This window comes from Carassius auratus, unplaced genomic scaffold, assembly GCF_003368295.1.
Source record: "Carassius auratus strain Wakin unplaced genomic scaffold, ASM336829v1 scaf_tig00216878, whole genome shotgun sequence".
Lineage (NCBI taxonomy): Eukaryota > Metazoa > Chordata > Actinopteri > Cypriniformes > Cyprinidae > Carassius > Carassius auratus.
Window position 1 is genome coordinate 178,989 of NW_020528782.1, and position 51,805 is coordinate 230,793.

General features: G+C 35.7%; 3 protein-coding genes and 1 long non-coding RNA gene across 12 annotated transcripts; 1 reads left to right on the forward strand and 3 right to left on the reverse strand.

Annotated features, from left to right (window-relative positions):
- Nucleotides 1-1,700: 1,700 nt before the first annotated feature.
- On the forward strand, nt 1,701-12,054 carry LOC113099162 (B-cell receptor CD22-like). Of its 2 annotated transcripts, none has more exons than XM_026264247.1 (17): nt 1,701-1,875; nt 2,441-2,488; nt 2,593-3,012; nt 3,617-3,940; nt 4,038-4,295; nt 4,442-4,708; nt 5,026-5,289; nt 5,392-5,673; nt 5,836-6,099; nt 6,358-6,618; nt 8,492-8,579; nt 8,737-8,845; nt 8,999-9,129; nt 9,201-9,258; nt 9,368-9,474; nt 9,619-9,673; nt 11,472-12,054. In XM_026264247.1, the coding sequence occupies exons 2-17, from the start codon at nt 2,452-2,454 to the stop codon at nt 11,709-11,711; spliced, it is 3,165 nt and encodes a 1,054-aa protein (XP_026120032.1). In that variant the 5' UTR covers nt 1,701-1,875; nt 2,441-2,451; the 3' UTR covers nt 11,712-12,054. The 2 variants fall into 2 exon arrangements, with proteins under 2 accessions (XP_026120032.1, XP_026120031.1); XM_026264246.1 differs by having other exon boundaries at nt 2,444-2,488.
- Nucleotides 12,055-18,334: 6,280 nt separating this feature from the next.
- Nucleotides 18,335-22,005, reverse strand: LOC113099182 (uncharacterized). The gene is made up of 4 exons (XR_003289315.1): nt 21,814-22,005; nt 19,654-19,799; nt 19,107-19,158; nt 18,335-18,777 (listed from the first exon to the last, which is right to left on the reverse strand). It is a non-coding gene; the product is annotated as an uncharacterized LOC113099182 (long non-coding RNA).
- A 4,066-nt stretch (nt 22,006-26,071) lies between these two features.
- On the reverse strand, nt 26,072-33,633 carry LOC113099178 (sialic acid-binding Ig-like lectin 14). Of its 7 annotated transcripts, XM_026264272.1 has the most exons (9): nt 33,277-33,622; nt 32,987-33,120; nt 32,808-32,867; nt 31,958-32,338; nt 31,563-31,859; nt 31,393-31,495; nt 31,023-31,101; nt 30,011-30,100; nt 26,072-27,397 (listed from the first exon to the last, which is right to left on the reverse strand). In XM_026264272.1, the coding sequence occupies exons 2-9, from the start codon at nt 32,994-32,996 to the stop codon at nt 27,386-27,388; spliced, it is 1,032 nt and encodes a 343-aa protein (XP_026120057.1). In that variant the 5' UTR covers nt 32,997-33,120; nt 33,277-33,622; the 3' UTR covers nt 26,072-27,385. The 7 variants fall into 7 exon arrangements, with proteins under 7 accessions (XP_026120057.1, XP_026120060.1, XP_026120059.1 ...); XM_026264275.1 differs by lacking the exon at nt 31,023-31,101 and having other exon boundaries at nt 33,277-33,613; XM_026264273.1 differs by lacking the exon at nt 26,072-27,397 and having other exon boundaries at nt 29,812-30,100; nt 33,031-33,120; nt 33,277-33,633.
- Nucleotides 33,634-34,818: 1,185 nt separating this feature from the next.
- Nucleotides 34,819-49,130, reverse strand: LOC113099175 (sialoadhesin-like). 2 transcript variants are annotated; one of them, XM_026264264.1, is made up of 16 exons: nt 48,245-49,130; nt 47,952-48,003; nt 41,706-42,083; nt 40,907-41,194; nt 40,527-40,808; nt 39,377-39,409; nt 38,897-39,235; nt 38,471-38,767; nt 38,224-38,335; nt 37,545-37,586; nt 37,408-37,434; nt 37,301-37,333; nt 37,180-37,224; nt 36,560-36,628; nt 36,025-36,040; nt 34,819-35,891 (listed from the first exon to the last, which is right to left on the reverse strand). In XM_026264264.1, the coding sequence occupies exons 1-16, from the start codon at nt 48,287-48,289 to the stop codon at nt 35,829-35,831; spliced, it is 2,121 nt and encodes a 706-aa protein (XP_026120049.1). In that variant the 5' UTR covers nt 48,290-49,130; the 3' UTR covers nt 34,819-35,828. The 2 variants fall into 2 exon arrangements, with proteins under 2 accessions (XP_026120049.1, XP_026120050.1); XM_026264265.1 differs by lacking the exons at nt 47,952-48,003; nt 48,245-49,130 and having other exon boundaries at nt 41,706-41,815; nt 41,925-42,038.
- Nucleotides 49,131-51,805: the final 2,675 nt, after the last annotated feature.

Here is a 51,805-nt window from a genome sequence, read left to right on the forward strand (position 1 = left end):
AAGTGTAGCTAGCAGGTTGGTATATCATATGATACTTATTTACTGCTTGGCCACAAGAAAGAGAGAAGGAAGAGAAAGGATTATTATTATTACGTATTATCGTTCACCATAATTAGTTATGCAGTTCATTCTTCACTCAGTTAATGGTATTTGCTCTCATGTTTTTTTTCCCTTACAAACCCTAATAAATTAGTCAAATACTGAGATTTTAGCTATTTATATTTTACAATTCCATTGTTTTTATTTATTGTTTATTTACTGACAATTAATTATAAAAATTATAATTAAACTTTATTTGTACTACTACTTGTACGCAATGCACATTTTATCAATATTAGGCCTAAAATGTGTTTTAAATGTTGAGATTGATAATATTTAAATGCAGGATATTTAAAGTGTACCTAATGTATACTTAGTGTACCTAATGTATACTAAAGAGCATTAAGAAAATGATATCTTCCAATTTAGCAGACTTTAATATGTAAATCATATGTAAATGTATTTGTAGTATACTTAGCATGAAATAAATTGTGAATTTATGTATTTACATATACACACACACACACACACACACACACACACACACACACACACACACACACACACACACACATATATATATATATATATATAGGTAATACATTTCTGTATATTTATCTTTCACTAGGTAAGGAATCTATTGAAAAAACTTTCTTCCCATCTCTTTCTATACAGTATGAGTGTATACATACACATGCACACAGAAGAAAAACGAATGACTTGGCCTCCTTGTTCACCTGATCTGAACCCCATAGAGAACCTGTGGTCCATCATGAAATGTGAGATTTACAAGGAGGGAAAAACAGTACACCTCTCTGAACAGTGTCTGGGAGGCTGTGGTTGCTGCTGCACGCAATGTTGATGTTGAACAGATCAAAACACTGACAGAATCCTTGGATGGCAGGCTTTTGAGTGTCCTTGCAAAGAAAGGTGGCTATATTGGTCACTGATTTGTTTTTGTTTTGTTTTTGAATGTCAGAAATGTATATTTGTGAATGTTGAGATGTTATATTGGTTTCACTGCTGAAAATAAATAATTGAAATGGGTATATATTTGTTTTTTGTTAAGTTGCCTAATAATTATGCACAGTAATAGTCACCTGCACACACAGATATCCTCCTAAAATAGCTACAACTAAAAACAAACTAAAAACTACTTCCAAAAATATTCAGCTTTGATATTAATGAGTTTTTGGAATCATTGAGAACATGGTTGTTGTTCAATAATAAAATTATTCCTCAAAAATACAACTTGCCTAATAATTCTGCACTCCCTGTATGTGGTCTATGAGGACACAAATGTAAAATTTATAAAATGTATAATGACATGGTTATGATATAGGTATTACAATGAGGAGGTGATTTATGAAGACATTTTTCAGACATTCTGAAGAACAACAGGCAGCGATTTTCACTTGATTGCGCTGCATATATCAGATGATTATTATGGAGACAGCTGAATTTGCAGCTTGACTCACAAACTACAATTCCAGTTCATCCTAATCCTAAATACGTTGCCTAGTGTGAGTACACCTCTGATGTTGCAGCACATTTGGCACCTCCATTAGAGGGGGTTTTATTTTTTGAATCGTTTAAAACAGAACTACCCACTGTAACAGGAAGTGAGCTTCACGCTTAGAAGACAGAATTAACATATATCTTTATCTCTACCAGGAATGTGTGCTTTTGCCTATTTCTTTTATGTCTGAAAGTTGAACTATGCAAATATAACAAGTTAGAAATGCACATGGGTGAAGTTCTGCTTTTGTTTCTCGGTTTGAATGTTTTTAAGACCCCCATCGAGAACAACGGATTCGATTTAGTAAAATATCGAAGGTAAAATATTTCTCTTTCTTTCTTTCTGTCTTATTATTTGTGGTAAACACAATTGGTTGTTGTCAGATTACTATCATCATCATCTGTTAAAACTGTAAAGCTCATGAATGAAATGCACTGTGATTCAGTTAGAGAAAAAAAATGTTTGGCATGTGATCGGGTCATTATAGCGTTTGAGAAACATTTAGGGAGTCATCAGCAAATTCTAATAAACGATTAACTGTTTAAGGAATAAAATAGTCAGTTATTACAGCAGAAAATTATTTAGCTTGATAGAGCAGTAGGCATGATTCATTTGCTGCTGTAATTGCAGGTTGAATAAAATAAGGTAACAAGTTCAATAAAAAAAAAACAATTAGGTGTAATTAACAATTTGGTGTAATTAACAAACTGCATGTTGTCATGCAAAAATGACATTTCTGGCATGCAAGGATGAACAAAAGGAAGGAGAAACAGACTGACTCATTAACAGCTGTGACCACCAAAAAAAAAAAAACATATTCACCCACACACAACGACAAACACCAAATGTGCTGTCAGAGTATAACTGTATTTATTTCATCAGCAGCAGACAAAATGACGGTTCCTGAAGGGATTCCTCTGTTTCTGTTTGGTGTGTATTGTCTCTATTTTATACTGAATGCTGATTTTTTATTTATTGATGGTCCTAATTTACCAATATAAATGAAAGTATCACTGATGTTGTTTTTCCTGCAGTTCTTCTTACCGTCTTCTGCACCGGCTCAAAAGAAACGTTAATAATTGTGCCTGAAAAAGCAGTAGAAATTAAAGAAGGATCATGTGTGACCATCCCCTGTGCTTACAAAAAAGAAAATGACGAAACATATACACTGTTGTGGTTTAAAGATCCAGAATATAATAAAACATTGCAAATGTTTTCTGGGACTATAGTATACAGTAACACAGAAGAACGTCCCCAGTCATCAGATTACTCCAGCAGAGCTGAATACATCACCAATGCAACATCACTGAAGCAGCAAACACAGCAGGATAACAACTGGATAAAATGTGATTTAAGAATCACTGATCTTCAAAAGACAGACAGTGGGAGATACAGGTTTAGAACTATTGGTTTACATAAGTTCATGAGTGATACTCTGACTCTCACAGTTACAGGTGAGCAATGATTATTTTTATTATTTGTTTTTGAATGGGATTCATTTGATGTTGTCCTAAAGGCTGTTTTCACATACATTTTTTTTGCCATCATTTATTTACCCGTTGTGTCTATCCATATTTTTTACATCCATAAAACACGTTTAAAAGAAAATTAATGCTACTCTTTTTTTTTTTTGAAACAATGAACCTTTGATTTAGGTGCTCAAAAAACGACAAATAGCAACAAATAGCAAGTAATAATACAATTTTCAAAAGTTCATATGACCCGACAATATATTTGAAGTTTTCATGACGATGCACTGGTATTCGTGTCTCATAATCAATCACAATGCTCCAACATGAGTAAACGTCTTTTAATCACATAAATAAAACTACAACAGACTAGATCATCATTGATTAATGTACACAAACCAGTCATATGACTTAAGAATATTGTGCAACACAACCTTGATTTGTTTCACTTCTGGGTTCTACTGAATTATAGAAATGTAAGATTATTTCTTATTACAATTTATTATATTAAGATGATAATATAATATAATAATATATTTCTTTGTTCTGGATCACTTGTTCTGACTCAATATTCTTCTCTTGATTCCAGACAATCCTTGTAAGGTGCACATTGAACCATCAGAGCTGATAAATCCACTCCAAGAGTCAGAAGAATTGACTGTTCGCTGTTCCACATCTGGTTTCTGTGATTCTTATCCTGAATGGCTCATCCATACATCAGGACAAAAGCAAGAATGGGTTTCCTCCTTGACAACTCATATGATCGGACTGACTGAAGAGGAAGGAGGAGACAGAAAGGTCACCAAATTAAAGCTCAATGTGACATGGAAAGATGACAACCGGACTCTGTCTTGTCGTCCAGCGAAGAGTGAGGACAGCTGCCAGATCAGAAATATCACACTGTCTGTGGAATGTGAGTGTGTACATCATGTGTTTATGAACATTTACTGTACACAGTCACTGACTGAGCATTATTCACAGCAGCTGTCTTCATCTCTTTTCTTCTCTAGATGCTCCTAAAGACACAAAGGCAACCGTGAGCTCTGAAGATGTAAAGGAGGGAGGTTCAGTCACTCTCTCCTGCAGCAGCGCAGGACGCCCTGATGTCAGCTTCACATGGTTCAGAAACGAGAAAACAGAAAAAGTTCAACAAACGTCTAACTTGACACTAACTAGTGTGAAACCAGAAGACAGTGGAGAATATTACTGTGAAGCTGAAAACAAGCATGGAGCAAAGAAATCAAATAGCATTAAAATTGATGTGAAGTGTGAGTATAATGTTTTATGTGAACAGATAACTTTGAAGAAAGGCATAATATTATGAACTTCAGTGATTAATTTGTTAAAATAATTTAATTTTACTTTCAAATGTATTAAACATGCATTTCTTGTGCCTGTGCACTACATTTTTTAGATGGTCCACAAGGCGTCACAGTTCATCCTCTGGGAAGGGTTACAGATCTCAAAGAGGGAGGCAAACTAGAACTCAAGTGTTCAGTCCAGAACAGTAACCCAACAGTCAATCAGTTTACATGGTACAAAAATTCCCAAGACCTGCATAAAACTGGCGAGACACTCATCATCAGTGAAGTTACTGCAGAGGACAGAGGATCTTACCAGTGCCAGGCTGATAATGGGATAAAAACTGTGAAATCAGATGACCTTAAGGTTTCTGTAATGTGTAAGTATTACATTATTTATAGCACTTTATATTACTTATTGTTCCTTCAACAAACAAATGTGTTAATGGTTTGTTTGCTATATATAATATCAAACTAAAGTTATGATAATAAAAGTTAACATTACTCATTGTAATTTGCAAAACTTCTGCAGAATAAACTAATTAAAATGCTGAAATGCTTTAAATGGAAACGCATGTTAGAGGATAAATCTCTTCACATAAATAAGTTACAATAATATATTCTTACCAAAACGTGTTAATATTATATTTTACTGAGTGTGATGCTCTTCTAAATGTTTGTTTTTCTGTTCTCACAGATTCACCAAGAAACATCAAAATCGAGGGCTCTGCCTCTGTAAAAGTGGGCACTCCACTGACTTTGACGTGCTCAGCTGATGCTAACCCTCCGTCACTCATGTACACATGGAAGCACAAACCTGGACTGTCTTCTTTCCCGTTATCAATAAAAACTGGACAGTTAAATATTAAGAATGTGACCATTCAACATGCAGGGCAGTACACATGTGATGTTACCAACACTATTGGCACAAGATCACACGCCATTACAGTTGGTGTGCTTTGTAAGTCTGTTTCGCTCTAAAATCTATATCTTAACTAATCAAAGTTGATGATTTCATGAATAGCCAAATATTTTTTGTCACTTTTTCTTTTGAACTCTTCAGATCCTCCATCTAATCTCAGTTTGATCATGAAGGAGGAAGTGAGAGAGTTTGAAGTGATCTCCATTATCTGCTCGGTTCAAAGCTTTCCTGACTCACAGCTCACAGTGACAGGACCTCGGGGTGATCTGAGATCTGTTCAGAAGAATCGAGTGAACAGCAATGCATCTGCAAACATGTTCACTCTATACTTCAATGTCTCTGAGTCAGATGCAGGGATGTACACATGCAAAGCAAGAAATTCACAAGGAAATTCAGAAACTAAACGAGAGCTAATTGTGTTGCGTAAGTAAGGATCAAAATTGAAATATGTGCAATTATTTAAAAGACATTTGAAGGACTTTTGAGGGGTATGAGATGTTTTAATTTCCTTGAAAGCGACCAAACTGATTAATAGGATTACTTCAACTAAATAATTTGGATCTTTTATATATCATGTGTGTATAGATGCACCTAAAAATGTGAGTGTAAGCTCTAAAGGAGAACAGAAATCTGGGAGTGAGCTGACCCTTACATGTGAGGCTCACTCCAAACCTGCTCCATCCTCATATGAGTGGAAGAAACGCTTTAATGGGGGAATAAACACTGTCGGACATGAACAGGAACTACAATTTACCTCTCTGAAAGTCACTGATTCTGGTCAGTACGTCTGTATTGCTCATAATTCCATTGGAAAAACAGAATCCACATCTGTAGAGATCAAGGTCAAGTGTGAGTACTCTTTTCTTCTAGTTAGGACATGCTTTTTGAGGCAAAAAATTTCTTCATTTTTGGAATTTGAGTTTTGTGGCAGATATAAGATTGTCCAAAGTAGTCAAATGAATGAGTTTGTCAAGATAGCTAGGTAATATTGCATAGTCCAAAAATATGTTGTTGTCCACAGCTGTCATTTATAACAAAGCACATAATCAATGCTTTCCATCTAAATAACATTATGAGTATTCATGTCTGTTTGCCCGTTTTCTATAGATGCTCCAAACATGAATATTGTCCATAACATGACAACTTTAACTCAGTGGAATTGGGAGATTCCAGTCCGTCTGACCTGCAGTGCAGATGCGTATCCTGCCGTCACGGAGTACAAATGGTACAGAGAGGAGGATAACACCACGGTAGTATCACACCAGCAGAACTTCACTGTTTGGCAAAAGAGCCCAGGAATGTATTACTGTACAGCAGCCAATGCTATCGGAAAATCACAATCCAAAAGCATCAAGTTATTTATCAGCAGTGAGTATGAAATAACACCTCATAAAAATTTATTAACCAAATTACTCAAATTGGAATAAAATGTTAGCTGCATTTAGCTCTTCTAGAACTTCTTCCGCCAGACTTTAACCACTTCAACTGTCTCTTTGTTGTAACCATGATGACCAAGTGATTTATTTACCTAATATTTTAATTGACCTAATCTTTCAGGGTGTAGGATATTTTTCAGCGTATCATTCTATTAAACCTTAATGAAAACCTTTATGAAAGCATAAAAATACCACTAGGTTTATACACTTAAGAAACATGGCAAGCTCACATACTCGTTTCTCTGAAAAAACGATATGGAGCAAAAAATATATCTCAATATATTTTGCTATATCTCGATATACGATATATGTCTCGATATCTTTACAGGAAAGATAACCCTATAAACTACCCCCCCCCACACAAAACAAATATGCCAAATATCACGTTTAGGGCCCTATGAAATGTTTTATGTTTTTCTTCACCAAATGTTTTATTGTTAGCTAATTATGTGTTTTAGCATGTGTAATTATTTAGATGCATAAAACAACTTAATTTGTAAAAAAAAAATCTTAATATAGCCTTATGTGAAGTGTTTTTCCCCTCTGAAACTCTGTGCATTTACATTTTTCTGGTTATCAAATGAAGGCATAAAACATTCATTTAATTTATCTTTTAATTATTTAAATGTCGTGTGATTATTCCTTAAATTATGTTCGTTTCATTTTAATAGTAGTAATAGGCTAAGTACATTCTGCTGGACAATAGTAATAGATTTCTGGCAAATACTTTTAATTTGACGGGTTTACCGTTACAGTTCTGTGTATGTGATACTACAGTCTATGATGTGATATATGACGATAGTTTTACTCAAATCAAACGGTCAGATGCTCATGAAGTGACTCTCAGTGCAGTTCTGGAGATGTTGTTCATGTGTTTACATTCTCATTTAGTGAGACGACAGACGCTGATATCACCGCAAGCGTCACGCATGCTTCCGTGTGTGTAATAAAACGAAGAAGCGCTACTGTGCCATTCATTAACACAGACACGCAGAACATGCAGGATTCATATTTAAATAGACTTTTCTGGCTTAATATTTGTAGATATTAGTCCAGATCACGATTTTATTTGAGAGCAATGACCTACTTTTGATTAATTCATTCAAAATTTAACAAATTCCGTGACATTCCACGTTAAACTGTAAATTCGTGATTATGACTGGATTCCACGATTCCGTCCGCATTTTCTACATTACGGAAATCATAGGGCCCTACAGTAGACATCTGCCTGCTGTTCGCCCGATGCCTTAAAACCGAAGTATCTCCATATAATGGAGCCAGTTCTCCTTTTTTTTGAGACTAGTTCTGTAGCGTCCGGGCTGCTTGCGGACATTGCCATGTTCAATGAGACAACACGCGAGGGGAACAAAATCAAGGAGGCGGGGGGCAAGCACAGCACAGAGAAGATTCAGAAGAATCAGAATTAAATATAAACAATATATCGATATATACGATATGTCAAAATCCATATCATGTTTAAAAAAATATATAGATATATTTTAAATAGAGATATCGCCCACCCCTACTTCTCATCCATCTAAAAAACTCTATGAACAGAGGCATATTGAAACATTGATAAATCAATTCATAAAATTACAGTTGGATAAGGCGTGAGTGTCCAGTGGGCAGCAGAAACAACTTTCTCCAATATTGTGATTTTTGGACTGCAATACTTCTATCAACCACTAGCTGTTAATATAGCATACTGTCTTTTTTTTTATTATTATAAAATGGATGTTTAAAACCAAATGCTTCGACATATTGTACTTCTTGGTTAACTGGGTTCATTCATGAATTTCATTTAGGTAACTCTCTCACGGTGTTCTACCAGATCTTCTTACCCATCATTCTCCTGTTGATTCTCATTGTTGTGGCCATCTTTCTGATACGCAGGTGCATTCATCTTTCTTCTTCCAAAAGTTATTTAAGTGAAGAAATATCACTAAATAAGCCTGTATCATTTATTAGTTCATCTGTATATTAGTAGTTCTATTAGGAATTGAGTTTGAAGTTGGCAGTTATTCCAGTTATTGTGCTTGTTATTTTACAGGACTATCATCAAGGCAAGATCAAATCAGCAAAGTGGAGCAGATAATCCATTGTGCTTTTTTCCAGCATTCCTGTCACGCTCTTCAACAGTGACAAGCTTACTTTTATTGGTTATTTTACTTCTGTTTGTTTCGCAATTGTTTCGCAATTTCGCAATACTTACAGTATACTGAAATCACCTTAATATGAATTTTTTTAAACAATTAAATATTTGTTTTCTCAAGAGATAAATCCTGTTTTGTTTGGAATATTTAAACAATTAGGGATCACGTAATAATACCCAGGAAAATCTGTCTGCGGAGGACATTCCTGATCCAGGTTACGGAAGGGTTGGTCAATCACGTCCAACACCCCATTCCCAAGATCCTGCACAAGTCCGAGACCTTGATCCAAGGTAATAGCTTGCAGAATTAGAGAGACATCAGCTTTGTGCAATGAAATTAAATAACCTGTTTTTCTCTTAAGGCCAAAATCTAATATCCACACGGTGTATGCTGCTATTAAACTGCCACAAATGAAACTGGTGAGAGAATGTTGTTGTTGGTTTTTTTGGAACAGGTCATTGAAACCTCAATATCACGTTATGTGATGTTTTTGTGATGTTTTTTTCTCTCTCTCTCTCTCTCTATCAGGGAAAACAGTCCCCCAAACAAGAAAAAACTGGATATATGGACAATGACGCAGCTACCCTAAACTATGTCACTCTTGATTTCAAGGGACAAAATGAGCCAGGAAAAAGGTAAAGCGAATAGGGAAAATGAAAATCAGTCAAACATCAGTTAAAGCTTTATACTTATTATGAAATCAGGGTAAAATGTCAATTTTACATGCTCATTTATATATATGACTAAAGATGCTTTAAAATGTTTGGTTGTGATTTTAGAGTACCTGACAGTTCATCAGTCTACGCTGTGGTGTCAAAGAATAAGCAGACAACGGTAAGCCTTCTCCGGAATACGTCAGAATATTCAAAGTAACAGTGGAGTTTGTGGCCGTCTAGCGGTTGAAAAATAAAACTTTGTGAATGAAACGCAATCAAAACACAGGTTCAAGAGATACAGTTGTCTAGTTATACAGCTGAAAACGTTTAAAATGAAGAAAAGACGCAGCTACTGTACGTTAATTGTTAATTTGGTGACATATGTTTATACTTCACGCAATCCATCCTTGAAAATGAATTCCAACACAGCACCCATAGCCTAATGAAATGACTCTTTTTTGTTATTATCTATGAGTCAAATAAAATATCTTACCTGTACCACGAAATAATCATCTCTGGTTGGTTTTAAATCGATTCCAATCTCGGGAGTTCTCATCACCAAATGTCATTCCGGGTTTTATTAGGGACCTTCCCTAATTTTTAGGGAATTCGCTTTTTCCCTTTTTGCCTTCTCTGCTCTCTTCGAGTTCCTTTGAATTTAAAACTGCTGATTTCGATCGCTTTCACGGTCCATGATCAATATTTCTCGCTCGTTGTGACAATATGTTCCAACTTTATGTTGCCCCCACACCATAAACATGCCAGATTATCCAGAACTAATTATCTCTGTTTACGGATATGACGAGACAAACGTGAATTGATTAGGTATGCGATTTGCCGCGAAATCGGACCCGACAGGTCTAAAATATATAATTTATGGGCTACTGCTCATTATATTATTACTGTAGTATTTCATGGTTAAAAAAAAAAAAAACACGATTTGAGCACATTTGGGAATGAAACATTCGTCATTAGAAATGTTTATTAATCTGTTGTGTCACATAATCCTTCATAAATCATTCTAATATGCTGATTTGCTGCTCAAGAAACATTTCTCATTATTATAAATGTTAGAAACAGTTTTGTTGCTTAATATTTTTGTGGAAACAATGATACCGCTCAAACATTTGTATAAGATTTTAAAAAGAAAGAGAGGAATTATTAATTGTATTCATTATGCATGAAAGTGGCAAAAAGTGAGTGAAGACATTTAAAGTGATTTCTATTGATTAAATGCATTAACACATTTAATTAATATATTTGATGAATGCAAATAAATGCTGTACATTAAACTTTATATTTATCAAAAAATCCTATAAAATAAAGTGCAGAATCAATTCCACACAAAATATGAAGCAGCATTTTTTTGTAAATTGATAATAATAAGAAATGTTTCTTGAGAGTCAAATAAATTGTAAAGATTTCTAAAAGATTGTGTGACACAGGAAACTTGACAATTATACTCTGCATCACAACATTACATTTTATGATATATTAAAATGTAAAACTTGATGAGCAGAAGATAGTTATTTCAAAATCATTAATAATTGTAATTATTCCAAAATTTTGCCAAGTACTTTAATAATAATAATAATTCTATATACTTTACTATAATATTATAGTACTTTATTAGAATATATTATTATATTGTTCTCATGATTATTTAATGCTGCTTTTTAATTTTTTTTTTTTTTGGGGGGGGGGGCTGTATTACAACATAAGATATATCTTTTAATGTGCTAAAATATATATTTTTAACAATGAGTGGCTTGTAGGCATGGTAAGATTATCCTTTTTTTTTTTTTTTTTTGGTCTCTTGCTGATCACGTGCCTGATTCAGAATAGTTGTATTCTATTACCATATATCTTCAGAACAACAATAAATTGTTCACAATAAGGACAAACAAGAAATTATATGGAGCACATTTACATACAACAACTGTATATTGAGGACATTTGTTTTATTATTTTCCTAGAATTCCCCAACAGAAAATCCAGATTATGAGAATGTTTCTTCTGCATGTGTGCCAAAGCTTCCATTCACAAATATGGACTGGGATTCTGATACCAGTGAAGAAGATGAGGTAAATTACTCCACTGTGTCTTGTTCTGCCAAGCCTGCTGCTAATCAACCCAAACATAACCAGAAGAGCCGCCATAGCAGTTCAAGCTCTGATGAAGAAGACAGAACTGTATATTCAGCCATAAAAGCATAAACACAAGGAGTGTCCAACTTAAGTATTAATACCAAGTGTTTTATTCTTAATTTGTATTATACTTATAGTTTTATTCTATATAGTGTTATTTTCAAGTGAAAATATATAAATAATGGGAGTGTTATTATGTATCATATATCAATGTACCATATATTTGTGTGATCAATTCTTGAATTTTTTTTCTTTACTACTTTGTGAAATGCAGCAATATAGCTTTGTAATTTCATTACAAATGTGTATTTGCCACTATTATAAAAAGCAATTGCTTTTTACCGAATTGTTGGAACTGCCAAGCTGAGAGCATTTGATTGATTTCATACAACAGTGAATTAAATAAAAAATAAAAAAATAAAATAAAAACAGTCTCCTAGGCTAAGTGATTTCAGGAAGTAATTGTATCACACGTTTGTCATAACATGAGAAGCAAATAATTGTTCACAAATAAAATAATTTAATATAGAATAATAATTTTATTACATAAGTTAATATTATATAAGAATAATAATTAAAAATATTACTGAATAATTTTTAATATTGAGGTACAAAAGTAGTAGACAAATGTTTACCAATCAGCTTTATATATATCTATGTATGTATGTATGTGTGTGTGTGTGTGTGTGTATGAGAGAGATTCAGAACAATACTTCAGAGCAGTTGTTTGCTCAACCAACTTGCCCAAAAGATAGGAAATTCCAAAGATAAATGCATATTGTATAAAAGTATCTTAAGTATTGCATTGTAACAAGTATTGCATATTGTAACAATATTAATGATGAGACATGGATGAGACAAAATTAGAATAAATTACTCATATTGCTACAGGCACGGCCCCATAATTTTTTCTCTACCGGTGCCAAGGGGGGCTAGACCAATGGCAGTGCTTAGAAAATAAATGATATTGATGACGTCAGAGTTACTTCATAATTTTTTTTTTATTTTTTTTTACCGTGCCGTCCTCACTTCACATTCACAATAATATAATATAGCAGATGGCGTGTTTTCAGATTATTATTTTTTTTCCTACTGCAGCGTAAAAACAATTATTAATGAAAAAAAAAAAGCCACTATTTCTGAAAAAGCAAATTAAGTGTACGTAGGGGCCTGAAGTGGTCATGGAAAGTTTTGGGAGGATTCCCAGTAAGCAGCTCGACAAACGTTGTTCAGGACACGGAAATCACAAGTCTCTGTAGTTCATTTTCACTAAAACACATAGAAATATGTTCAAGCCGTGCTCGTACAGACGAAATCCCTATTTGTATCAGGGTGTAATTTGAAAAAGCTTTGTCCGGGTCCACCTTCAAATTCAGATAACCTCATTTGGTGGATCCTCCCCACCATTGAAAGATGTTCGTGTCAGGGTTATTAGTTTTACATTTTTAACCCTTTCATGCATGGTGTCCACAGTTTTGGACAGAAATACTGATGCTGGGCTGCTGTGGCCTTTCTATAATTCACAAAAATATTCAAATTATTACATCATATCACCTTGATAACTACAATGGCTTCAAAATGAATTTGGAAAATTTCTGAATTGCATTAGATAAAAAGTGGCATCTGCAAACAAATATAGTAATAGAGGTTTTCTCAGAATCAACTTCTCTTTTCTGAGCCACTTTTTAAATAGTTTTAACCAACTGGTCATGAGGTCTTTTTTTGTTTATGTGCGTGTATGAAGTCAGTTCCTCTCATTTCCTGTCATGGCAAAATAAGCAAGGGCTGCACAATAATGGTTAAATCTATATTCCCAATTATTTTGCACAAAATTGTCAATAAACATATATTAATTTTTGAAATTAAAAAAATGATTGCACTTTCACACAAGCATGTGTCTGAGCTTTATTACATTTCAACAATCCTGAGATTTTGCTTGCAGATTTAGTTTCAGTTTGCATTTAGTTTGCATTTTATGTTAAAAACTACTTTGTGTATTATCATGGTCAATTAAAAGTATTTTGGGGAAGAAAGCTATTTTGATGATCTGTTGGGAAATGTGTTGAATGTGACTGACACGTGGTGTTTCTTCTCTGGCAAATTCATTTAAAAGCCTAAATGTAAGCCTAAAACAAGCAGTGTTGGTTGCTGTAGAGGACTGTCTATGACTGCAATGGAAAGTGAGCAGTTATGAAATGATACTGATGTCATTAACACCTACCACGCATTTTGGTCTATTAATGTGTGGAACAAATGCAAATTAGTTATGGGTGATAGATGGATTAATATATAAATCGAGGTGCTAAACTGGATGGGAAATTTGTAATGTCATATTTATTTATACTTATGTTCTCACAAACATGCTGGGAAGTGTTGATAAATGGCAGCAGAGACAACAACATTAATAAAATCAATACAGGCTACAGACTCAGACTATGTTTCTGATAGTATGCAATATACTGTATGTATTTATTTTGAGCATGAAAGTAAAAAAAATAAATAAAAATAATATATATATATATATATATATATATATATATATATATATATATATATATATATATATATATATATATATATAATTTAATTACACATTGAGATCATCCATGTGGGCATAATCAGCCTCATAATGATAATACTTAATGTTATATATCAAGAAAAAATAGGGACTCAGAGGTGTCAATAACTTATTAGCATTTTAAACCACAACATCTAAATAGGCCTATGTTTTCCACAGTTTAATAAAGTAATGCTAGAAATAAATAAAACACTTACTAAGTAGGATTTTGCTTTGCTGAGGTGCATGGTGGAAAAAAACAATTTTATTTTTTAAACATTTTAATACATGCTGCGCTTGCCCATGTTGTTGTAAACAGCCTCATAATCAACCTTAATGTAAAAAAATAACACAGAGGTCAGACAACAACTTATTCCAGAATATTGAATGTTTTCCACATTTTAATGAAATGATTGTAAAAATAATAATGCACTCACTGAGTATGATTAACCCTAAAATCACATTTACAGTATATCTGCATTTATCATGGCAGCTGTTAAGTTAAAGGGGTCATATGATTCTATTTTCAAAGATCATTGTTTTGTGTATTTGGTGTAATAAAATATATTTATGTTTTAATGTTTCTTTGCGTTTAAGTTTGGTCAAAATTGTGTAAATATTTTCAAATAGAGATTTAAGGGAGAATCCATTAACGGCATTTTCGGCAGATTTCAGTCAGCCGAAGAGACTGAGCTTTATAACTTTGCAGATCTTATACATGCCCAATTAGCTACATAACACACTAAAGAAAAAGGAATCTTGAAGTAGCATCATAATTTGTATTTTGTTTATCATTCTGTTTACTGAATATTATTATTTTGCTGTATACAACATTGTTTAATTAATTTAGACATTTGTGGTTCAAATATTCTGTACCTCTTTGGTTGGCACCATAAAACGCTTGGATAAAGGCATGTTTCCTGACACAATGCAAATATTGTTTGACCTGTAAAGAGAGAAGGTTTATCGATGAGTGGTGTGTAGAAGAAAGAATGAGTGAAACTGTGAATTTTACTTCAGTATGCAAAAACATTTGTCAAATGTGTCAGCTGTCACGATCATTAGCTGGAGTGCCCACAAACTTTAGTAGAAGGCACTCCACTCAGTACCATTCCACCCATCAACCACCAGATGTCACCATATCATCACTTGGACACTAGCACCCGAACTACATCTCCCATGAGTCTCTGCATCATAATCACCTTGCCACACCTGCACCTCATTCAGCAGCCAACTTCATTGCCACACCTGCACCTCATTTACACACATATAAGCAGCACTCCTACACAGCCACATTGTGAAGTCTTGTTTAGCCAGTCTGACATTTCAGAGCATTTTTCCTTGTGTTTGTTCCTTCTGTACCTGACCTTTGGATTGTTTATACCTACTCTGATTCTCTGCTGCCTGCCCCGACATCTGCTTGTTTCTGTTATCGATTCTGGTTATCCCTAACGTACCTGATGCCGTTACTGATCATTGCCTGTTTGACCATTCTCATAATTAAAGTTCTGCATATGGATCCGAACGTCTCTGTCTCATTACATCAGCCGATATCAAAATGATGGCCTGTCACAGTCAATAACTGAATCAATGTTCACTTGTATATTTAAATATTAATGTTACTTATCAAGTTTTTTTTTTTTTTTTTTTTTTTAGAAATATGTAATGGAATTCTAATGTATTCTTACTATTAAGAAAAAAATAGTATTCACTTGTATTCTGCTGTTATATTTGCACATGTTCTGTCGGATTGGTGCCTGCAAAAAAGGAAAAGGAAAAAAAAATTGATTGATTGTATTATATATTGTAATATATTAATTAAAATTCATTACTGATACTAAAATGTTCATGTTTAATAATTCCTGAATAATCATGTTCATAAAGAAATAAGCTATTTTGTGTAGGATTGTTACATGTGTCGTCATTGCGCTGCAGACATCCACCTAAACGGTTTAAATATATCGCTTATCTTGCCCCAAAAGACCGTGAACACTGCACATAACATCTGAAGTAAACATTAATTCACATTCACATAACATAAAAACTAATCCCCTTTGACTGATTTGCTTCACATCTGGTGATTTGAGGTCATTGTTTTAGCTGTGACTTCTGGTGGCTTCACTGCCTGATGGCAGTTTAGAACGTGTTGAGCGATCCAGGGGCCTTTGCTATTTCTCAGCCATTTCACTTAAAATGGGCCTTACATCAGTATGGGAGTCCACCTGTGCTCAAAAAAAAAAAAAAAAAAATCTAATCATTGTTCTCTATTTTTTATTTCATTGCTCTCAAGGACAGGTCATCACACTGTCTAAGAGCTGAGGGGCTAAGAGAGGAACACTGTTTTTGTCCATGATTGTTAAAATAGTTCTGTTTAAAAAGATAGATAGAAAGTGCCGCCTCTGAATTGGAAAGGTTGCCTCTGCACATATCATACATGAAGCTAAAACATTACTGACGTTGTACATGTAAAACAACAGATATAGTAATGTTTCCTCCAGTAAAATATGCAATATATTTCAACTTCTTCCCATGGTCTTCTTTTGCACCCAGAAAAGTTATGTTAAAGTAGGTGATCCGATCTAAACCTAAAAGTGTTTTGTTCCCCGTTTTGACCTGCATGTTCTCATAGTTCCATGTGATGGTTGGATTCTCGTTACAAATTAAGTTCTTTGTGATGCCCTCTGTGACATCTGCCATTTCAGGCTCAATCATTATTTTATAATGAACACCTGAAATTGAACTGAAAACTTGTAATAGGTCCAACTGTTTAAGGTGAACTTATAACTAACATAACACAAAGCATTTCATATTAGTTTACTCACATTTTGACATTTTGACTTCTTCAGTTGTCACTGTTATGCCACCATAATGTGTTACTGAACAATGAATAGTCACGCTTTCTGCCTTTAAGACACCTGTGCGTGTCAGAGTTCTTTTCCACAGGCCGTTTTTAATATGTTCATCCTTTGTTTGATCAGTTCCTTCTACACCGCTCAGAGTGATTGCTGGTTTTCTGTATGGACACGTGTGGAAAGTTGAACATTCTACCGTGATGGCGTCACCCATCTTTTCACCTCCATAAATACTGATGCTGGGCTCCTGTGACTTTTCTATAATTCACAAAAACATTAAAATTGTTACATAATATCATACAGTGGCTCCAAAACGTGTTTGGAAAATGTCTGAATGGCATTAGATAAAAAAGTGTCCTTTTCCAAAATTTTCTTCCCTTTGTTGAGCCACTTTTTAAATTGTTTCAACTAACTGGTCATGGCGTAATTTTTTGAAGTCAGTTCCTCTCATGTCATGTCATGGTAAAATAAGCAAGGGCTGAACAATAATGGTTAAATCAATATTTCCAATTATTTTGCTAAAAAAATACAATAACAATTATTAGTCATGATTATAGTCATTTAAGAAATTTAGAAATACATAAACATTACATAAACGTGTCTGAGCTTTAATACTTTTCAACAATGCTGAGGTTGAGTGTGGCACCAGGTGTCTTCAATATTGAACCTTTTCACAATATTCAAATTTTCTGAGATACTGAATTTGGGATTTTCTTTAGTTGTCAGTTATAATCATCAAAATTAAAAGAATAAACATTTGAAATATACCTGTGTGTAATGAATGAATATAATATACAAGATTCACTTTTTGAATGGAATTAGTGAAATAAATCAACTTTTTAATGATATTGTAATTATATGACCAGCACCTGTTTCAGCAAACAGCAAAAATGACAGTATGGAAAGAAAAAAACTGACTAGCTGTAGCTTTACACTGAGCAAGATATTGCAGTGGATATCAAACTCCAATTTGCCAGTGCTCGCCATTGTTTTTAGATAAAGACAAAAAAAGAAATAATTATTAAAATGTGGTTTATCAGGATCTATTGCATTGCCTTTTTTTTGAGGTTATTTAAAAACATTGTCCAAATAAAGTCAATATGGCTACAAAATATTACACTTTTTTTGTTTAAATAAGACAAAGATAATTGGAGTATGCTTTTAAAATGAAAAACAATTTTAGTTTTTCTACTTCAAAATGCTTTCAATATTTGACTTGCCATTTCTTTGTAATTGCTTGTGAAATTTACTAGCAATTTCTGAGAGATAATTTTGTCTGCACCCTTTTATTCAATACATTTGGACTATCACATATTACAGGAATATTATTACAACAGTATTTACTTACTATCGACAAAAATTGTAGACGTGACATCATAAAATGCGTAGGTGCGCCATCCAACATTTTTAGGGTCAATCCATGCATATATTTTCTCTCCATGGTGGGACTGTTCCAGTGTGGTAATCAGCAGACTGCATTCACCTGATTCTCTCTATAAATCAGTTTTACCATTGAATTTATCAATTACATTGTTTACATAAAAAGGATCGTAAACTAAAGGATAACCTTTAGAGACCCACTGATACCACACAACTCTACTTGGGTCTTTGGGCGGGTCTGATGTGTAGCTGAAAGAACATGGTATGACCAGACGGGAACCTCTGAGACCGTGAATTTCCTTTGGCATTGTCACTTCCCATCCCAAAGCATCATAAATCAGAACACCTATGGGACAAAAGTTAAATAACATTAATGGCTGAGTGGAAGATTAATCAGTTTTGAATAGTTAATTTGTTGTGAATTAATCTCAGTATCAATTATTAATGATTTTATCGATTAGTTGTTTCAGTTGTTGTGGAATCACCACCCATCAAGGTGAAGTGCAGTTGATGTTGAACCTTTGATACATGTAAACCAGTTGTAGGAGACCTCCAAAACAATTAGTATTATAATAGGGGCAGTTTACAAAATCAGTGACAGTTATCATGATGTATACCCTTCTCAGTTGCATCCACTATAGGTACAATAGAAGTGAGGAAAACAGATTATTTTACCTTGTAAAAGCAATTGAAAAAGCAGAAGTCCAATCATGTTCCTGGGTTTGCCCTTGAAATAAAAGTTGAAAAAAAAACTAAAAAAACTATTGTTTAACAAATAATAATAATAATAATAATAATAATAATAATAATAATAAAAATAATAACGTTTTAATGCAAAGTGAAAATAATTTAAATCAGCAGAAATGCCACCCCATAGGGACTTTCTAAATCTTTTTGCTCTCAATGGAGTTCTCACCACTAGATCAAGAAAAACATTTATTAAACTCAATAAACTTCTCTTAAGACAGAGGATTCCAATCCTGGTCTTTCCCAAACATTTCCCAAAGGCATTGTTTGCCAACTATTGTAACAAGTTCAGTCATAACTGGCATAGTTCAGAGATTTGGCTAAAACCAAATAGTTCCAATAAACATTTGCAAACAAAATTGCAAACTTACATGGTTAGAAGTACATCTATTGAGCCGTGGTTAGAAGCATATAGTTTCTTGTTGAAATGTGGACTTAAATTGATCATGCTTTTGGGCACAATCAGTGAGCTTACATTAAGTATCATGTACAGCTTGTATTCCATATTGAGAGTGAGGAGTCACGTGCCGATTTGGGAGGGGTCTGAGCCGGTCGGCCATGATGGAAGGACACGCTATCGGTTGCCAGGGGCAACGCCTTCAGAACTTGACTGAGGCGTGACTAAACAAAAGGAAGAAAGTAAAGCAATACAAAAAGATAAGGTGAAAGAAAGGGGACCTTACAGGAACAAGCTCACACCACGCGCACAACAGCGGTATTTGCAGAAGCTCTCAGGCATCAAAAATATCGACCCATACGAGCTCCCTGAAGCGGCACAGAGACCTGGACCATTTACCTCCATGAACATATAGACATTGTGAATTATCTTGTTTAAGGTGTAAGTCACTTTGCATTCACACTTTAATGGCTTTAATCTAACCAGCACATTTACATCTTGCAATCACACATTTAACTACCCTAGCTAACCCAGAACTGTTTTGTCCACTTTGCAGCCCCCAACACAAAACCTGGTACAATATGTGTCATTGGGCTAAAATCAAATTATAGCTAAACATACACAGCTTTAGCCTACATCAAAACATGTTGGAAATGTTTGTGTACATTGAACATCTTGTTACAATCTAGTCTGTACGAAACAGTCGTAGTTAATTAAGTTACTTTGTCATATTGGTCAAGAAGTGTCTGCTAAAAGCAATGTAATTACAACACGCTAAAACGCACGTGAATAAACTTACTTTATTCACAATGTATATGTGCGTGGAGGTAAATGGTCCAGGTCTCTGTGCTACTCCGCTGCAGGGAGCTTGTATGGGGCGATAGTACGCTGTTTTGCACTTGGTGTAACCTAAAATAACTGTATTCCACTGTTCCTATGTGTTCCATTCCATATGTATCGTGTGAGGTACTGGAGCAGTTTTTAACGCAGCAGTAACTTTCAGGCATGGTAAAACAGTGCAGAATTGCGAGAACCTCCTCTACTACCGAGTTAAAAACACATGTAAACAATCATGTTTCGCCACTGGTGTCCTGCCAACATGGCGGAGACTGTGATATCGAGGGGAGGGGCTCTGTGCTATGACGACAACTCCTCTTTCTTAATAGGGTGACCATATGCGCCGTTCCTACGCCGATAATGGCCCGCCACTAAAAATAAGTAATTCTTATATCTTAACAGCAACATGTCAGAGAAATGTACAACAAATACTGCTTAAAGTGATTTAAAAAATGAACCACTTTCTTTTGTTTGATATTGATAATGTGACATTATTGTGATTTTGAATACTTTTTTTTTTTGAAGAAGTTATTATTCTACTACTTAAGCATTTTAAGGACAGTCCAATTTTATTAAACCAACGTGGTGCCCCCTGGTTTTTCAAAATAAATAAATATATATATATATATATATATATATATATATATATATATATATATATATATATATAACTAATGAAAATACAAATTTTAAGAAAAGTGTTGATTGCTGTAGTAAATGAAGAGCTGCTCATGTCACATCACATTTTTAAATCAATCACACAATGTTCTGTTGAGTATGAACACATTGGCCAATCGTGAGTTTTTGCATGCTAAATCAATCTCACAAATTTTCTCATCATAAGCAACGAAACGAAGATCTTGGAATTACGTAACATTAATTAAAAGTAAAGCATAATATTTTGTAACTCAGAATGTATTCATTGAGTTGTGATCACTTTAAATACAAATTCAGTTGAATTTAAATATTTCCAGACATGATATTAGATATTGTCTAAACAGGCTGGTTAACGATGTTTGTAGTTTATAGCATTACACTAACATTACGCTACTTTTAGCCTTACCCTGCAGTTGGTTCTCACACTGCCTATGGGTAGATATTTAATTCTTCCTTGCTTAATTGATAATTTAATTTAAACAAACCCCAAAATAAAAACATGACGTGCTGTAAACGTGCTGCGTTTGCTATTACATTGAATTTTTTGGAGAAGTATATCTATTTATTTTTGAAGGACTCCCCCAAGAGCTTTGACACAATTTGAACAATGCTGATAATATATCTATTAGGCTACACTATGTTAAATATAAAATATCTATATCTATATAAGTCGCTTTGGATAAAAAAGCGTCAGATAACACACACACATAGGCTACTATTTTTATGATACGAAAAGTCCAATACCTTGATATACTTGGCTTGCGGGTTGACGTTGAACTTTTGACAGATATTCAGCCGAGAAAAACGTAAATATATCCTTAGTGGATGAGTACAACTGTATAAAAATGCCTTATTTCTACAGTATTCATACGCAGAACTGAATACTGATTGTAGCTTGTTTGTTTTAATCCGCCTCAATATGTTGCAACCATAAAGCAGAGAGGAGCAGCAGAGAGTGACGCGCTAGCGCTTAGGGACCATCTACAAAATACGTCGAAGGAGGTAATGGTTGCCCATCGGATTTTTATTTATTTACTTATTCATTTATTCTTTTTTTTCAGCTAAAAAACAAGAGCAAATTGTGCATCAAAGTATTTGTACGTATTTGTACATATAGTACATTACGCTCACTGCCAGAGTATATATATATATATATATATATATATATATATATATATATATATATATATATATATATATAGTAAAAGTAGTTTATTATATGCTTGTATTATTAGTGTTGTATTATAAGTGTTGTGTGGAATCATCAGGCAGGGTGTTCTCCAAAGTAATTCTCAGTCTTGAAAGCTCCCTATTGTCGGAAGATTATCTGAACTGTATTCTGTGTTAGCTGGCCTCCTCCGTTCCTGTGAAGGGACCACAAATTCAGGCAGCTGGCTGGAAAAATGGGGGAGAGTTAGCATACCTGAATTAGGTGAGTTGCCATAATGTGCTGTAAAGGAAGCTCTCTCATGTGAAGAGGAAGAAAGGTTCATGTTCCTCAGATCTTCGGTCAGCTCTGGCAAAGCCAGGCATGGCTGTCTTAAGAGCTTCTCATACTTGAAATTCTTAACCCTGGATCATTGTAAACCATGGATAAATGGGATCCTGGGTTATCTGTATTCACTTTTCACACTGCTCATACTATAACTTGGGTTAACTGTTAATACTGGGTATCCATTAACAGACATTGCATTACCTAAACCCCGGGTTAATTTTCTTATTTGAATATTTGCGGTGTCACTGTCACTGATTGGACGAACAGTGGACTACCTGTTTACACAGCTTTCCCGCATCTTGCCAGTTTAAGTCTAACTTGACAGTCTGCAGTGTTGGGCAGTAACGCGTTACTAGTGTTACTGTAACGTAGTTACTTTTGACAGTAACTAATACTGTAACGCATTACTTTTTAAATAAATTAACTCCATTACCATTACTACATGGTGCATTGTCTGTTACTTTTTTTAATTAATTAATAATTGGTGGATGCCAACCACTGTAAACACGAAGACGCGCTGTGGGCGTGTTTCCGTTTATTCAAGTATGTGTGGCAGTCATGGCGACTAGCCAAGGCGAACGCAAGATGAGTGGAAATACACTCATTATTTTACTTTAGTTCAGCATAAAGACAAAAACATTTTAGTCAAATGTGAGTTGTGTCTTTCTGGTTCGCACGTCACCTAGGAGAAAAAAAATCATTCCGTGGCGACGGTTTTGCAATCCGTCCTGTCAGTTCATAAACCGTACTCACAAATTCATAAACTGTTCCCTCAGTTTAACAAATCGTGCCCAAGGATTAACAATCCGTGCGCTCAGATTTTGTAAACCGTACCCTCTGTTTTACAGTCTGTACCCGCAAATTCATTATCCGTGCGCACGTTTTCGCAATCCGTTCCTCGGATTTATAAACTGTACTCATGGATTCATGCAGCAAGCTCCTACGTGTTAACATACTTTTTATACGTTTTATAAAATTCAAAATAAAATTTATTCATACGTTTTAATGAATATTATTATGTGGAATAGGTTTACAGCAAAGTGTCTTAAGTGATTCTATTTCTCTGGAAAAAAAAGGTACAAAAGCTCCAGGGGAGTCACCAGGGGAGTAACCTTTTCAAAAGGTACTTGTCCTTGAAGTAGGCTGAGGGGTTAACTTGTCTCCTTGGTCACACAGCAAGGGCCTTATCTTTCTGGCTGACATTTAATTGAGCATTTATGCTCTGGTTTGTTACTTTGTTGACGCCCCATATCCTGCATCATTACTCAGGCATGTAATGTGTATAGGGAGCTCTGGAAAAACTCAAATTGTGTTTGTGTCTGCTGTCCAGGATATTTGAAACTAAATGCTAAAAGTCAGCAAATAGCAAAAAAAATAATAATGCTATAACAGTAACTGCATAATTTATTCATGCTGCAATTCATGCTGGGAACTTAATATTACCAATGCAATTAACATTACCACTGCTATTATATATAATAGCAGTGGTAATATTAATGTTAAGAATAATAACTTGTGTAAAATTTGTTAGTATATATATATATACTAGCAGGTAAAAGTAGTATGGTTTGTGAGCACTGTAAAAATGAAACTTCTCATTTTCTAGTTTGCTATTGCTATTTTCTTGAAACTACATAAAAATCTTTGTCAGACCAACAAAATTACCCAAAATGTTGCCCCAGCTAGTCAAACACAGTTGTCTGAACAAAGAATTTCACATTGTTGAAATGTAAAGGCTTTGTGAGTTCCCAGCATGAATTGCAGCATGGATAAATTATGCAGTTACTGTTAAAGCATTTTTTTTTTTTGCTTTTGCTGACTTCATTTAAACTTTTGTGTTATTGGTTTATCATTATTTTAGGTATTTTTTGTACTGTAGATATTTTTAACTTATCTTTTATCTTAGTCTATAGTTGTTTCACAAACAAAGGCAACATTGTCTGTTTATTTAGTCTTAGCCTTTCACATTTGTCGTGTTAACGAATATAAATTTGATAATGTGGTGATTTTTTTTTTAATTAAAAATGAATTACCTCAATGACAGTAATTGATAAATTGATGTTTCAGCTCATGTGACAAGATATTTTCTATTAGTAAATTAAGAAAATCTGCATTGCATGAGCAAACAAATTTACATTGGCTCAACCAAGTTTCTTTAAAAGTGAAAGTGACATGACATACAGTACAGCCAAGTTTGGTGACCCATACTCGGAATTCATGCTCTGCTTTTAATCCATCCAAAGTGCACACAGAGCAGTGAACACACACACACACACTGTGAACACACACTCGGAGCAGTGGGCAGCCATTTATGCTGCGGCGCCCGGGGAGCAGTTGGGGGTTCAGTGCCTTGCTCAAGGGCAACTAAGTCGCGGTATTATTGAGCAGAACTAAAAATCTATTGTTGAGAAAATTCAACAGTACTGCATCAAGCTGCCTTTCTTCAAGTATTTTCAACAGTTTATTTTTTACAGTGTGTGTTTCATGGCTCAATGTGCACTATTTGGCATCTTTTTTAAGAGTGAAGCATTTGGATGGAATAATTGAGTGTTTATGCTCTTGATTTTGTACAGTACTTTACAGACCACACCTATATCCTGCTTCACTCAGGAATGTACCGGGAGCTTGGCCAGCGGTTATAAAACCATGTTCCTTTCCTTTAATTCAGTGCATTGTCGCTCTTTATACATACCACCCAAATCAGCCGAATAATATAACGGCCTTGCTCGATTAAAAAAAATAAAATAAAGGTAAAAGGTTCACTGTGTTGCCGAAGAGACACTCCCCAACACTTATGAACAATTATGAATCTATTTAAATTTTATTTATATGGTGAAGTCTGTGCTTTATTTTTACATTTGATTACTTTAACCAATTTCTGAATCTATTGGCTATTATGTTTATTTTATTTGTATATTTTTTTCTGTTGTATTTGCCCTATTGTTTGTCATTTTCTTCATTTTTTGTATCAATGTTTCAATTCGCTGTTGCTTGTTGGCAGTTAAACTGCTCTGAAAGAATGCGTTAAGAGGTTGGAGAACATTTTTGGGAGTTTTATGAACACACGGACAGGCACCACCTGACGATGTCTTGTTTGGCCAAAAAGATCAAAATGAATCTGTGTCGAAGATAGGAGAAAATAAAAGCCATGAATAAATGGAGCATGCATGGGGCATATTATCTGCACTGTAAAAAAATCTGTAGTAATTACAAAATAATTTTGCCAGCTGTGGTTGCCAGAATGATTATAAAATATTATAATCAGAAAAACTGTAAAAACATTTATGGGCAAAAACTGAAAATTGGAATGTAAACCAGAAAATTCAACAAAGCACATTGCTATTAAGATCTGTTTTGTACCTTCAACATACCACCATAATAATGCAGGAGGTAAAAGAGAAAGCCACATGAATAATCAAGACCACAAGCAGACGTATATATTAATATACAGTGCACAGTCATTCATGCAAACACAAAACTCCATCATGGTAACACACGATACTTAAATAATGTAATAAACTTTAATTAAACAACAGAAGATGTAACATACAGCCCAAATGTGCATAACTGATAACAAAAACTATTACAAACATGATTATTTAAACAAAATACTTTCAAATGTGGAGTGTCACACAGGGAATTCTGGTAATATCATTTTACAGTATTTGACTGGAAATTGTACATTGATTAGTTTTTTGTTTTTTACTTCTAAAAACTGTAAAATTAACTGCATTTTACTGTTAAATGTCTGATTAGATTTTAGTTTTTCCCTGAATATATATACTGTTAACCTATTAACAGTTTTGTCCCGTAGTATTTTTACACAATTTTTAAGTAAAAATTACACTTATTTTTTACAGTGTGGAACTTTCGATTTCTGTCTGTCATTTACTTACAGCAAGTTAACAGTATATGCTTGAGTGATTATGCAAGATCAGCCATCTACAAAGTACAAAACAAAGCATTAAAGCTCAATTATTTTATACACGTTTCACTCTAATAAAGGAATGAATAAAACAAGCTAGTAAATAGTTCACACTGATATCTGCTAAAACACTTTAAATGTTCGATATAGAGAATTTCTTTCACATAGAGATGTTAATCAAAATAATACAAGTAATTATGTACAAATTATTACTTTGTTGAAGGAATCTTAAACATTGTATAATATGGAACAGAATCACATTATATAGATGCATACAAACCCACATACAATAAAACATAATGTATGAGATGATGTACATGCGACACACCATTCCAAAATATTAATCTTTCTTTGCTGAAGCCATTTTTTAGTTGATTAGGTGATTTGAATTTGTAAAGACCACCCATTGTACCACCCTAAAGTACACTGTGTGTATATCTTGCACTTCTGTAAAGTTACTTAATTAGAGTTCAGTTTCAATTTGATATTTGCTCCACGCTTGATCCGACTCCAATTTCAAATGATGTTTAAACTCTGCTGTGATTATGGTAAATTCTCTTCAATTATCCATTCGTTAGAGGCGTTATGTTGCACAAGTCTCACATGGCCTGTCAGGATGTCATGGTCTGATCTCAAGTCAGAGGATGCAGGGTTAACTAGCAGGCCTTAAGTCAGCCACCACACGCATGCTCTAATCAAAACGCGTCTATTGCTTATCTGGAGCTCCCAGACTTTCCTGATGGCGAGAATAGTTCAGTCTAGTGGCTATGGGCTTAACTGGGGACCGGGAGCCCGCCGTGGGATTAACTTGCGGTGCTCAGGAGATGAAGAAGGGATGGAAGGAACCAGCGGAGGCGTAGGACACCTAGGAGGTGAGGGAAGCTCAGGGAAGTGCCCTAGAGGGTAATCTGGGGAGAGGATTGGGGTAATGAGAAAACAAATTATTTGCTATGAATGCAGTAAAGTTAAGGTCACACAGACTACTGAGTTTGGGTCTGGTGGTTTTGTGCTTATTTAGTAAAAAAAAAAAAAAACAAATTATATATATATATATATATATATATATATATATATATAAAAGGAATAATTGACGATGGATCGCTGAATTATTTTTCTAATAATTCAACGGTCCAAAGTCAATTATTCTGCTTATACTACGGTCACCACACCTCAAGACATTGGTTCGATGATTTATTTCAAAGGGATTCTTCTGTTTTTTTCTATTGTAAGTTTGACTATTTCTTCCACATCTCATCCAATGCCTCTTTTGCTAGTACAAAAATTTAGTTTTAAAGCTGGTAACGAAGGCTTGAGCCATTTGATAGCATTCTAAGGCAGTTATTAATGAAGTTATTAAAAAAATTGAGTGTGTGTGAGAGAGAGAGAGAGAGAGAAAGAAAGAGAGAGAAAAGAGAAGGCAATAGAGAGAGAGCTTGTGTGAATTAGGCGAATGTATCTCTGTGCATCTCTGTACACTCTTCTGCAGCAGTGTCTCTAAACAGCGCTGTTATTACATCGCTAGTGAGAAATGTCATGTGTTGCTTTTAAGTTCCTACACTATAAGCCAATATGCAAACTGCATGACCGTTATTAATGTGACTGACCGTTTTATATATATATATATATAAATATATATATATATATATATATATATATATATATATATATATATATATATATATATATATATATATATATAGTGCTGTCAATCGATTAAAAAAAATTAACTAATTAATCGCACAATTTTTTTAAAATTAATCGCGATTAATCGCAATTAAAAGACTGAAACTTTTTGGATATGTAAATGTAAAATGTAAATAATTAATGTAAACTCAAGACAAAGAAACTATTTAAATTCAAAATATGATTGTTTATTGGAATTTTTGTTTAACTTGTAACACAGATTTTCTCATGTAAACAACATACCTGCAATAAACCATCAATATCCTCCAAATTAACTGTTGGCTTGAAAGCCATATTTATTACAGAAATAAAAACACAGGCATGTAAGTACCATTTGAATTTCAAAACAATCAATGCCAATAAAAAACAAAAATGATTTCCATGTTGAATTCTAAGTGGACTGCAAAAAAATTCCAAAGTATAGTCATTGCCAGTGCTTTAAGTGGGCCAGTATGCACTGGTACTCAGTACCGCCACTTCCAAATATAGCTCTTGAGCGTACCGCCACCTCTCCGTGCGCCCAGAACGTGCTTGTAGCGTACCGGTACGCTCATTTGGACATCTGTTTTAATAGAGGTTTTAATATTTTACCTGCACTGCCGCTTTTCAGAGCGCCCTTCACAATGCAAGCTTCCTAATTCATCCCACCCAGAGCAGAAACTACATTACCCATTCACCCTTAAGTTATACAAGTGAATAGCGCATGTGTCGCTTTTTCCACTGTTAAGTGTCAACAACTCAACGTGGCCGGAGAAGGTGTGTGAAACTCGTTGTGAGTTATACTAAAGCAAAATCTTGAGTATTTATTGTCTGATAAACATTACAAACTGTCTGCGGAGGTTGAGTCGTCCTGCAGCCCCCGCTGGCTGTTCATTGGCTGCAGCATCTTTTTTCTAAGTTCTAAAAAAATACCGTAGACGGCAAGGCACAAATTTAGATATTCATTTATCGAATTAATCTATAGCCTATGCACAAAGACAATATGATCTTTTTGTCCCCTTTTTGTTTTAAAGCTTGATGAAGAGAGAGAGCGCAAGTTGCTGCAGCTGAGGAGGACAGTGATGCACGCGCACAGGAGTGATTGACAGTTCGCGGCACTGTGTACAAAAAATACTCCGCTACACAATTATTTCGTTATTTTCGTCTAAGCTTATTAACGTTAGCGTTACAGAAAGGTCTGATTTACGCACTGTTACAGTCATTGTTTTTTTTTTGTTTTTTTAAAACAATGACATTTGAGTTCATGATTTTAATGTTGCTGTTTCTTGTGGCAGACTGAATGAAGAGTAATTTTTCTTGTGGCAGACTGAAGAGTAATCCGGCAGAGTTTTATACTGAAACTTTCCGTCTAAAAGTCCTTCCTTGGTCTTATCCATATTTCTTTGCACGTTGAACACACATAGGCCACAACTGGAAATAAAAAAAAACTGCAACCGCGTTAATTGCGTTATTTTTTTTTAACGCGTTAAATATTTCAAATTAATCGAATGCGTTAACGCGCTAATTTTGACAGCACTAATATATATATATATATATATATATATATATATATATATATATATATATATATATATATATATATATATATATATATATTTTTTTTTTTTTTTTTTTTTTTTTTTTTTTTTTTTGAAAAGTATAACTGAGCACGAAGAGCAGATTAATCTAAAATAATTCCTTGATACATAAACTTTTGACAAACCATTTTTTTTTCCATGCAAATAATGGATTACAGATGATTTCCAATCCTACATCTTCAATTCCTACTACAGTCATAAAATAACTGGACTACACCATGAATATAATCAAAAACATGCATAGACTCAGTATTTAATCACCAGAGGAGGTGTTTTGTCCTGGTTTGTTGCAGAAGAATACATTAGAAGCTGCTGGGTATTTGCCTCTGTTCCCTCGCACCTGAACAAAACCTGGTGATCACACACACACACACACACACACACACACACACACACACACACACACACACACACACACACACACACAAAAGACATTCTTGACTGTTGATTCCATATTATAAAAAAACTTATGATGGCCTTTTACTTTCAGTTATTTTTTTACTTATGTGTTCTTATTGTTACATTGAACATTCTTCTTAGGGACTGTATTATTATATTGTAAGGCTGGAGCAAAGCTCACACCCAGAGAGGGCTGCTCTCTGAGAAGGAAAATGACTTTTCTGGAAATTAGAATTTGAAAACTATCTTGCAAAATAAGTATTCTCACCCAAGATGCAATTACACTCTGTTTTCTCTGTAAATGTTAAAATCACCCGAAACTTGCCCAAAATCTACATTATTGCTAATTGTTAACACTCACTACACTCTCAGAAAAAAGGTGCAGAAACTGTAACTGTGGCAACAAACGTGTATATTATTTATCTCTAAAGGGTTCATTTTAGTACCTAAAGTGTACACTTTAGTTCCTTTTGAAAAGGTAATGTCTTCTTCATCCAGTAGCGGAGTGGCAATCGGGAGAGTCAGGACTTTTCCTGGTGGGCCGGTCTGATAATAGTTATACATTGCGAATTATATTAGCAACACCATCTGGGCTAATATAAGATACTACAGGTGAAATAAACTGAAGCAGATGTTGTCAAAGCTAGGCACAGATGGGAATTAGCATCTAACGATAGATGTGACCAGTAGTGGTGGCTTTCTTGATATATATAAAAAAATTAAGGGTAATGGGTAAAAAAAATTTTTTTTTTTTTGGCCATGCACCGAGGGAATTTCCCAGTAGATTTTTTGGTCCCACTCTGCCCCTGTCTTCATCCCAAGAGAAGTAAATCATGAGGTATTAAAGATTTTAGTTTTGAGATATTTTGCTTACTGTGGAGTGTGTGTCTTCCTGTGATTTCCTGGTGATTACATTCTGTCCCCCTTGAGGTGTAAACTGTCCAGGTCTGGACCTTGATTATGGTAAATCCTAATTGTTAGTTCATGCCTCAATTTGAAGGATGTTTTGTCTTTGTTTTGGAGTATCTAAAGAAATGTTGGAAGAGCAGTTCTGTAGCCAGATGAGCCCAAATTTGTTATGATATATTTTCATATTTTACTGTTAGATTTATCTTTGAGACTTTGATTTTAAAATGCAAATTAATTCATTTTCATTCATTACAATTACAGTGTAAACCTTTTTCAGGGAAGTCTTCTCTAATATTAGTCAGTGATATTTATGTAGAAGTCTGTTTCAGATTCACCTGTATCTCTTCTTGGCAATGAAGAAACACAGTAATCCAAACAAAAGAGCAGATCCAAGACCAGAGATGACTGGTATGAGAATGTGGCTGAGAGTTGCTTGTTCTGGTAGAAAGAAAAACACTTAATTACTTTAAAACAATATTTACACAGAACAGTTTTATTGTTATACCTTTCACAAAGATACGGTGAGTCACTGTCATTTCTCCCTTGACATTCCCGTAGTGTTTGACTGTGCATGCGACAGCGCTGTGATCGTCCTCTTTTTTAGGGCTAAAGGTCAGCACAGACTGTGTTTCCCAGTTTCCATGACCGATGTCCTTGTAGCTCATAATGACTTTTCCAGTGTGGTTCCAGGTGAGAGTGGGCTGGTGGGACGGACAGGTGTGCCGGACAGAGCATGTGAAGACGGCAGGTTCACCCTCCTGCACAGACTGCTCAGCCTGCAGCTCTGGTTTTGATGCTTGCTCTGTAAATGATTTGGAATGATTCACATTTTGGGCTGTTTTCTTATTTTGTTTCCTCTTTAGTTGTTGTAATCACAGATTTAAAAAATCACTTACTTACCGATCATTTTAATCGACACACAGTTTTCCACAAAGGAGTACTTGTCTGTTTTAGATGTTTCTAATTCCACCCTGAAACAATACGGCCCGTTGTCATGGTTTTTGACCTCATCAATCTCCAAGGAGCAGTTCAAAGCACCCAGTGAACCAATCAGGTTTGTACGACCCCTGAAACTGTCTTTAACCTTCGTAGAGTCTTTGTGAAAAATAATATCATCCCAGTTGTCCTTCATGTGCCATATAGCTCTAATACGATCAGAGGGCTGTTCTTTAACGGGGTATTTGAATGAACAGGGCAACACGACACAAGATGAGACCAGAGCCTGCATATCAGGCTCTACAGTTACCTTCCAGACATCAGCAAACACGCCGGTGCAAAAAACTGCAAAATAATAATGATAAAAGTTAATAAACTTAAATAAAATACATTTCAATAACACTAACAAATGTCCCAACACTTTTTAATAGACTTAATTTAATTTACTTGAAGTACAACAATTAGTTGATTTTCCATATATACACACACACACACACACACACACACACACACACACATATATATATATATATATATTCTATATATTTTGGTTATGTTAGCATGTGTACTGCTACTTAGTCCTTTAAAGGCAATCGGTTTGCATGGTTTTAATAAGTAAATCTGATCACAGTTCAAGTAAATACGACTGAAAAATTCCAAGTAGCAGTAAATTTGATTGGAATACATTACATTAACTTAAAATTAGTTTAAAGCAATCGGATTAGCAGTGTTTTTTTTTTTTTTAATTTACAGTTTTAACTGCACAACATTTAAAAATAATATAATATATGAAAAGAATGATTTATAAATATACCGTGAAACCAGTACAGAAGAACACTTGACCGCACAGCCATGCTAGACTGGACTCTAGAAACTAAAGAGGCAAAAACGAAGAAAAAAAAAAAAGTTAGGTTATTGATTTCTTAACAAAACATATATTTTTCCAAGGACACTGGCACTGTATATGTTTCAGTAATGTTCAGATATATTAACCTATTAACATCTAGATCAGTTCCCTAGATTTTCCAAATACGAACATTCGCTGTTTGCTGGGAAAATGTGGATGAACGCCCTTTTTTCACATTCCAGAATAGCGGATTTACCAAGCGGTCGACGGACAAGCTTTGCTGTAAAGAAAAATCACAAATATACATATTCTGGTTTGTTTTTAGGAATTATACTTGCATGCGAGAGGGGCAAATACAAAATATACAAACGAGCTGAAAAATATATTTTAAGGAATAGTTTAACCAAAAATGAATATTCTGTCTTCATTTACTCACCTTTGTGTCGTTCCAAAACTGTTTGGTCCACGTCAACAGTAAATCAGGGTCTACTGCGCTCAGTCAGTAAGTAGGCTATTGAAATCAAAACCGAACCGAACCGAAAGCAAAACTGAAGTGGTCCAAAATGTTATTATTTCACCCGTTACGCCATCAAAATGAAATCCAATAAATAAATAAAAACAACATAAGTACGTTTTCTTTGTTTGATTGTTAACTTTGGTTGTAATCGCGTACAAAAGTTTTTTTTTTTTTCTTTTCTTTTTTTTTTTCTTCATATGAGACATGCCCTCTGGCTAGATGGGATACAACAAAAACTGCTGGGCATGCGCACATCAATATAGCGCAATTTTCCCCGCCTTGTAAAACTTTATTTTTTTTGCATTATTTTAAGGGTTAGATTTAGGTTTGGGGTAGGTGTAGACGTTCATAAAATACAATCCAATAGGCATATACTTCCGGTTTTTGCTGTATCCCTTCTCACCACAACCTGCCAAGAGAGACACATCAGAAAAAGATACATGTATGATTATGTGTGTGCCCTTCCATATAATGACGTGTCTATAATGACTAATAATAATTCACTGGCCACGATGACTGATGAAAACCGAAAAAGAGGTGTCAGCTCCGTTTTTTTAATTTACGCGGAATGTCCAATTTATATGATTTCTTGACCGACCAGTAGGTGGCGCTGTCCGCTTACTGCTACTCTCAGGCTGGTGACAACATTCACATTATTTTCTTTCAATTCCTTAAAAGCATTTATAAGATAAAGCCTAACTCTTTGTTTGGTATGTCACTGTCTGAACGTAATAATAGTATTCAATCATATTTAATAGTCAGGTACAAAAGTAGTAACAAAATAAATAAATAAAACCTTCAGTATAATATTGCATATAGATATATAATTCATAAACATAAACAAAAGCAGTTGTTTTGATAGTTTGCTGGAATTCTAAAAAAAGACAATTATGTTTACAGTTTTCTATTTTTAATCTTTAAAAAAAAGCACACTGTATTGAACCTCTGATGTTGTTTTCATCAGATATCTCCATACATGTTGAGTTCGTCCATGTTGGTGTATTCAGCTTAATCATTACCCTTAATAGAAATATTTAAAGAGAGGACAGATAGCCAGGTATAAGTTAATAACATATTTCGATAATAATTTCTCAAAGATGTTTTCTGCCATGCAAATAATATACTCCCAGAGCAGGATTTTCAATCACTGAGGTTGCTATTACATTTAAATACCAAAAACATCTTATTATTAATAATGTACATGGGTTCAGATGTGCTGTACCTCTTTTGTGATGGCATATAAGGTTTGGAGAAAGGCTCGTTTCCTGACATTGCATCTTTTGACCTGGAAACAGATGCCATATGTGAGAACTGATGATATGTGTGCCTTTCATTCCTGACTGCTCCACATCCACATGATTGTTTGCATATTGACTAAAAGTAATCATCAAGTATCATCATATCAGCATTACTCAAAGTTATTGAAACCTATGTTAAATGATAACTTTTAAAAAAAGAAACAGAAATAAATATAAAACAAATATTTAATATTTTACCTCTAAGGGGTTCAGCTGAAAAAAATAAAAATAAAATAAAATAAAAGTTTAGGAGTGCCTGGCCTAACAAAACATGCACAAAGTGTTACCTTCGTCGCTTCATGTATATGATGACTCCAACAAGTATACAAACCAGAAGGAACACAAGTGATAGTGTTACGATGTAAAGACCAATAGTCTCCCAGTGAGCACTGGGACTGGTTTGTAATTATTTGTTTCAGTAATTTTTTTTATGGAAGTCCTGTAAACAGGAAGTGCCACCCTTAATTAAAAACACACTCTTTTGGAACAGGGTGGATACTGCTGCTTTCCATATTCATTTATACTCTATTTTTCTCACCCCTTCAGTCTTCTTCTTAAGCACTTCAGCACGTTTGACATCCTTCAGTTTCTCATGTTTCGTTCCTGTTTCATTTGTCCCCGATTTGTTGTCATTCCTGATTAGGTTGCAAACCTGTTTCTAATTTTGTTCTCACTAGCCTTTCTACTTTTCATTCATTCTGGAGCTGCTATTTTGCCTGATGGGGTTATACTTGTTTCCTTTTACAATCATGGTAACAAATATTATTATTTCTAAAAACATTTGGTTTAATCACATTATGTTCATGCAGATTTCTGTCAATACTAACAGTGTAAGAATTTTATACATTGGTGCAAATTTGTTTCACAACATGCAGCATATTTTATAAACTTAACATGCAGAATGATATTGGTAAGTATAATGAGCTGATAAATCATCAAGATGCTATATAGGATGGAATGTTTATATTTATAGTTATTTTTTCACAAAAATGCTGGAAAGTGTTGATAAATGGCAGAGTAGAACAGAGACAACAACATTAATAAAATCAGTTAAGTCAACACAAGCTACAGAGTCAAAAAGAGTGATTACATTTGAAAGCATAGTCTGATTAATATTATTTTGAGCATTAAAAAAAAAAAAAACTTTGTTGAACTTTGTGTTGTTCATTATCATCAGATATTTCCATACACGTTGAGATCTTCCATGTTGGAGTAAACAGCCCCATAATCATAACCCTTAATGTAATATAAAAATAAAAATAAGAAAAAGGACAAAGAAGTCAGTCAATAACATATTCTGGGGCAGCTTTTGAAATCATAGAAATCATTTCCAGTTGAATATAAGTAGAAATAAAAATAAAATACTCACTGAGGATTTTGGCTCACTGAGGTGCATGGTGAAAAAGAATAGAAAAAACATAAATATCTGTATTCATCATCATGGCAACTGTTGAGTTAAAGTTATCAGGAAGAAACTAAAGTATGCTTTTAAGCCTTTAAGGGGTCATGAATTGACAAATCAATCCACATAAGGGTCATTGTGATATAAAAACATCAGTAAGTTTCAGAACTCAAAGTTCCTCATTAGTGCAGAATCTATTTCTTTATGTTCTAAGTACAGTAGCATGAGCATCAGAAGTAGAACAGGGCATCTGTGCACTGTTGGAGATTTGCAACGCTGCATCCAGTGTAGACAGAATCATGATTGTAATTGGTTGGTGTTGAATTGCACTACTGTACTCGCATCCAGGATCAAAAACAGGACAGAACTTATAAATTACTTCTAAGTGATGAAAAAATCTTGCTAACATTGTAATTGGCCCTCAAAGAACATTATAAAAAGTAGTAGAAAAATGCATTTCATGGCCCTTTTAAGAAACATAGATGTGGTTCAATGCACTGACCTCTTTGGTGACGGCATAAGAGGTTTGGAGAAAGGCTTGTTTCCTGACACCGTACAAATGTTGTTTGTTCTGTGAAGAGAGTTTCATTAGTCAGTGGGGGATAGATGCAAAAAATGTGTGATGCTGTGAGGGATTGTTTTTAACATGTTTAAATGCTTTCTCTGTTCAGTGTGCAAATGCAATTGTAGAACATTTGAAAAAATGATTTCCTCTTAATATTTCAACACTGTGGTGCGAAATGACGGCCTGAGTGGCTGAAGTGTAATGTTGCGAGGAAAATGAAGAAATGATTTTCATAGTTAATTAAATGTACAGCACAATCAATAACTGAATCAATATTCACCTGTACATTTTATTAACGTTAATTATCAGTCATATGTGTACTTTATGTATAAAAACTACTTTCTTATGGAAATCCTTTTTGTTATTATTTTTTAATGAAATACTGTCCTGAAGATTTTAATAATGAAACGCATGAAATGAATACAAAAATATGAATATTCATAACCCAGAAAATCAGCTCCAGACGCTCCGTCTGATGAAAGATGTATCGTTTAAGTAGTTTGAGTACAAATGTAATACAAATTATAATTATACGTAGAATTATATTTTCAACCTGCCTTTGTTCAAGCCTCATATGTCTTCGAGTAGCATCTCCAGTGTACCTGTTGATGGCACTAGTTAGTTCATTTGAAATAAATACTGACACTAACCTTTCTGACCTTTCTCTGGTATACTTGCCTTCTATCGCTTCTGTCAGACGTTCTTAAACGACTGAGAGAGAAACATTAAATTTAGTCTCAGGAACAAATACAAAGATACAAAGAGAAAAATATAAGTTAAGTTACCTTGATAATCTGTTCCAAACCGACCTCCTACATCAGAGAACAGAGTTAAAATCGCTAGTGTATTATAAATCCAAAGGTTTTAACATTAATTAATAAGGGAAAATTAACAATTAAATGTCATAGTGTACATACAGTACCTCCGTTCAGATTGTGACCCTTGCATATCTGGATGAAGCTGTCTACAATCAGTAATGAGAATGTAAAAGTGAGATACAGTTTTACTTTGGCGTTCTTGCTGTTACATTAGAATGGTTAAGAATGGTACTGTCTCACAGTCTTTGACCCAAAGTTCGGGATGATCTGATAAAGTATCTAGAGTTCCAAAAAGTATGTCTTTGATAAAATGTAAGTTACAAGCAGAAATCAGTGCAACTTTAACCTGCTGGTGGCTCTAGATGGTTTGACTTAAACTCCATTTGGAGGAGATTAGTTTTACAATGGTAGATGCAGCAATTTTACTGTCTGTAATGTTATTAACCAATTTACAAAGGTTAAGAAATCTCTTACTACCAGAAGTGGGAGGGGTAACTTCATATGTGCACCGCCGTCTCCTCACTGTCATCATGTGCATTCCACATTGCTTCCTGTATATACTAAGTTGCTTATAATACAGGATGTTTATAATATATTGCTTATTATATCAGTTAGGTCCACTGAGATTGCACATCTTAGAAGCTCTAGTAATAACTGTTCAACCCCACCTTTCCATGTAAAACTAAACCCATCTGGATAAGGCTATAGAGACCTAAAATTATTTAAAAATGTAAGAACATTCTAAAATATAAGTAAAAAAAAAATAATAATAATAATTCATACCTGTGTCGCATTTTATATATGAAGACTCCCACAAGTACACAAATGAGAACGAACACAAGTGTGGGAGCAATGATACTAGACCCAATAGTCTCCAATCTAAGCCCCTGAACTCCTATAATACAATTATTGTTAAAACGATTGACAGTCACATCATGAAATACAGTTTCTATTTGACCAATCATATTATAAATGGACCAAAGCGTCTAACATGCACAAGGCAATCCCATTAACATCAGTCTGTACTTACTTCTAATATTCAGGAAGCCAGTGTTTTCCTGTGTTATACCGCCCCAAAAGTTGGCAGTGCAGACAATTTCATCTTTCTCTTCATATCCAGTTGGAATAAAGGTCACAGCGGACACTGTTTCCCAGACGCCTCCACCCATGTGACGGTGGCTGATAGTTTCTCGGGCTGTTGGGACACTCCAGGTGATTTGGGGAGGGTGAGAGGAACATGTGTGGTTGACTGAGCATTTGACAGCGATGCGTGTCTTGGGCTCGATGTCTTCAGGGAGGGATGACATCACAGGTTTGTCGAGAGATTCTTTATATTAAAAGACACAAAGACATTATATTATTTTTGGAATGGGATGCATGAAATACAGTTATTCTAAAGGTTGTCGTTAAGTTTTCAGAAGTATGCTAACCTAAATGTTTAGTTATATTTCCTCACCCTGCATAATAATGGACACACAGCTGTTGTTGAAGCTGTATTTCCTGTTTCCTTTTTCTGCCCGGAAGCAGAACGGCCCGTTGTCATGAGTTTGCACATTATCCATCTCCACGGTACAGTTATGTTCATCCGGGTTTCCGAGGAGTCTTGTGCGGCCTTTGAAGTTATTCAAGACATCGACTGGATCCGTGTGGAACATGTAGCCACCTCCATCAGTGACCCAAAGAACCCGAAGACGAGTGACATATTCCTCCATCTTGAAACTACACGGTATTACCACACATGAATGAGGCAGTGCAGTGATATTGGGAATCACATCTGCCTCATAGTGGAAATGAGCTAAAATGATATATATTATAATGGATTAATAAATATTATTACAGGACTGAAGGTATTGTTGCTTATATTATCAAAAGGCCTATGAGTACAGGACAATAATATAAATAAGAAAATTTGGTGCCGGGGGAAAAACCCACATACTTTCATTCAGGATCTGGACTGGTTTCTTATACTCTGTGAGAGAATCAGTAGAAAACAATAAGTAACAATGAAGTTTCTGAGGCGGTTGTATTTATGGTTTTGGCGCAAATGAATTGTCATGTCAATGTCAATTTGAATTATATAGCACTATTAAGCACAACATAAGTTGATGCACAATGAAAAAGAATATGATAAAACAGAGAACAAGACATAACAGATGATAGAGAATACTGACAAAAAAAGGTAATTATCATAAATAATATGCTAAACCAAAGAAAAACAAAAAGCGATGATGCAGATCTAATCCTGAAGGGTGGAGCATTCCACTGTCTGGTGGCAGCTAATAAGAAAGCGTGGTCACCCCTGCACATTAGCTTCGACTTTGGGATACATAACAATCTCTGGGTGGATGACCGGAGAGACAAGACTACACATTATTGAAAATTATTTCAGTTTTACGGCCCAGCTTTCACATCAGACAGGCAAGTAATTTGTGTTTCAATACCACTCTGTTTTTAAGGGCAAACAGATTTGAGTATCATCTGCAAAGCAATGGAACAAACCATGTTCCTAAAAAATGTTAGCAGGGCCATGCTTTCTGAAAATAGTCCTATTTAAACCTTAGAAAGCATACTTTACACAAGTATGTGAACACAGTTACCAAGCATCAATACTCAAGAGGGCGAAAGAGTTTCCTTTAAATGTCTGTGACATTAAGCCAGATGTGTTATAGTTTAAATAAGCAGGTCAGAAATAAGGCACAACACAACAAAGCAGGATCAGGCAGAGCAGCACCAAACAGGTAGCAACATCAATACTCATACATCAGTCAACAATTAACAAACCAGCACAGGACAGCAGACACAAAGAGAATAAATAGGGAGACTAACGCGGAGGGTAATGAGAGAGACACAGATGGAATCACTGAAACAATAATGAGGTAACAAGATAGGCAGGGTCAGATAATAGACAGAAGAGCACGTGGCACAAACAAACACACAACAAACAATGTGCTCTCACAAAGACAGTGTCCTCTGGTGGCCATTTAGGCCACACCAGCTGAAGACTGTGACATTTAGTTCTTTATATCTTTAAAAAAAAATGAAAGTAGAAACCAATATAATCAGAAAACAAAGACTAAATTACTCACGTTGTACACGTAAAACAACAGAAGCTGAAACGTCTCCTCCAGAAAATTTTGCAGTGCAAATCAATTTCTTCCCATGATCTTCTTTTGCACCCAGAAAGGTTATGATGGAATAGCTGTTCTGATTGTTTCTGTTCCCCTTTGTGACTTGCATGTTCTTATAGTTCCATGTGATGGTTGGATTCTCTTTCTGGCAGGAATGATGGACGTTACAAGTGAAGCTCCTTGCGACACCCTCTGTGACATCTGCCAGTTCAGGCTCAATCGTTATTTCATTATGAAAACCTGAAATTGAACTGGAATCTTGTAAAAGGTCCAACTGCTACATTTAAAGTGAATTTATAACTAACATAACAAAGCAGTTCATATTTGTGCCTACTTACATTTTGACCTTTTGACCTCTGTAGCTGTCGCTTTTATGCCACCATAATGTGTTACTGAACACATAATAGTCAAGCTTTCTGCCCTTATCACACCTGTGCGTGTCAGAGTTCTTTTCCACAGGCCGTTTTTAATAGGTTCATCCTTTGTTTGATAAGATCCTTCTACACCATTCAGAGTGATCGCTGGTTTGCTGTATGGACACGTGTGGAAAGTTGAACATCCTACTGTGATGGCGTCACCCATTCTCTCACCTCCATAAATACTGATGCTGGGCTGCTGTGGACTTGCTATAATTTACAGAAACATTGGTACATTATATCATTTTTAAAAAGTGGCCCCAACAAGTATTTAGACACATATCTGAATTTCACTGCATTAGATACAAGACTGATCGGCATCTACCAGGAATAAATAAATAAATACATTTGGCTAGAGATTTTCTAAGAACTAACTTCCCTTTTCTCAGACACGTTTTTCATTTTTTATTATTTTTACCAGTTAGTCTTGAGGTCATTTTTCATGATGTATGAAATTAGTTCCTCTATTAATCAACATATGAACATCTTTTACAAAGCTGTACTGCCCGAAAGTATCCAAGACTCTTTGTATTCATTTGAACAATATTTTGCTTTACATTTTAAATTAATTTGTACATAAAATGTTATAACGGTATGTTTTATGTTTTGAAAATACATAAACTTGGAAGAAGCATTTTCTTATGTCAATTGTTACTAAAACACAATATTTCGCAACAGTCACAGGTTTTATTGTGTAAGTAATTCAAGAATATTTACATACCATCAACGAGAACTGTAGAGGTGACATCATAAAATGCGTAGGTGCGCCATCCAACATTTTCAGGGTCAATCCATGCATATATTTTCTCTCCATGGTGGGACTGTTCCAGTCTGGTAATCAGCAGACTGCATTCACCTGATTTTCTATATAAATCAGTTTTACCTTTGAATTTATCAATGACATTGTTTGCATGCAAAGGATCGTAAACTAAAGGATAACCTCTAGAGACCCACTGATACCACACAACTCTATGTGGGTCTTTGGGTGGGTATGATGTGTAGCTGAAAGAACATGGTATGACCAGACAGGAACCTCTGAGACCGTGAATTTCCTTTGGGATTCTCACTTCCCATCCCACAGCATCATACTGTAGAACACCTGTGGGACAAATGTTTAAGAGCATTAATGGCTGTGTGGTAGATTAATGAAAACAGCATGTCTCTCTCTGTAATTATTATAGGCTATGAATGAATGGATTAGAAACATCCATGGACTCATCATGGGTGAAAAAGTTGATATCCCTTAATGCACAGCTCTATTTTTGACATCGGCTTGTCAGATGTTCCATTTCGTCCATTGCTAGTTATCACTGTCAATCATAGAAATGATTCACCGTGTAATTTAGCAGATACACTTGCAAAAAAATGTTTAAAACAGTATACATTGACGTATGGCCCCTAGACAAACAAAACTTCTTCAAACTGTAGTAGTAAGTATGTAAAGACACTGAGTAGGCACTTCCTTTATAGCACAAATAGCCGAGCTCACTCACGTGAAAACTTCTGATATAATCAGCTCTGATTGGCCAGTACTTTCAACAGAGATGCCTGTGATTGGCTACAATACTCAATGCTGCAAAAACACGTTGTAAATAGAAACATTTGGTTTTATCATTTAAAACTAGAGCGTGCACACAAAAACACACAAGAGTGTTTGAAAGCAATTTATTTCGATCCAGACAGCAGATGACTCCGAGCCAGATACATTTTCAGACCGGCAAATCCACGTTACAATCACTGTAACACGGATCCAGCCCGGGCACGGATTCAATGGGCGGGAACTACACTCACAGAGTGAATCCGGTCACGTCCGTGGAAATGAGCGGACATTTTTTTTTTTTTCTGGAGTTCAGAACTGAAGACGTAAAGACGGTCAATGCAGATACAGACTGCTTGCTTTTATCCACAAAAACCTCACTAAGGTATGTCACACTGAGCTATCAAACTGTTCTACTAATAAAATAATTTCTTATTAAACTGTGTACTTGCGTTTTTGGGTTTTTATTGATCCTTAGATCTGTGTCAGATTTTAATGCTGGTTAACACTAAGGCCTATGTTATCAGAGGACTTGCTAACATGAAGAAAACGTCCAGAGGTCTGTAATTATACACAATTAACAAATTTTTACTTAATTAATGTTACTTAATTTAAACTTTAGTCATTTTAACTGTTTTTATTAATTATTATTGTACAAAGGTTCAAGGATGGAAAGGAAGAGGACAAGGGGTCGGCTTGACTTCTTACGGTTTTATTAAAATAAACAATTATCTAAACGGTGTCACTCACACCGGCAACAACAAAAACTCTTCAGACTTCCGGGTTGCAGCTTCCAGCTCGTGCGCTCGTCAGCAGTCCTTCTCTCTCTCAACTACTCTGGTTTCCCCTGGCATTAAATACTCTCTCCACGTCAATTACTAAAACAAGAGACAGGTGTTGATTATTTCCGTTCAACCCGCTCACTCACGGTTCGTCTCCCGACTCTCTCTCATGCTGCAGGCTTCTCTAAACCATGCCTCCACCTCCACATACCCCCACTGCCCGACTCAGGCCTGGAGAGGAAGTCGGCTGCAGCCATCTGAACACCTGGTCTGTGGATCACTTTGAACTTAAAAGGCTGTAGAGCCAGATACCACCAAGTGATCTGCGCGTTGGTATCTTTCATGCAGTGGAGCCATTGCAGGGGGTCATGGTCCGAACAGAGGGTGAACTCCCATCCCAGGAGATAGTAGCAGAGGGTGGGGAGGGCCCACCTGATGGCAAGGCATTCTTTCTCAATGGTGCTGTACTTAGTCTCTCTCCTAGAGAGCTTACGACTAATGTACAGCACCGGCTGTTCCTCTCCCTCAATCTCCTGTGGCAGGACTGCCCCCAGCCCCCTGTCTGACACGTCTGTCTGCAACGGAGAGATAAATTAGGAGCGCGTAACAATGGCCCGCCACATAGAGCAGCCTTCACTTGGGTAAAGGCCTGCTGACACGGCTCCGTCCACTGGACTGTATCTGGTGCCTCCTTTTTAGTAAGGTCAGTCAAGGGGCTGGTGAGGTCCAAATAATTAGGCACAAACGTCTATAATATCCTGCCAGCACCAAGAACTGTCTCACCTCCTTTTTGGTCTTGGGACGTGGACAGGTCGCAACCGCGGGTGTCTTGTCAATTTGGGGACGCACCTGTCCATGCCCCAAGTAGAAGCCCAGATACCTTACTTCCACACGCCCAACCGCACACTTTTTCGGGTTGGCCGTGAGTCCAGCCCCTCTCAGTGACCTCAAGACCACCCTCAAATGCTGCATATGCCACTGCCAATCATTACTAAATATAATGATATCGTCCAAGTAGGCAGCCGCATATGCAGCATGGGGTTGCAGGATCTTGTCCATGAACCGCTGAAAGGTGGCCGGATCCCTGAACAACCCAAACGGAAGGGTAACAAATTGGTGTAAACCAAACGGCGTTGTGAAAGCTGTCTTTTCTTTGGATAAAGGAGACAAGGGGATCTGCCAATAACCCTTTGTTAGGTCCAGCGTTGAATAAAAACGAGCCGTGCCGAGCCGATAAAGCATCTCATCAACCCGCGGCATTGGATATGTGTCGAATTTCCTTGCGGTAATCCACACAGAAATGGACTGAGCCGTCCGTTTTCGGAACCAAAACTATCGGGCTCGCCCAGTTACTGTTGGATTCTTCTATTACCCCCATTTCAAGCATGGCGCCTAATTCAGCCTGAACTACCTTTTTCTTATGCTCAGGCAAGCGATATGGCTGCGAACTACCACGCCCGGCTCTGTCTCGATATGGTGCTGAATCAGGTTGGTACAGCCGGGTAGGGGCGAGAACACATTGGCAAATTCAGCCTGCAGTCTTGCTACGTTAGTGAGCTTGGACGGCGAGAGGTGATCTCCACCTGGGGCCAGGGGGAGGGATTGAGATTTGACATTTGCTTCCGGCCTAAGATCCTCCTCTTCACTAATCACCGTTGCCAACATCACTGGCTCCACCTCCTTCCATTTTTTGAGGAGATTGAGGTGATATATTTGACGTGCCTCATTCCTATCCGACTGTATAACCTCATAATCGAGCTCTCCGACTTGTCGTGCGACCTCAAACGGTCCCTGCCACCTTGCCATTAATTTGGAGCTTGATGTTGGGAGCAATACAAGTACTTTCTCTCCCGGTGCAAATTTGCGTAACTTAGCGCCCCTGTTGTACAGCCGGCTCTGTCTGTCCTGAGCTTGTAACAAATTTTCCCTTGATAGCCGCCCCAAAGTGTGGAGTTTTGTTCTCAAGTCCAGGACATACTGAATTTCATTTTTGCTTTGAGACGGTCCCTCCTCCCAAGTTTCTCTCAGGAAATCCAGCACCCCTCGGGGCTGCCGTCCGTAGAGAAGCTCAAAGGGGGAAAACCCCGTGGAGTGGAGCTTGCTGGACTCTCGCATGGCGAACAACAAGGATTTTAACCACTTATCCCAATTTTTGGCGTCTCCCTGCATGAATTTACGAATCATTGACTTAAGCATGCGATTAAAGCGTTCAACCAGGCCGTCGGTCTGTGGGTGAAAGATGCTGGTCCGAATCGATTTAATGCCCAATAATTCGTAAAGTTCGCTTGATGTACGTTACATAAACGCCATGCCTTGATCGGTGAGGATTTCTCCGCAACATTTTTTAGCCGAAATGTTGCGGAGGGCCACTGCTTCAGGATATCGTGTTGCATAGTCGACTATGACTAATGCAAAACGATGTCCACTTGCGGATCGCTCTAATGGCCCAATGAGGTCCATGCCAATTCTCTCTTAGGGGACCTGTATTAATGGGAGGGGGCGCAATGGCGCTTTTGGGGTGGCCGGTGGGTTTACCAAATGGCATTCATGACAAGACGCGCAACACCTGCGCACATTCTCGTGAATGCCCGGCCAAAAAAAACGGGTCATGAGGTGATTTAGTGTGGCAGCCTGTCCCAGGTGGCCCGCCATTGGATTAGAATGAGCCGCTTGGATAAGCATTTCCCTGCGGCTCCTTGGAACTAACAATTGGGTTGTATCTTCTTTTGTCCGAGCTTCTTGGGTCACCCGATACAACCGATCTTTTAAAAGTTGATGGTATGGACCTGTTGGAATGCATGTTTCAATGTTTCATCCCTAGACTGCTCCAGGGGAAAGTCATTGCGCTCCAAGAGACCCCATCTCTTGACTTCACGTGGTTCCCCTGAAGCAGAGCCCGGCAGTCCCGGCTCAGTTTCTCCCACCTGAACCTGCGTGCCCCCGTTCCGGGGCTTATTTCCCCAAGAGGCATCTGCGCACAGAGATAGACTCCCAATAGAGCCGCGAAAGCAGGCCACCTCGACGCTATGCTTTTGACCCCGAAATTGGATAACGACAGGCATTACTAGATATTCCACTACATTCCCGTGTACACACCGCACCTTAACCAGGCGACTGGTATCCAATGCCCCCGGTTGAATCAGGCTTTGATGGACCGAGGTTTGGTTACATCCTGAATCCACCAAGGCCGGATATATACCCCCCTTGATACTCACAGGTATTTGGTATTTGCGTAATACCACCCAAATGCTCACGCAAAGAAAGAAGATGTGGTTTCAGTAACCACAGTGAGTGTTGAAGCAGCCATGTCAGGTAGATGCTGTGTGTTAGGGTGAGATCAAAAGCACTTTATTTTGCCTCTGAAAGGAATCTTTATAATTACAACAGAACAGCAACATATTTTATGGACAACCCTCTCGTGAACCTAATAGGAGATCATTCTGACTTTGCTACGAACAATCTAGTGCTTCTGAATCAGCTACTGTAAGTATGTTTTGTTATAAGTTTTAGTATTTGCTATTGAATGTTCAAATGCAGAGTTTTGTGCATGTGTGTGTGTGAGAGAGAAAGGGTCACACAGTAGAATCAGCGGTCTTAAATGTCTGTGGCTGGTGTACTGCAAACACATACAGTACGAGCTTCCTCACTGCATCTTTCACGCAACTCTGTTCCTCTTTCGGGCTTGAGCTGATGGTAAAACTAAGGACAATGATGTGTTGTTGTTTTTTTTACATTAAAGCATGTCAATATATTCTATAACACTAAATACACAAAATAATGAACTTTTAAAAAGCATCAAATGAACTCTTTAAATGTCTATTATTTTACATTTAGACTGTAACAGGTTTCCTACCAATCATGCCTTTTTCTCTTTTTTGTTTAAAATATCGTGTAATTGTGACCAGCTCTGTTCAGTTAAGGATAGCTACTTTCTCCATTTCCAGTAAGTAACAATTATATTTATTTTTTGGTCCATATTGTTAGATATAATTATTTTGAATGTATTTATTTATTTTTCCATAAACACAACATTGTGTAGTGCTCACATGCTACTTTTGGCCTTCATAAACAATTGTTTTTAAATTTTTAAAACATTGTAACTCTAAACTCAATTTTTCTAAACTCAGCATTTCAGATGCTGTCATATCCTACAACCAACAAATCATAATAAACAATTTATTCAAATATTATTAATAAAACTAATATTAATTATATAAATATACTAATATACTAATATTAATGAAAATAAGCTATCATTAAAAATGTTATTTATTGCTCCATTAAGGTTCTTTGTAGCACTTTTAATTCATTGTTCTTTATGGAAGCCTATAAAAAGGGTTCTATTTAGCACAAAAGGGTTCTGCTATTGTTACAAGCTGAAGAAACCGTACTGTTTAGAACCATTTTTCTTAAGAGTGTACAGTGTTATTATGTTAAATCAAAATTATGTTGGCTAATAAAAACCTTGGCTGATCTCACATAAATACAGAATTGTTTTAGCAACCAACTTCAACATTCTAATAATGCATGGCCTTAAATTTAGCCACAGACTTACTAGTCTGCTAGTCTACAGCAACATTCTTTTTAATACTATATATACTTGTCAGCTGCCTTTATTATATGAAGAAGTGAGGAAAACATGCTATACCTTGTAAAAGCAAATGAAGTAGCAGAGGTCCCATCATGTTCCCAGTTTGGCCCTGAGGTGAAATCAAAAACATTTGTTGTTTTAAAGAGACCATGTCTAGGTGCACATCCTAAATGGTTCTTTTCAATTTTTGAATGCTATCAATAGAATTTTGACCACAAAATCAAGAAAACGGGATGCTAAAATTTATAGAAAGTAAAATCTTGAGTAATTTGTTTATCCTACGTTATCAAAAAAATCACTTTTAAAAAGATACATCAATTGTAATATATTCTTATCATTTTTATACATACCTTGTTGGCAGTCTGACTTGCAAATAAGTCAACTGGATGAAACATCTACTGCAAAATGTGAGAAAAAAATATCAAGAAGTGTGACCTCTATAGACTCCGAGTCATAGAAAATAGAGAAGGGGTTTGTTGGTGTTTTTTTATTTTTATCTGGGGCTGGGGTGTTAGAATTGCTGAAAAAAAAAGTTACTCATGACAGAAGCTATACATATTACAAGAAAGGCCTTTGACGATGGCATATAAGGTTATAAAGCCTCATTTCCTGACGCTGCACAACTTCATTTTCACACTGAATATGCATTGAATACAAGAAGAAGTGAAAAGTTATGCTCTTTTATAGTCCATCCAACTGCCTCAATGAAGGCATCCAGTGGTGGATGAAGTTTTGCTGCAAATTTGCTCTAATTGGCCTAGGGCTGGGTGAAAATCAATATATTGAAATCGCAGTAAAACTGTCAATAACAATTATAAACTTGGGACATTTTTACTCTTTATGAATTGTTCTAACAGTAAACAGCATAAATAAAAGCAACAACCAGTCAGTGTATGTTACTAACAAGTCTGCATGTTGTGTCTGTGTAAATGAATACCATAGTTTCATCTGACATACGATGGAAGATGGACGGAAACACAAGTCTTTAAACGGAGCGTGTGAAATTTGACTGTGTCAATCTGCACTGATTATATATATAGAAGATGGGGCCAAAAAACTTAAAATGGAACGTGAAATCTAACTATTTTAACAAGTAGGCCAATAATTTGATTTTGACTGCACTATATAAAGTTTGACTGCACTATATAAACTAACAAAATGTTAACAATAGGCATGCTAATAAGCAACTAGTTATTAGTGAGAATTGGACCGTATACTAAAGTGTTACCATATATATATATATATATATATATATACCACATACTTTGGATGGAAAGTTCTTATCTGTTTTTATTGTTATGCTTATGGTTATGTTCTCACACAAATATGCTGGAAAACATTGATAGAAAGCAGCGAATAGCAGAGACAACAACATCGATGTAAAATCAACACAAGTCATCAACAAACTCAATACAACCATCTTGACAGAGTAAGAAAAGCAGACTGGCGAATTGGTAAAATATATATATATATATATATACATATATCATCTTCCGTTTGTATGTATTTTGAGCATAAAAAAATTAAATAAAAAATAAAACTGTGACACACTTCATCATCATTAGACGTTTCGTTGAGTCCATCCATGTTGGTGTATTCAGCATCGGAATCATAACCATTAATATATTTGTGAAAATAAAAAGGATACAGAGGTCAGCCAATAACATATTTTATGGCAGCATTTGAAATCATATAATCAGAATAAGTTTTTGACTGTTTAATAATGGGATACTCACGGAGTAGGATTTAGGTTCACTGCAGTGCATGGTGAAATATAATAAAAAATAAATAAAAAATACAAAAATTCACATAAATTACTGTAATCATTATGGCAACTGTTATGGTAAATACTCTTTGAAGTGGTACAATAATTTTTATTACAACGGTTCAAAAACTAAAAATTTTATAGTCTTATTTTGCTGTGTAACAAATGTGTTTCAAATGCATCTGTACCTCTTTGGTGATGACATATGATGTTTAGAAAACCGTTGTTTGTCACCTCCTCAACTTACCTCAGGATTGCCCATCTCAGTCCCTGCTTCACGCTCTCCTGCTGTCTGGTTTCGGACCTGATCCCTGGCTGTGAGAGATCTGTCCTTATTCATCGTGTGGCTTTTCTGTTTATTCTCTGATGTTCTGTTGTGAACTTGGTTGATTAAATCTTCATTGCACTTGTGTATGACAAAGTTCTGCGAGAGTGATTGGAGAGCGGATGACTCTTTGAGCATTTTAATCATGCTCACGGTACTTTGTCATACACTGATTGGTCTGTGCAGTGCCAATGCATCTCATTTCATTGTACAGTGGACAGTGTTGGGGTAGTTACTAAAAAATGTAACTAGTTACTTCTGTAAATTGTAATGAGATTACTTTACTAGTTACTGCATATGAAAAGTACATTCACTACTTATTACATTAATGTACTTTTTTTAGGGCCCTATAAAATCTGTTTAATTTTTCCAAATTCCGTTTTCCGTAAAAAAAATTCTGGATTCAATCGTTTTCTGTTTTATTTTATCAAGTCCATTTTAATGGTTAAATTTAATTGTATTAATTTAAATCATAACACTTATACATTTTCACAGCTATTTATTAAGAGTAAAAAAAAAAATAAAAAAAAAAATTGCATGTTTAGGGCCCTATGAAATGTTTTTTTTTTTCCTCAGAAATTCAGTTGTGTACATGGTTATCAAATGAAGACATAAAACATTTATTTAGATTCTCTTTTAAATATTGAAAATTAAGCAAACTTAATTTTTTGGTAAACAAAGGGGATTTACTATTAAAAATAAAACATGGAAGAAATGTTAAGCAGGAGATGCTTAAAGAGTGAGAAATAGAAGTTTTCCCCGTAACCGCTGTAAACAAAGCAGTGCTGAGCTCACAAACACTGCTTTATCAGGCATATAACATGCAAGTCTTACTTCAGAAATACAGTGATGCACCTGTGCCTCGTTTTGATATTTAAACATATAAATGTAAGGAATTATTATTATTGTCCAGTACATGCTCATGTTTATTCAACAAAGTCTTTTGGGAAATCATTTAGTTTTAAAATCATGGCGAGGCTCGTATGGAGGCCGTTTGGGAGCTCTCTAATCACCTTCTAATGGCCATGGCCATGGATGCTGTCATTAATCTGTTTATGTTCTCCGTTTCAGTCGTACCTGACCAGATTTGCTCTCCTGTTCCATCGACTCCACTATGGAGGTTCTCTGCTCCACCCTGGTGGGCTTCGGGCCAAGCTGCTCAGCTGTGGTTGTCCTCTGCTCCACCCTGGTGGGCTATGTCACGATCATCATCTAGAGTGCCCATGAACTCCAGTAGAGGGCACTCCACTCAGGACTCTTGTATTTCCATTCCCAACTCCATTTCCCATAATCCCATGCTTAGGGCTAATCACCACCAGGTGTTCCCCATTACCGCTCCCAAATATATACTGTGTTTGGAATCTCAGTGATTGCGTCCACCCAAGAGCTCTGGAATTTTTAATCATGCCTCTGTGAAGTTCTGAAGGAGTTGCCCCAGGCAACCCATAGCATCTCCTACGGTCATGGCAGACCGGCTCAGACCCCGCCCAAATCAACCCAAATCGGCACGTGACTCCTCACTCTCAATATCTGGAGGTTTTGAGAAGAGGTGATTGCGTCCACCCAAGAGCTCTGGAATTTTTAATCATGCCTCTGTGAAGTCAGGTGATTGTTTGGGGTGTGAAGTCAGGTGATTGTTTGGGGTGTGCCCCTGCTCCGAACTTTTGTTAATACCAATTAACTCCATATTGTTAATCTCAATCACTCAAAATTTAAAGGAATATTAGCTGTTGGTATACCACTGTTCCACTAACATGTTTGATAAAATAAAATAAATAAAAATCTGGAAAAATATTTGTTTTGTGGAAGAAACAGTGATCA

Bases quoted from the DNA above. Each gene is read 5' to 3' on its own strand.
- LOC113099162 (XM_026264247.1), top strand. From the start codon at position 2,452: ATGACGGTTCCTGAAGGGATTCCTCTGTTTCTGTTTG. The intron at 2,489-2,592 runs GTGTGTATTGTC...TTTTTCCTGCAG, and splicing joins GATTCCTCTGTTTCTGTTTG to TTCTTCTTACCGTCTTCTGC. The intron at 8,580-8,736 runs GTGCATTCATCT...GTTATTTTACAG, and splicing joins GCCATCTTTCTGATACGCAG to GACTATCATCAAGGCAAGAT.
- LOC113099178 (XM_026264271.1), bottom strand. The intron at 31,496-31,562 runs GTATAACAATAA...TCTTTCTACCAG, and splicing joins TCACCGTATCTTTGTGAAAG to AACAAGCAACTCTCAGCCAC. The intron at 31,102-31,392 runs GTGAATCTGAAA...ACCATAATCAAG, and splicing joins ATTGCCAAGAAGAGATACAG to GTCCAGACCTGGACAGTTTA.
- LOC113099175 (XM_026264264.1), bottom strand. From the start codon at position 48,289: ATGTTTCATCCAGTTGACTTATTTGCAAGTCAGACTGCCAACAAG. The intron at 48,004-48,244 runs GTATGTATAAAA...ATTTCACCTCAG, and splicing joins CAAGTCAGACTGCCAACAAG to GGCCAAACTGGGAACATGAT. The intron at 40,809-40,906 runs GTAAGTAGGCAC...GTTCAATTTCAG, and splicing joins AGAGGTCAAAAGGTCAAAAT to GTTTTCATAATGAAATAACG.